The sequence below is a fragment of the Oryctolagus cuniculus genome, chromosome 16 (assembly GCF_051225735.1).
Source record: "Oryctolagus cuniculus isolate XC-2025 breed Fujian yellow rabbit chromosome 16, ASM5122573v1, whole genome shotgun sequence".
NCBI classification, from domain to species: Eukaryota; Metazoa; Chordata; class Mammalia; order Lagomorpha; family Leporidae; genus Oryctolagus; species Oryctolagus cuniculus.
Genome location: NC_142882.1, coordinates 13,498,946 through 13,571,034, shown reverse-complemented (window position 1 = coordinate 13,571,034; position 72,089 = coordinate 13,498,946). Strand labels below are relative to the sequence as shown.

General features: G+C 39.3%; 1 protein-coding gene and 1 pseudogene across 1 annotated transcript; one reads left to right on the top strand and one right to left on the bottom strand.

Annotated features, from left to right (window-relative positions):
• Positions 1 to 15,242: 15,242 nt before the first annotated feature.
• LOC149121508 (vomeronasal type-2 receptor 116-like) lies at positions 15,243 to 26,616 on the top strand. The gene is made up of 4 exons (XM_089315548.1): positions 15,243 to 15,283; positions 15,631 to 15,799; positions 22,960 to 23,083; positions 25,703 to 26,616. The coding sequence occupies exons 1-4, from the start codon at positions 15,243 to 15,245 to the stop codon at positions 26,614 to 26,616; spliced, it is 1,248 nt and encodes a 415-aa protein (XP_089171674.1).
• An 18,926-nt stretch (positions 26,617 to 45,542) lies between these two features.
• Positions 45,543 to 63,361, bottom strand: LOC149121507 (vomeronasal type-2 receptor 116-like; annotated as a pseudogene).
• Positions 63,362 to 72,089: the final 8,728 nt, after the last annotated feature.

Genomic DNA, 72,089 nt, shown 5'->3' with positions numbered 1-72,089 from the left:
CTGATGGCTAGTGATCCTGAGAATTTTTTTCATGTGTCTGTTGGCCATTTGGATTTTCTCTTTTGAAAAATGTCTGTTTAAGTGCTTTGCGCATTTCATCACTGGGTTCTTTTGTTGTTGTTAAGTTTCTTGAGCTCTTTATGTATTCTGGTTATTAATCTTTTATCAATTGCATAGTTTGCAAATAATTTCTCGCATTCTGTCAGAGTCTCTTCACTTTGCTGATTGATTCTTTTGCAGTGCAGAAACTTCTCAATTAGGTGAAATCCCATTTGTCAATTTTGGCTTTTATTGCCTGTACCTCTAGGGTCTTTTCCAGAAATCTTTGTCAATGCCAATGGCTGACATCATTTTAAAATCAGTATTTTATGACTTCATGATGAAGAGTAAGAATAGATTATATCAAGGTACATACACTTCCCAAATCTGTAGGCAAGGGCAATGGCTTCACTTGTATTTTCCATAGCCATGCTCACTGTCACTGTGCTCCCATCTTTAGCGATCTCCCACTCAGCAGTTTCTGCTGTACTGTGGTCTCTCAAAGCTACTCATCTCAGAACTCTGGGTCTATGACAAACAAATGCTGTGGAAACCTAGCAACCAGCTGATTTCTCTCTGTTTTTTAACAAAATGTGTAGCAAAAATTTTAGCCTAGTGATTATGATGACCATGTCCTCAGTGGAGTGTCTGAGTTCAAACCTTGGCTCCAGCTCCTGACCCCAACTTCTCAGTAATTCAGACTCTGTGAGGCAGTGGTGCAGATCAAGTATTGGTTCCCTGTCACCTATGTGCATTTATTTCTGGGAATCTGGTTCTGTCCCAAACCAGCCCCAGCTGAGTGGGTGATTTTTCTCTTTCCTCTTAGACTTATTAAAAAATAAACATGGCTGGGTAATTTTTGAAATAAAAGAAAAAGAGTAATTGTGTGAAACTAACCTCAGCTGACTAGCAAAGATATAAATAATAATGTCATATTTATGAGCAGCTATTCCTGAATTTGGGAATATTGAATTAATATCTATTTCCTTAATCAATTTACTTACACTACAATCACTCATATTTGATATGATATCTATACTACATATGCTTTTTGTTCAGTTTACTCTGGCTCATTTGAGTTTGTCATTTCACTGTTGGAACCATAATTTAAGTGGGGTTTCCTTCCCAGTAGCAAAGTCTATTGATCATGCTATTATCCTGAAATGGATACTGTACTGTCCACACAGCTTTTAATGAATAATCATTGCCCATCTACACACGCTGGTATTCTCAAAGATGTCTTGATCCTTGTTCTTATTAACATCAGAGCAGCTGACTGTGGGTTACTATGTTCTACCCCAACACCCACCCCCATCCCCCAAATCCTACATACTCTAACAGAGAATATGCTTATGCCAAGAATCTGTTTTAATCATGATTTACAATGTTTTCTTCCTGAACGTCACATTCCTATGCTTTTATGAAACCACAAAGCTGCTAACATAATCTTCAGGGGAAATCGTTGTAGAATCATTATTTAACTAATGAACTTTTCTTATTCATACTCAAAAAATAAAAATAAGGTGGTATCTTTATCACACATATATGTATTTTTCATGAATACATAGAAATAAGTCTGTAATTAAATACATAGGACTAAATCTATCTATTGACTGCTGTTCATTTTTCACTTCGCTTAGAGTTTTTTCCATTATTCCAAATGCAGAGAATGCTGTTTCTATTGATATATAATTCACATAGCTAAAAAGTGTATCATTTTAAACTGAAAACCTCAGTGGAACTGAAGCATATTCATACTTACATGGTACATTCGCATTGTATACAACATGTTTACAGATTTGTGCAAACAACATCTCTATGTAGATCCAAAACCACTTCACCATCCCATAGTCAATCTCTTCTCCATTAAGCAGCCACCAGCAAGTTCTCAGACCACAGGGCATAGAACCCTCCATCTCCTTCAGGTTCTTTTTTAAAATTTTTAAAAATTTTATTTATTTATTTGAAAGTCAGACTGACACAGAGGCAGAGAGAGAGAGAGAGAGGTCTTCCATCTGTTGGTTCACTCCCCAAATGGCCACCATGGCTGGAACTGGGCCAATCCAAAGCCAGGAGCCAGGACTTCTTCCAGGTCTCCCACATGGGTGCAGGGGCCCAAGGACTTGGTCCGTCTTCTACTGCTGGATTGGAGACTGGAGCTGATGGGAATCCAATCAGCCCCCATATGGGATGCCGGCACTGCAGGTGTTGGCTTTACCATGTACAACACAGGTCCAGCCTCTTTCCTTGTTTCTATAGGTTTACATATATTTTACATACGATAGAAAATATACTAAAAACATATTATCTGTTGCAAAGTGCTTGGACACCATCCTTTAAGTGTGGTCACACAGAAAAATGAAAAGGACGTGAGGTAATGAACAAGACACATAGTTGGATAGAGCCAATCCTCAGTGTATGCAGTTGCAAATCATTCTCATGGAACCATAACTTGTTACATTTTAAATAATCATATAAAAGTATTTAAGAAAATTCTTTTGAGATTTTTTCTATGAAATGTGAGAGAACATAGATATGACCAGGAAATCAATGTTTGATAACGAATACATTTTCTGTCACTTTTCACAGGATATGTCACTTATCACAGTTCCTGTGATTTTCCACTTGCCATGGGATGTTTAAAGAAGTCTTGCTGTTGCAGAATAGAGAATTGAGAAGATTTTTGTGGAAGTAAATTTATTGTGTGGAGGGGTAGGTCCAGGGGAATGAGCAATTTTGAGAAGTATACAGAGAAGTGACAGAAATCCAATCCTTTGAAAGTTGAGTCCTTTTAATTTATTTTCCCTTCCACAGCTGTCATTTCCCTTTTCTGTTTGCTCCCTAGTCCCTCAGAACAGAAGAGAGGTGTCAACATTTTTAAGCCCACTAATCTTGCCACATCCCCCGATCTATTATTTGGGGTATTGGAATGGGTGAGACTGTTGGGATCCACACATGAGTCTAATCAGTGTCCATGGAGATAGCTCACAGTTGTCCTGAGACACTGATAACCTGGCATAAGGTCATGCTTAGATCCCAAGGGGCTCTCCCTGGTATCATGGCCTAAAAGGGCATTGTTGAGATGTGCCTGAACTAGAAGCTATGAAAGCCTGAGATCTACCACTCTAAACAGACCCCCCATCAATCAATAACTCAGTTCTACTAGAGAGGAAGTATTGGTGTTCCTGATCATGAAAAGAAAAGGAAAAAGAAATATGTTTCCTAAGGAGTCAATGTTTTTTGCTCTAGGATGCTGATGGTACTTTTTTAGGAGCATTACAGAAACGGCATTAATTCTGGGCTGGGCTGCTAGTTTGCTGATTAACAAGGGGGTTTAACACCTTGTTGGTCACAACAGTGGAGAGTGCTTCTCAGACATTCAAGAGATCCACAGGCTCATGTGTTCAAAACAGGGTGAGGAGCATTTAAGTTGTTTAATTGGAGTTAGTCTGCCCTTGTGAGTTTCTTTTGGAATTTACACCTGTCCCCTCAGCAGGTTACCTTGCATAGGAGGGAGCTCCTTGTTTTGGGGACAGAATTGCAGCCTTGTGGTTTCCCTGACCTGTGCCTTTACATAACCTATCCCTTATTACTGTTTCCACTTGGTGTCCCAATCTCTTTTAGTATTTCCATTTCTACCCAAAATCTGAATGGAAACATTTTTGTGGGAGGTCTTTCATGTGTGTGAATTCCTTGGTTAGGTGACAGCTACTGACTGTTTGCATTGTGTTACAAATGAGGAAGTGGAATGTGATCTGAAGGTGAAGGAATCCCTAACATCAGAGTGAGAGCCTTTAGCTCAGGTACCAAAGCTGGAGGTGCACTCTGCCTTCTGTCCTGAAGCTAGGGAAGTATCTCTCCACCCTCGTCCTGTGCAGACGTGGCCCAGCCATCAAGTGCTTGTCACATCCTAGAATTTTTGATGCCTAGACCTTGGTAATATAACATGGGCACCAGCTATTAGTTCTGTCTTGGTATCTCATTAAGAATATCAAAATTATTTAAAGATTTAACACAAAATAAAATTCCATGTAATTTATTAGTTAGAACAAAAGAATCATGGAAAAAACAATGATTTAATGGACAAACATTGTTAGTCTTTCATAATTTATTAACAAGGAAGAGTTTTTATATTCAAATTATGTAGGTAACTTGAGAATTCAGAAAAGATGAGAATAATTCAAATAGAAGAAGAGAAAAATAATTCACAATGAGAAAACACAATTAAATATCATAGAAAAATGATATGTGGGAGTTATTTTTTTTTAAACTTTTATTTAATGCATATAATTTTCCAAAGTACGACTTATGGATTACAATGGCTTCCCCCCCATACCGTCCCTCCCACCCACAACCCTCACCTTTCCCACTCCCTCTCCCCTTTCATTCACATCAAGATTCATTTTCGATTATCTTAATATACAGAAGATCAGCTTAGTATACATTAAGTATGGATTTCAACAGTTTGCTCCCACACAGAAACATAAAGTGAAAAATAATAGATGATTTTTTTAAATGATGATGAAATCAGAGCAGACCTATTGTCATGTTTAATCCCAGTGAGAGTCAAGTTGGGAATTGATAATTTCTTTTTTTTTTTTTTTTTTTTTTTTTTTTTTTTTTTTTTTTTACAGAAGATCAGTTTAGTATGCATTAAGTAAGGATTTCAACAGTTTGCACCCCCATAGAAACACAAAGTGAAATATATTGTTTGTGTACTCGTTATAGCATTAAATCTCAATGTACAGCACATTAAGGATAGAGATCCTACATGAGGAGTAAGTGCACAGTGACTCCTGTTGTTGACTTTACCAATTGACACTCCTGTCGATGGCATCAGTAATCTCCCTATGCTCCAGTCATGAGTTTCCAAGGCTATGGAAGCCCTCTGAGTTCTCCGACTCTTATCTTGTTTAGACAAGGTCATAGTCAAAGTGGAGGTTCTCTCCTCCCTTCAGAGAAAGGTACCTCCTTCTTTGATGCCCTGTTCTTTCCACTGGGATCTCACTCGCAGAGATCTTTTGCCAGAGTGTCTTGGCTTTCCATGCCTGAAATACTCTCATGAGCTTTTCAGCCAGCTCCGAATGCCTTTAGGGCTGATTCTGAGGCCAGAGTGCTATTTAGGACATCTGCCATTCTATGAGTCTGCTGAGTATCTCACTTCCCATGTTGTGGGAGTTATTTTTAAATTCCAAGAATAAATGTAGTTGGCTAAACCACTGAAAATAAGCAGAACATATTCAGGTGCAAAATGTGAAATGAAGAGAGGAAAATTCATTACCAAGACTGAAAATAAAGACACTTGAGTAACAGGCCTGGATTCTACACAATAAGTCATAAGTCCTGAAGTAAATGCTCATCTTTCTAAGAGAATATAGTTGAACAAAGCTGCTTTCATAATCGTTGACATATTAGAGTAGAAAATTATACAAAGGGCCCAAAAAAGTTCCTCAGGTGAATATGGATAAAGAGGAGAATGCTTTCCAAAGCTGGAAAAACTGGCAGGTTGGGTGGTTGTTTAAAATATTCAAAACCTTATGGGAAATAGAAATGCCTGTAAGTTTGTTTCTGCTACTGAGCAGAAATTGGATTGCAAACTGGATACACCAAGTCCTTTCCAGAAAAGTTCATGAGGCTGAGTGTGTGCACAACTTTTGCACACCACTAGAGGGCAACATCTTGCTGTCTGGTCCACACATGGAGACACACCCCTACAATTTGTAGGACCTTCAAATATCTGTCCAGGAAACAGGAGTATGCTACCTCACCCCAGTTACAAAACCTGAACATCCCTCACAGTGATTTGGAAACACTTTGCTTCATAGGAGTCAAAGAGGCATCTCAAGATCTTCCATGGCCCTCAGGGCTGGCACATCACTAAGTAGCAACCATAGTCTGACTTAGGACTTCTTCTGAATTCCATGGTCTCACCTTTCTCTCTGATGCTTCCCCTCTCTTTAGGTGACTGTGGAAGAACTACCAATATGTGTAGGCCTTCCACTTTGCCATCCAGGAGATCAATAAGTATGCTCAGCTACACCCAAATTCTTCTGGAATGAACAGACAAACTAATACTGATATCTGTATGTGATTAAAATTTAATTAAAATAAGGACATGTCCATTAATTGACATGTGCTCTGTAACCTCTATCCTGCTATATTAACAGTGGTGAGCTATCTTAAAATACACAATATTATGTGCAGAGTTAAGGTCTTCTTGACAGGCAGATGACACAAGCATATAACAAACCATAATTTCAACTGAAAATGAGATGAGTTGAATTTTCTTAAATACAGGCTTTTCTTCAATATTTTAATGAAAATAACAATTTTACCCAAAGTAAATAAAATTCCATTCCAATGCAGTGTCTTCTGTTCAATACATCACAATATTTATACATAAAGCTGACCTCAGGAATTCCAGAGAAAGGAAAATATAAAATAAGGAAAGACTTCTTCTAACAGATACCAAGATATATAAAGAACAAAATCGTAGAAAATAAGTATTGTTTAAAGTGAGGATGTTCTAGGAGCACTAAGTAGTTTATTTCTCCATCTGATTATGAGCAAGGAAAGTTTTAAACTTGATGACACTATACAAGTATAATTTTTTCAAAGATTTATTTATTAATTTTAAAGGCAGAGATATAGGGAGGCAGCGAGAGAGAAAGAGGGAGGGAGACAGAAAGAGAGAGAGACAGAGAAAGAGAGAGAGACAGGGAGAGGTCTTCTATCCCCTGCTTCACTCCAAAAATAGCTACAATTGCCAGAGCTGGACCTATCCAAAGCCAGGAGTCAGGAGCTTCTGGGTCTCCCACATGGGTTCAGGGGCCCAAGGACTTGGGCCATCCTCCACTGCTTTCCCAGGCCATAGCAGAGAGCTGGATTGGAAGTGGAGCAGCCAGAACCTGAATCAGCGCCCATATAGGATGCCAGCACTGCAGACGGCAGCTTTGCCTGCTATGCCATAGCACAGGCCCATAAACAACTATTCTAAGTCAAGTAAATACAAGGCTGATGAGAAAGACAATGTGGACAGTAGAAGAAAGATTTGAGAAGCATCCATGTCCATCAGTGAACCTAAGGAAAAGGCAATTTAAGCCCTGCCATCTGCTAAAGGTTTTGTTGGATGGACTACTTGGCACCTGTAGATGAGTGTTCTCCCTGGGTTAGGAATGCAGAAATTTTCACAACAGAGAAAAATGAAGAATTTGAGATAAGGAAACATGGAGTCTTTTCCCCCCTACATATGCAGAGCTCTGAATCCCATGTGCAGATCACGAGTACCCAAACATGGAGAGAAACCACTGCCTCCCCAAGCTGTTGACCTCCTTAGACTTTAAGGAATCCTTGGGGATGGCGCTGGCCTGCATGGCTCTGTGCTTCTCTGTCCTCACAGCTGTGGTCCTCTGGGTCTTGGTGAAGCACCAAGACACTCCCATCACCAAGGCCAATAACAGGACCCTCAGCTACATCCTACTTATCACCCTCCTCCTGTGCTTCCTCTGCTCCTTACTCTTCATTGGCCATCCCAACACAGCCACCTGCCTCCTCCGGCAAATAACAAATAACAAATAAAAAAGCCTTGTGTTCACAGTGGCTGTTTCCACCATGCTGGCCAAGACCATTGCTGTGATGTGACCTGGAAGAACAATGAGGCTATTGCTGGTATCAGGAGTTTCCAACTTCATCATTCCCATCTGCTCCTTGATCTAACTGGCTCTCTGTGGCACCTGGTTGGGAACTTGTCTTCCTTTATTGAGTTAGAGACACCCTGAGCCTGACCACATCATCCTTGCATGCAACAAGGGCTGGGTCACTGCCTTTTACTGTGTCCTTGGCTACCTGGTCCTTGGCCCTGGCCAGCTTAACTGTGGCTTTCCTAGCCAGAAATCTGCCTGACACGTTCAATGAAGCCAAGTTTCTGACGTTCAGCATGCTGGTGTTCTGCAGTGTCTGGGTGACCTTCCTGCCTGTCTATCACAGCACCAACGTGAAGGTCATGGTGGCTGTGGAGGTCTTCTCCATCTTGGCCTCCAGTGTAGTGCTCCTGGGCTGCATCTTTTCCCCCAATGGCTATTTTAGTCTTATAAAAACTCACTAAAATTCTTTGAAACCTTTTAAGAACCAGAGAAGTTCGAGGGGATCCTAAAGTATTTTTCTCATGAGTTTCTTCACATTTTCAAACCTTATAAACAAAAACAAAAGGAAAATAGCATTCCTACATTGTCAAATAAGAAATCTATAAATCATTGTTTGTTAGGCATTTAGCCTAGCAATTAAGATGACCTTGTCCCACATGACAGTAGCTGAGTTTGTAATTTGGCTCTGACCCCTCACACCTTATTTCCAGGAAATTAAACCCTTTGAGTGAATGGTGATGACTCAGAGTTACTGGGTCCTTGTAGGTTGATTTTTTTCCTGACTCCTGGCTCTGGCTTCAATCCATTGTCAGTACCTTCAGGCACTGAGATGTGAAGCAGTGAAAGGTTGGTCTCTCAATTATCTCTCTGTTTCTCTCTTACTCTCAAAAACTCAAAGCTGGCAGAAATATAGTAATAGAAGATGAAAGGAATCACTGCTTAAAATTGAAACAGAGCTGGCCATCAAATTATAAACAGCAATCACATTTTATATGATAGGGCTCTCCCTGAAAATATGCACACTAATTAATTTGATTTTTTATCACTTTAGATGTTATAAATACTCATATTTGAAAATATGTCTCAGTTATACATGCTTTATGTTGCTTCCATGAAGGTCATTGAACATTTTTTTTTTTATTTTGTGTTAATAATGTAATGGAATTTCTTTCCCATATACAAAAGTCAAATAATCCTTGAACATTCATCTCTTTGGACACTGTATTGTTCACAAAACTCTTAGTAAATAATTACGGCCTGGCTATTTTGAAAAACTATATTTATCACATTTGTAGGTAGTATTCACGATTACATAGTAATGATTCTATAATTGTGCCCTCTATCATTTGACAGCTTTCTGTTTTGGTCTTTGCTTAGAATTCTTATTCCTTGCAACAATGATGCTATTATTGAGGTGAAATTCACATACCCAATAAGAACCACTGAAGGATTGTACAATGATGTGATATTACAGTACATTCACATGAAAATTCTGCATTGATTTTTGTAAAGTACATTCACAAGTTTATGCAATTATGATGTCTGTGTATATTGCAGCTTTTTGCATCACCCTATAATCAAAGCCTTTCTCCACTAAGCAGCTGCTTGTAAACCTCCATGAACATAGTTTATGCAACCATTCATCTCCTTTAGTTTCTATGGGCTTACCTCTTCTGGATAGTTCTTAGCAATGGGATGAGATAATATGCGACTTCTGAGATCTGCCTTCTTTCACATGGCATTACACTTTCAATTCATTAATTTATAGCAGGTATCCTTCATTATTTTTATGCCTGTTTAACATTCAAAGTTATGGATTTCCCATATTCAACTTGTTCAATTATTCACAGGGGGTCATTTGGGGGTCTCATCCTTTCGGTGTCATGAGCAGAATTTTCTGAGCATTCTTGTAAAAATATATGTTTGGGTATGCACCTTCAACTCTTCTGAATGCACAGGATATTTCAATTTGTTATGAGGAAAACACAGTGAATATATATGTTTATTTTAGTAAAACTTTTTAGTTTTTATTTATTCATGTTTTAGGCTAGTTTCTATAATGTAAAGGAAATTAAAAAAAACCAAAAAAGTGACATGTAAATCAAATTTTTTAAGAATAATAAAGATAATAAGAATAATAAAGGTTAGGGTTATGGTTAGGGTTAACCAAGTATACAAATATACAAATATATATAGTATCCAAACATACAAAATAGTATCTCTAGTATCCAAATATACAAAATACTTAAATATAAATATGTTGAGTGTTAAAATTCTAGGCAAACATAACTTATAAAGGTATAGCCAGTATAGTAGTATTTTATGAGAAATGGCTTTTTCATGACATTTCTTAGTATCTTGCTTTTTAATAACTATTTTCTTAAGTATCTATTTCATAATTCATTGATTTACTTTATATTATTTTTAAAAAGAGAAATATTTTCTGAAACCAGAAAATTAGGTTCTTTAATAATACAAAATGATGATAAAATGCTCAAGCTATTTAAGGGCTTTCCCAGATTCTTTTAAACATATCATGCCAAACACAGAACACAGTAGCTTTGGAGGATTCTGTGCTGGAAGTTGATTTTATTTCCAAGGTAACTCAGATTATGCTATGGAAACACATGAACACCAAAGTTGTAAGAGATCAATGCAGTGAAGATTTAAATTAGTCTCATAATGAGCATATAACAGTGACTGCTGAGAGAGGGGGTTGTTTTCCCCAGAGACATGGGGAGAAAATGAGGGAAAGACCACTATCCTGATGATCTACATCCAAAGTCCATGTATTCCTCAGTTGGAACTGCAAAGCATGCACAGCATGTGGGGATCTTGCCGGTTTTCTTCCATGCTGTGAGTGAAGAGTCACTCTCCTTAAAGCAATGGTCATGTGAAATGTCATCTTCTCTATGCTCAGAATGACAGAGTGCGGCATGGGGACAGCCTCATCCACAACCATGCCCCACGTTGCTGCCATGGTCCACACCTTAGCCACATGAAGAAGCATTTTTCTGCAATGTATACACCTACAAGACTCTACATCACTGTGTAGCATGTGCACATTTGCAGAGGAAACTCTTATGCTCCTCTTGAAAGCAATATCACTAGATACTGAGGATGCTTTTCTTCCTGAATTTGTTTCTTTGAATTTGAATTCTTCCTAGATTTATTTAGGTTTTACCACTGCATTATCTGAATTCATTACTTATATGTAAAATATATTTAGTAATTCAGATAGGCATGCACATGGTACAAATAGATTAAATTAGCTGAAGGAATTAAATTCTAGGAAAAAGACAAATAATCATATGTAAAAGTTAACCTCAGAGAGTTTATTTCACCACCTAATTTCTTTTTTTACTTATAGTAAGAGTACTTGAAATAGTCTGTGCTCCTATTTACAGTCGGTAATTTGGCATAATTTACAGTGAATTTGTCAAGGGTTCCAAGGATATATTCCTAATATACCCTATATTAGGCATCATAATCCAAGAAGGCAAGAATTAGTTCACACTATGAATAGCTGTAATATAATGTGAAGATTTGGAAGTTTTGTATTTGGTCATACACTGATCCTTATATTATGAAAAGAAGATCACATTTTCATAAAGTAGTCCAAGGGTAGAGATGGAACATGACATAAGTAGTATTATACATAGGTTTAAATTTATAGAATGTACACATTTTTATAAGTTTGGGCCTACCAGATAAACAAAGTGTCTTTAAACAGAAATTGTGAATTCTGAAAAATCTATGGATTGATTTGTATGTGTTGAGCCAAAACTGAGCTTGAATTTCATTTATTGAATTTAAATAAAATTTTAAAATAAACCTACCACTAGAAGAGTAACCTACACAAAAATCATAGTGGCCTGTTAATCCATGTTTTGCTAATGTTATTGGAGAACTAGGGTTAGCTTCCATAAAGATGCAACCAAATCTTTAGGATGAGTTGCAAAGAGCCCATAGCCAAGCCAACCTTGAACTATATCATACACCTATGTTGATTGTATTAAGTCAATTCCCAATTTGTTAGAAGGGTTCATGGACAAACATTTCTAATCATTTGAACCCATTAGGTTGTGGCCACCAAAAAAAAAAAAAAAAAAAAAAAAAAAAAAAAAAAACCAAAACTAATTTCTACCAAAAACAAACATTGAGGATAGGGAGTTTGAGAAAAAATAATGACTGCTAAGAAAACATGCACCTCCCACCTCTCATTTGAGTGTTCTCTCTCTTTCCAATTATGCCTATTGTACAGTTTCAGCAACTTCCAAGGAAAATCCAATTTGCAAACAGGGCTCGGGATAATGTATCCTTCCATGATCAAGGCACAGTATGGCACACTATGATAAACAGAGTATGTGGATTTTTCTTTGGGTCTTGGGTTGCTGGCTAAAATTGGGGAGTTTCCATGCAAGAGTGCACATGACCAAGACTTGGTCATCAATGCAGAGATGATAGAATGGCCTACTGTATTCAAGGAGGTGTCATTCCATGAGAATTAGAAACAGATGGAGGTGAGAGGATATGAGGTGTGAAATTTTAAAATATGCATTCAATTCTCATTTCACTTATATGCACAAACTATGATGTTCCTCACACATGTCCTCAGCCAGTGTCTATCGAATGTGCAAGTTTGTATCATCAGCTGAGAGAATTGTAGTAACAAAGCTAATAAATAGGGAAAGAAGCAAATTAAAAAGAAAGAAGAACACACACATGCTCGGATGCTACATATATTCCTGAATACATTCTGAAAGGCATAATTACATATGGTGAGAAAATTTACTGTATTTTGATGCACTCTGAACACAATTAGATTACACAAAAAGATGTTTAAGGGTAAGTGCAGGAATTCACTACTGCCCTTCTCTGGATATACTTAGTTATTTAAAATTCATGAAGCCAGTTTCTCCATTAGACTACTACAGGCCTGCAAGAGATATTAGGCACAGCCATGAAGAGACTTTCTGGGTACATATTGGGTCATCAGTGGTGAATGTGACCTTTCACCTTCTTGATGAAGGATCGTGTGAACAGGTAAAACTGAGTGTGTCTTTTTTTAATTCCAACAGTAATTCTTTCTACAATTGACAAATCCATCAAAACAATAGACTGACCTAACAACTCTTGGTCCCTGTGCATGCAGGTTTACAGAGCTCTGTCCCAGCAGTGCCCCAGGGAGGAAATGAGAGTTCAAAGCATGTTTTCCAAAGCTGTTTTTCCCCATAATGGAGAGTGGCAGGTGCATAGCCTCAGGGCAGGGTGATGCCATGAATTCCTGGATGGGACAGAAATGAAGCAATAAAATATATAAAAGCCAGAGCTCTTCTGATCTCAGGGACATTAAGGCAAGGTTAAACACTGTGACTCCATTTGAAATGTCTTCCTTGTGGTTCTAGCTGTGTCCCTGTGTGAACCAGTATTTAGCACACACTATCTACAGCTTGAGGGCATACAGGAATCCTGGGACCAGTTATGTACTACACAGATATCTAGTCTCACTGCAGGGGGCTGAGACATCAGAGATAATACAGACCAATATCAGCAGACACTTCAGCCTTTAACTTTATGTTTGGTTCACTTGACATGTTGTTTTCTGTGATTTTTCTCAACCCACTCCTGAATTTTTCATACAGTTCACAGGACATATCTCCCTGGAAATGTTATAATTCCATGAGGCCAAGTGTCTATAGAGATGGAGACTTGGTACTGGGTGGGTTTTTCCCCCTTTACTTCCTGGAACCAGAATCAGACATGATCCGGTTATCTTTTTTATCCAGGCCAATGGATAAAATGGAGAGAGACCGGTAAGTCCAACACTGAGTTATGTGTCAACTGTGGTTCAGACTGTGAGAGAGTGTGTGCTTGTACCTGTGTGTGGTTAATTGCACTTGGGAATTCTTAAAAAAGAACATATAGAGAAGTTGAAGGAATGCATGTCAATGAAGGCTGCACTTGCTTCCCTTCTTTTGCCTTTCACAACCGTCCCTTTACATTTTCTGTTTGCTCTCCACTCCTGCAGAGAGTGAGAGATGGACATTTTTACCCACTCTATTGATCTCACCTCCTGATCAGCCTCCAAGAGTCTTGAAATGAATATGCAAGGTCTGAACTTAAGACCTGGCAGCCTTGTGTAATGGAAAAAAGAAGTAAACCTGTCAGCTTGCAGCTGACAACAAGTGCTGTAAGTAACCCAGCAGTGAATAAAAATCCCTGTACCAGGGAATTAATTGCAATTAAGCAAAAATGATTAAAAGCAAGAAACATTTCAGTTCAATGCTCTTAAGTTTCATTCAAATAAGTAAAACTACGTATGGAACAGTCTTCAGTAGCATATTTTTAAAATTATTTACTTGATAGGTAGAGTTACAGACAGTGAGAGGGAGAGACAGAGAGAAAAGTCTTCTGTCTGCTGGTTCACTCTCCAAATAGCCGCAATGGCCAGAGCTTTGTCAATCCAAAGCCAGGAGCCAGGAGATTCTTCTGGGTCTCCCACACGGGTGCAAGGGACCAAGGACTTGGGCCATCTTCTACTGCTTTCCCTGGCAATAGCAGACAGCTGGATGGGAATAGGAGCAGCTTGGACTAAAACTGGTGCCCATATGGGATGCGACACCACAGGCAGAGGATTAACCTACTACGACACAGTGCCAGCCCCATCAGTAGCATATTTTTTGATTGGTCTACATAGTGTATAACAAATAAACCCTGTACTGAAATAAAAAAAAAAAAACTTTTGAATCAACTGTTTATAAAAAGTAACAAAATTTGACTATTTTAGGTAAAAAAAAATCAAATTCTCTTTGTTAGAATAATACACAATTGTGTGAAACTTGAGAAAAATGCAATTATCCTAAAATCAAACACTGAATTTTAGAAAATGTATAGGCATATTTCATAAATTTAACACATATTGAAATAACAATCTATTAACCTCAACATTTAAAAAGGGATCAATGCACCCAAACAACAGATGACTCCATAAATTGATTTAATCCCACGTAATCTATTGACAAGTATGTATTTGCTTGACATTCAAATTATGGATAAAATATAGAAATAAGAAAACATTTTGTAAGAAGAGGTGCAAAGGTATCCATTGTGTGAAAAGAAAACATTCACACTCTTGGACAGGTAAAATTTGAGAGCGATTACTAAATCCCAAGAACTCATAATTTTGGTTAAGCTTTATAGAAACATGCAGAAAATATTAAAGAATAAAGAGTGAAATGGTGAAATGGAATTCAGAGCTTGAGGAAAACAGTGAATAAAATAAAGTGAACATTGTAAATATTCTGACAATTTGACATTCTGAATGAAATGCTCTTTTTTAAAGCAACTATGTTTGAACAAAATTGCTTCTGTGAATGTTGGTATATTAAGTGGAAAATTACAGAAAGGGCTCATAAAAATGGTTTTGGTGAATAAATTAGAGATGCTTCCAAATGCTAAAATGACTGACAAGTCAGATGGTGTTCAATTATTTCGAAAGGTACTGAAAACAGTGATGCTTGCCTCTTGGGTTCCATCCTTAAGTAGAAGTGAAATCCCATGTTGGGACACATCAAGGCTTTCCTGAAGGGCTTGGGAAGGTGAGTGTGATCATGGGCACAGTTTGCTTCAGAGGAGTCCAATGGCCATTCCATGATCTTCTAGAGCCCTTGGAACCTCACTCACACCTCCTCCATGTGCCAGAGCCTCAGCTCATCACTGAATGGAAGCCTGAGTCTGAGCATTGCTGCTTCAGGGCATGGCTGTGGTGTTGCTCTTAATTCCATACTCTCTCCCTTCTTTTTGATGCTGCCCCTCTCTTTAGGTGGCTGTGGAAGAACTACCAATATGTGCTGGCCTTCTTCTTTGCCATCCAGGAGATCAATAAGGACCCCCAGCTCCTCCCCAACCTGACCCTGGGTTTCCAACTCTACAATTCTGTAACCAGTGGTCACTTCACCCTGAGGAGCACTCTGCACTGGCTGACTGGAAAGCATCATCTCATCCCTAACTACACCTGCCAGACACAAGGCAAGACAGTTGCCATCATTGCTGGAACCACATCAGCATTTTTGGCTGAAATTGGAACGATGTTGGAGCTCTACAAAACCCCACAGGTAAATGGGTTGTGAAATCTGGTGAGAAATACTTCCATCTCCCACCAGATCTGTTACATCTGGGGCAAGGTCCTGTGGAAGCCAAGTGACATATTCCACTATTAGTTGAAAAAGATTTTGGGGAATTCCTTAGACTGAGAAAGGGAAGGAACCGTGGAAGCTGAGAGCCTCCACCAAGATACTCTTCTGGGGCCAATGTATCCATCCCCACCTCTTGGGAATATAGATTGTTGACTGTTCACAAGAAATACCCACAGCACAGAGATGTCCTAGGATGACTCCATGTTATACATGGATATATGAAGACCTGGGACAGTACTTTCCTTTGGATTCCACGGAACATAACAGCCCCAATGATCATTAAAGAGTGTTTGGGGCTGAGTTACATTTGCATGAGATTTCACACCCTTCCAATCCTGACTTCTTCACATTCAGCAGATTCCTTCACAGCATTCCCAGTTCACTTTCCATGTGCAACAAAGAGATTTAAATCTTACTGTGTGTTTCATGAACTGAGAAACAATGAGACACGCACAGTGTACACCCATTCACTAGTTTAGTCAACAAATACCCACTATGGTTCTGCTGCTGACTGTCCTTGAAAAACTGAGGGGCCTGGAACTCAATTCAAATCTCCCAATTAGGTGTCAGGAACCCAATTACATAATCCATTCAAGCGACCTCCAAGGGTCTGCATTCACATTCTTAGGATTCTTAAAGGAAACCCACTTCAAACAGGTGGCAATCTACACACATTAGCAGCAAACTCACAGTAGAGTAGCATAGGAGGATTCTGGTCTGAAAAGCAAGTTTAAGAAAACTCAGAGATGGTAGGTGAGTGTTTTCTTCAAGGCAATTTAGGTTATGACAGAAAAATTAATGAAATTCAAGCTATCAAGAAATCAACACAGTAAAGGTTGTTTGGCTCAGAGGAAACATTAACACCACTTTCAATGGGGGCTATCTCCAGATGTAACATGGGGTGAAAAGTGGGAAAAACCAATGTCCTGGTCCAAAATCCATGCACTCTTCTTCCCTCAAATGAATATGAAGATTTACAGGTATCTTACACATTTTTGCATGCTGTGAATGAGGATATCCATTCTAATCCTGAAAGCAATAAGCATTGAAGCATGGATTTCTCTGAACCCAGATGATAGAACGTGGTCTTCTCTACCCACAAACCTCAGATCATCATGGTTTTCTTTCCATTCAGATCACATACGGTCCTTTTGATCCCATGCTAAGTGAGAGAGACAAGTTTCCATCGCTCTATCAGATGGCCACTAGTGACAGCTCTCTGGCCTGTGGAATGCTCTCCTTGCTACTACATTTTGGCTGGATTTGGGTGGCGATCTTTGTTTCTAATGACATGAAAGGAGAGCAGTTCCTACAGGATATTGAAGCTGAGATGGTAAAGAAAGGTGTCTGCTTGGCCTATTCAGTAAAGCTCCCTGACGCTAAGTCAAGGTATGAAGAAAGTGAAATCTCTTTCCTAGAGGGGATCCGAATTGCATCAGCAAATGTGCATATTCTATATGGTGATGTGAGGAGCCTCTATACCATGGAATTTCTAAGCAAATACTATTTAACCCTGGGGAAGGTGTGGATCATGGCTGCAAAGTGGGAGATTGTTGTGAAGGAGACAGACCACATGCTGCACTCTTTTCATGGAGGCTTCTCATTTTCACACCACAAGGAAGAAATCCCTGGCCTCAACCACTTTGTCAAGACAGTGGACCCTTCCCACTACCCAGAAGATTTCTTCCTCAGTCAACTATGGCTTCATGCTTTTCACTGCTTACCTCCTGGGTCACTTTGTGGAACAATTGGAGTCTGCCCACCAAATGCTTCCTTTGAGTTTTTCCCAGGACACATTGACATGCTGACCATATCTGACTCCAGCTATTTCATCTACAATGCTGTGTATGCAGTGGCCCATGCCCTCCATAAGATGCTTTCAGAGCAAATAGAAAAGGGATCTCCAGGAGATGCAGCTCAACCTAGGATTCTTCCATGGCAGGTAAACATCTCCCAGAACAGGACATGCACTGAACACCTGATGGCATTCTCAGATATTTTTATTGCATTACCATATGACCGTGTTTTCATGTTGAGAATGGCATGATCAGGTATGATGGAAAGTGGGCTCTTTCATACCTCACTGTGTTTAGATACATCTGTAATAGTTATCTGTGTTTGGAGGATTTGTTATCTGCTATTGAACATTTTAAAAAACAATTTCTGCTATGGAACATGTTGAAAATATTTAAAAACAGTATAAATACTATGAAATGCACATAAGTCTACAGATAAATAGTTTTGGACATCTGATCACACTGATAACCAATGCCGAAAAATAGAACATAGCATTACTAATACCTAAATAGAGCTCTATATCCCCTACTCAATTTCTTTTTTTACATGTGATAGAGGAGCATATTGTCAATAACATGGTATGCTGCAGGGAAACAATATTAAGATTACATAGACAGTGATCAGACAACCACACCATTTTATACTCTATATATTAACTAGCACAAATAAGAGAAAACAAGATGTTTTGTAGGCCTGGCTTATGTAATTTACTGTAATGTCCTCCAGTTTTAAATGTCAAGATTTCATTTTTCTCATGGATAAGTAATATTCAAATATATATATATCACAAATATATATATATATATAGATAGATAGATAGATAGATATATATATAGATATCAGAATTCCATCACCCAGTCATCAGTTGATGAACATTTAGATGATTCCACATCTTAGGTATTGTGCATTGAGCTGCTATAGAATTGGGAGTGCAAGTGACTCTTTCATGTGCTTATTTTGTTTCCTTTGGATGCATTCACTAGAGTGAGAGAACTGGGCCATGTGGTAGAACTAGTATTGGTTTTTTGAGGAATTTCTCTACTATCTTCCATTATGGTTGTGCCAGCTTACAATCATTCCCATCAAATGTATTGGCGTATTTTTTTCCAGATCCTCATCAGAATTTGTTATTTTTCAAATTTTGGATAATACTCATTCTTGGCGGAGTGGAGTGAAATCTCACTGTAGTTGTTATTGGCACTTCCCTAATGGTTAGCAGTCCTGATCATCTTTTCATATTTCTCTTGGCCATTTGTATTTCATCCTTTGAAAAATGCCTGTTATTATCCTTAGGTCATTTCTTAACTGGATTTTTGGTTATGTTGTTGTTAAGTTTCTTGAACTCCTTATACAATCTGGAGATTAATACTTTATTGGATCCATGTTTTGCAAATATTTTCCCCCATTCTGTAAGTAGTGTCTTCACTTGGATGAGTGTATCTTTTGCTGAGTTACTTACCTTAATGTATTTTGTTGCCTTTATTGCCTTTATTTCTTGTATCTTATCCAAGAAATTGTTTCCTAGGTAAATGTCCTGCAGTGTTTCCCCAGTATTTGCCTCTTATAATTTGATGGTTTGGGATTTAGGCTTAGATCCTTGATAAAATATGAGTTGATATTTTTATAGGGTGTAAGGTAACAGTCTGAATTCAAATCTCTGCAAATAGAAATCCAAATTTCCCAACACTACTTGTTGAAGAGACTGTCTTTTTCTAGGGAGTGAGTTTAGTTCCATGCAACATTTTCAACTCAGACTCTATAATGACAAATCATAGAAGAACAATGTTTCTCACTGTAGGATGAAATGTTATAAAGTATCTTTTTTTTGACAGGCAGAGTGGACAGTGAGAGAGAGAGACAGAGAGAAAGGTCTTCCTTTGCCATTAGTTCACCCTCCAATGGCCGCTGCAGCCGGCGCGCCACGGCCAGCAGGCTGCGGCACCGTGCTGATCCGATGGCAGGAGCCAGGTACTTATCCTGGTCTCCCATGGGGTGCAGGGCCCAAGTACTCGGGCCATCCTCCACTGCACTCCCTGGCCACAGCAGAGAGCTGGCCTGGAAGAAGGGCAACCGGGACAGAATCTGGCGCCCCGACCAGGACTAGAACCCGGTGTGTCGGCGCCGCAAGGTGGAGGATTAGCCTAGTGAGCTGCGGCGCCGGCCTATAAAGTATCTTAATACAGCTCATTACAAAGACTGGAAAGAAGATAATGATCAAAAACTACTCTTTTCTTTGGAAAGATTGCAAAGCTAGGAAATATGGACTATGTTGTATCCCACAGCAGCTAAAAATCTTTCTGATTTTAAAATATCCCCTATCATCTCAAAAGGTAGCATTATATGCAATAAAAATGAGTCAAAGTGCAGAGAGAGAAATAAAAGTCATGACACCACGGCTCACTAGGCTAATCCTCTGCCTGCGGCACTGGTACTCCAGGTTCTAGTCCCGGTTGGGGCACCAGTTCTGTCCCAGTTGCTCATCTTCCAGTCCAGCTCTCTGCTGTGGCCTGGGATGGCAATGGAGGATGGCCCAATTGCTTTGGCCCAGTACCCACATGGGAGACCAGGAGGAAGCACCTGGCTCCTGGCTTCAGATCAGCGCAGCACACCAGCCATAGCAGCCATTTGGGGGGTGAACCAATATAAAAGGTAGACCTTTCTCTGTCTCTCTCTCTCACTGTCTAACTCTGCCTGTCAAAAAAAAGTCATGGCACATTATTATTAAACTTTACTAAGGTGAAAATATTTTACAATAAATTACACATATACATCATAAATAATTTTATAAGTTTAGAATTACCAAGGGCATCCAGGGATGTACAAGCTGATTTGGGAAAATGTTCATTAAGAAAAATTATGCTTCAATTTTTAATTCATTTAATTAAATTCAACTGCACATTAGCAGGAAGCTGAATCAGTAGTAGAAAAGCTGGGATTTAAACTGGCACTCACAGCGGTTCTGGGCACAGTGGAAAGTGGCTTCACCTGCTGCACCACAAGACAGCACAAATTTGTTAAATGAAGAAATTTTTTCTAATATAAAAGAACAGATTTTATGTATTTCATTGATACAATTCTAAGAAGATAACCATCCTTTTTTTTCCTTTCTCAATCCCCACTACTTCCTTTCCTATTTTCCTTTTAATTTTTGCAATAACATCATTTCCATTTACTTTAAGTTGCAGGGTTAATACACTACTAATCATAAGTTCCACAAGTGAAAAGTAGAAAGACTACTACTCCACAGGAATTTACACAAGGGTGATAAACACAAACCAAATCCAGAGAAGACAGTTTCATTTTTATATATTGTGGGTTTTTCTTCCATTCTATAAATAGTACCTGTCACCAAAAAAAATTATTTGATATTTTCTTTATGGAATGGCTATATTTCGTTATGCATAATGGTATCCAGCTGAATCTATTTTTTTAAAAAAAGAGAGAATTTCATAATTTTGGGGGGGTAGGATTAAACTTTTAAAAGTGCACACAGTTGCACTCCCCTGTGGAACCATCACAATGATCAAGATATCTCACATACAAAGCCGTGTTGTTCTCATGTGGAAGAACTAAGATGAGCTTTCCTAAATCTCTGACTAATCCTTCATGGTCAGCCACCTTGTGGGACACATTCTGTGATTTCTCTGTTTGGATTCAAATGCTCCCCATCATTTTAATTGGGGAGAGGCAGAATTCCCTACACTTGAACCCACAATATGGTGACCATTCAGACAAAACTCAGCCTTTACCAAATAGACTCTCTGAGGATAGAGTGGAGGGAAAAGCAGGATTTCTCATGTGCACCTCCCACCTCTCATCTGAATGTTCTCCCTCTTTCCAATTGTGCCTCCCTTCCAGCTTCATCCACTTCTGAGGAAAATCCAATTTACCAACAGTGCTGGGGAGGATGTTTCCTTCCATGAAATGAGACACCGTATGGCACACTATGATATCCACAACATTGTGAATTTTCCCGCTGGATTTCGTTTGCTGATTAAAATTGGGGAGTTTTCCTCTGAGAGTGCACACGGCCAAGAGTTGGTCCTCAATGAAGACATGATAGAATGGCCTGTTGCATTTAAGGAGGTGTGGATCCATGGGAATATTGGATACATATGGAGGTTCTGAATAGAATCTGAGAGGAGATTATGTGTGAGAATTTAAATAAGCATTCGACTCTCATTTCACATCTTGGCTTCCAAAGTTATGGTGTTCCTTACACATATAAGAACCAGTGTGAATTAGAAGTGCACATGTGTATTAGATATTGTTGTTTTTTACTTTTGGCATATTTATGCATCCCGAGGTTGAGTGACTAGAATGAGCTAGGTTAAGGAATGGAGACAGAGATCAATATACAGAAATAAATTACTAAATGCATGTATACACAGATTCTAAAATTTTATTTCAACTTTTTTTATTTATATAACTTGAAAAAATTTCATGTATTATATATATATATATTTATAAGCATAGTGATATTTTAATCACTTGGTGAGAGTCATTATTATGTTTTGATGCAGTATGAGCACAAGTAAATTATGAGTTGACTATTTGTAGAAACTATTCCCATTTTCCTTTGTCATTGTGCTTGTGAATCAGTTCAGTTTTTCTTCTGAATATCACCACACAGCTGTGATAAAAAACTTATCATCATTGTGCTGTTGATACACCCCAGGCAATTTTGTGGCTGATTTTTATGACTATTGTATGTTATACCACAAATGCATTGGTAGAATCAGGAATTGATGCTCTCCCTGGGTCTAGACATTTAGAAGTAGATCAATGTGCAATCCATGGTTTGTAACATTTGCTCATCTTTTACTTGTAGGCTTGTCTTTTTTCTGAGTAGCTACTAATAGAAGTGTACTTAGTCATCATATTTTTTGAATATTTTTTCTTGCATGTAAAATCTACTCAATAAAGGAAAGAGACATGTAAAATAGTCTCAGACATACACATTCTGAGAATGATTACCACACAAAAACTGAACTGAAAAGATTTCAGAGGAAGCAATTCGATAAAGAGACAAATGCCCAGAAGCATAGATCCAGTGATGAGCAAAATTAAACCCATCAGGTGCCCTCATAATATTTGGCAGTCAATTGACAAACCTGGAATGAGCATCTTAGAAACTCCAATGGGATGTATGAATAAAATCAACAAATACAGACTGGGGAGGACATAATGATGACCTTGGGATGAAAAGGCAGTTAGAGACATCCTATCACAGTGCTTAATGTCATGCAAAGCAATAACCATCACTTTTCTTTCCCCATCAGACTCCTCAGTCTTTGTGTAGCCAGAGGTGTGGTCCAGGATTCAGGAAAATACCACAGGAAGGAAAACATGTCTGCTGCTATACTTGCGTTGTTTGTCCAGAAAGAGACATTTCCAATCATACAGGTAGAAAACATATAACTTACCTGTGAGAACCCCAGGTTCTGAACTGTTTCTTGATAAAAAGTAAACCAAGAATATTTGCGATGAGATAATAGTCTTCACTCATTATTTCCATTCCCTTGTTGTATGCTCACTATTGCCATCTCATTAAGTGTAAGCTGTTGTCTAGTGGTGCTTATCCTCTCAAGCTCAATGCTGACAATAATTCTATCTGTCATCCTTCTTTCCCATCCAATGATGGACAAGACTCTCAAATTGAGATCTAAGGTCTAAACAAGAAATATAATATTTGTGTTTTTAAGGATATCTAGAAGGCTTGAAATCAAAACTTTTTAATAAACAACTGATAAGCAGGTAGCTACTTCACATGAATTGTGATGGGAATACTGTATTACTTTCTGTGCTGCCTCTTTGACATAGTGCATGGTGTGCAGTACACATAATGAATGCAACCACTTTTCCTTTGTGTACAAACCAGAAGAAGAGGAAAAACAAGATTCAATATAGAGACACAGCATCCTAAAAATGATGCAACTTGCTAACTCAAAAAACATTTAAGGAATGTTAAACATCAAATAAAATATCAAAGCCAAATGTTTTGAGAAATGTAAAAGTCTCATTGGTAAATAGTTCCACTGTTCAATGTAGAATAAATATGGTATTAATAATTTGAATTCTTCTAAAGGATGTTTTAATTCACATAATCTTTGCTCAAGAAATATTTTGATTTCAGTATCTTCAAACAAGCTATATATAGTTTCAAGTATAAAGAAGATAACAGAAAAATGACTTCAAGTTTCTGTGAAAACACTCAACATGCAGAAAGTTAGTGAAAGAAAGAAAACTAAAGTATCATGCATTAACCCATTGTACAATATACCCTTGCCTATGTATTCCTGGGGTATCTCTGAGACAGGTGCCAGAAGCACCTACATTCTATTAAAAGTAAACAGTATACATTGAAAAGAATTGAAAGAGAGAATTCCTCTAAATTTTTGCAAATGTTCATATTCCCTCTTTTTATGAAATATATTTATTTATTTGTTTCAATATTAGAGTTACAGATAGAGGGAGAGTGTAATAGAGAGGGAGAGAAGATACAGAGAAAATCTTCCATCAGGTAGATTCACTTTCCAGATAGCTGCAATAGCTGGTTATGGGCCAGGCCAAAGAAAGAAACCAGGAGCTTCTTCCAGGTCTTGCAGAGGCCCAAACATTTGAGCCTTCCTCTGCTGGTTTCCTAGGCACATTGGCATGGAGATGGTTTGGAAGTGAAGCAGCCAGGACATGAACAGGTGCCTGTATGAGATGCCATCATCGCAAACAGTGACTTTAACCACTACATCACAAGTCTTGTCCCAGAAGCTTGTATTTTTGCATGAGCACCAAGGATAAAAGCAAAGTAGGACTCTTACTGCAAGTGTAGCCCTACTAATAACATTTTTTTATTTTTTAAAAAAAGATTTATCTATTTTATTTGAAAATCAGAGATTCAGAGAATGAGAGAGAGAGAGAGAGAGAGAGAGAGAGAGAGAGAGAGAGAGAAAATTTCAATCTAATTGTCAGGCCCCAGATGGAAACATTGGCTCAGGCTGGGCCAGGCAGAAGCCAGGAGCCAAGAGCTTCCTTTGGGTCTCCCACATGGGTGTGGGGGTCCCAAGTACTTGGGCCATCTTCTGCTATTCTTCCTAGGCAATTAGCAGGGACCTGGATTGGAAACTGATCAACTGGGACACAAAACAATATCCATATGGGATGCTGGCATTGTAGGTGGTGGCTTTACCTACTATGCCACAACAATGACCCTATTTTTGTTTGTTTGACATTTGAAAGAGAGACATATTCACCAACTGGCCTATTCTTAATGACTTTTCTCATGCTGTAGCAGCAGAAGTGCATTATTTCAAGTGAGACAATGTGGTGTACAATTTGGTGTTCACGTGAGATAAAATGGTGAAAAAGTCATGCTTTCAGGTTAACAAGAGTACCTAGTTGTGTTTCGGTAACATGATGAAAATACTACTTACTTTCTTATAACCTCAGAAAGATAAACAGCTACAGTTCTCTTTTATTCAAGCACAGTATCACAACAGATATATGGAAATACTGACAAGATGAGTCCATGTAGGAATTAGAGTAGAGAAAAATGTACGGAGGTCTAAGGAATGACACATGATTTATATAAGTCATCTCCATTTGAGAATAAGTGAGAAAAACCTTAACATTGATGACCCCAGATAAATACTACAATCCATGTGAATAAAAGGATTCCCCTGAGAAAGTAACTGGGGGCTGTAGTGAAGAGGGCTTGGAAGAATCCATGCCCATATGAAATACAGGAAATTCATCATTTTATAGAAATTAAAACACTAAAATAAAATCTCTGAGCGATAAGATGAGTTCACAGAGCCCCATGTGCCTAGGTGCTTGTTTGAATGAATTTCTGCCAAATGGAAATGGGCATTCTCACTGGATTAGGAATGCAGGAATTTTCTCTAGTGTTTCTTGGTATCCATCACTACAGGCTGGACTCAATGTGACATTGCAAAGGTGACCATATTTCTTAACAGGGATAGAGGAGAAAATTATGAAATGGAAACAGAGTCTTCCTTTTTCCCACAGATGCAGAGCAGTGTATCCCATGTGCAGATGATGAGTACCCAAACATGGAAAGAAACCACTGCCTCCCCAAGCTGGTGACATTCTTAGCCTTTGAGGAATCCCTGGGGATGGCTCTGGCCTGCTTGGCTCTGTGCTTCTCTGTCCTCACAGCTGCGGTCCTCTGGGTCTTTGTGAAGCACCGAGACACTCCCATCGTCAAGGCCAATAATAGGACCCTCAGCTACATCCTGCTCATCACCCTCCTCCTGTGCTTCCTCTGCTCCTTACTCTTCATTGGCCGTCCAAACACAGCCACCTGCCTCCTCCAGCAAATAGCATTTGGTCTTTTGTTCACAGTGGCTGTTTCTACTGTGCTGGCCAAGACCATCACTGTGATTTTGGCCTTCAAAGCACTGAAACCTGGAAGAACAATGAAGCGACTGCTGGTATCAGGAGCTTCTAACTCCCTCATTCCCATCTGCTTCCTGATCCAACTGGCTCTCTGTGGCATCTGGTTGGGAACCTATCCTCCCTTTATTGAGTTAGATGCACACTCTGAGCATGGCCACAACATCCTGGTTTGCAACAAGGGCTCAGTCACTGCCTTCTACTGTGTCCTGGGCTACCTGGGCTCCTTGGCCCTGGTGAGCTTCACTGTGGCTTTTCTAGCCAGGAATCTGCCTGACACGTTCAATGAAGCCAAGTTCCTGACGTTCAGCATGCTGGTGTTCTGCAGTGTCTGGGTGACCTTCCTGCCTGTCTACCACAGCACCAAGGGGAAGGTCATGGTGGCTGTGGAGATCTTCTCCATCTTGGCCTCCAGTGCAGGGCTCCTGGGCTGCATCTTCCTCCCCAAGTGCTACATTATACTCATAAAATCTGATAAAAATTCTTTGAAAGCTTTAAAGAACCAACACAGTTATGCAGGATCCTAAAGCATTTTTTCTTGAGTTTCTTCACATTTTCAAATTTTGTAAACAGAAACCAAAGGATAGTGGCATTCCAACACTGGAAAATAAGCAAAACTAAAAACCATCATTGGTTAGACATTTGTCCTAGCAATTAAGATGGGTTTGTGTCACATGACAGTAGCTGAGATTCCCAGGAAAATAAACCTTTTGAGTGAGTGGTGACAACTCAGAGTTATTCAGTTCCTGTCAGTCAATTTTTTTTCTTGGCTTCTGGCTCTGCCCTCAACCCAGGCTCAGCCACTGTGGGCATTGAGAGGTGAAGCAGTGAAAGGTTGTTCTCTCAACAATCTCTCTCCTTCTCTCTGTTTCTCTTTCTGCCACTCAAAAAACACAATTCAGGATAGAAATATTTTCATATAACATAAAAGGAATCACTGTTTTAGTACTGAAACAGAACTGGCCATCAACTTATAAACAGCAATCACATTTTATATGATAGGGCTATCCCTAAAAATGTGCACACTAACTAACTTCCTTTTTGTTTATCAATTTAGATGCTATATATGTTCATATTTGACAACACATTTCAGTTATACATTCTTTATGTTGCTTCTCTGAAGGTCATGGGGAATTTGTCATTTTCTGCTTATAATTTAAGTGGAATTAATTTCCCAAATATAAAAGTCAACTAATCCTTGAACATTCTTTTCTTTGGATGCTGTATTGTTCATAAATCTCTTAGTAAATAATTACTGTCTGGCTAATTGGAAATGGTATATTTATCACTTATGTAGGTAGTTTTCAGGATTACATAGGAGTGATGCTATAATTGTCTGATCTATCATTTGACTGCTAGCTTTGCTTAGAGTTTTTATTCCAGGAGACAATGATGCTATTTTTGAAATTCACACACCCCACAAGATCCACTGAAGTAAATAGAGCAAATAGAAAAGGGATCTCTAAGAGATGCAGCTCAACCTAGGATTCTCCCATGGTAGGTAAACATCTCCCAGAACAGAACACGCATTGAACACCTGTTGGCATCCTCAGGTATTTTTATTGCAGTTCCAAGTGATCAGGCATGATGGAAAGTGGGCTCTCTTTCATACCTCACTGGGCATAGATATATCTGTAGTTGTTATCTGTGTGTGGAGGATTTATGATCTGCTATTGAGCATTTAAAAAACATTTCTGCTATGGAACATGTTGAAAATATTTAAAAACTGTATACATACTAAGAAATGCACGAAAGTCTACAGATAAATGAGTTTTCATCATTGCATCACACTCATAATCAACACCCAAATTCAGCACATAGCATTGCTAGTATCCCAAAGGAGCTCTGTATCCCAACTCAATTTTTTTAGCATGTGAAAGAGGAGCATATTGTCATTAACATGATATGATTCAGTGAAACTATGTTACTATTAAATAGCCAGTGATCTGACAACCACACAATTTTATACTCTGTATATTAACTAGCAGAAGTAAGAGAAAACTCGATATTATTTTAGGTCTGGCTTATATAATTTACTGTAATGACCTCCAGTTTTAAATGCCATGTATACATTCTTTCTCATGGCTGAGTAATATTCCATTATATATATGTACATGTACATATATATTTTTATGTATGTATATGTGTATATATGTGTGTGTGTGTGTATATATGTCACATTTCCTTCATACAGTCATCAGTTGATGGACATCTAGATGATTCCACATCCTAGCTAATGTGCATTGAGCTGCTATAAACATGGGAGTATAGGTTATTCCTTCATGTGCTGATTTCATTTCCTTTGAATGCATTCCCAGGTGTGGACAGCTAGACCATATGATACAACTAGTATTGCATTTCTGAAGACTCATTCTGCTATCTTCCATTATGGTTGTATAAGCTTACAATCTTTCCCACCAACAATATATTTAGGGACTTCTTTTCCAGATCCTCACCAGACTTTGTAATTATCCACATTTTTCACATTCTAAGTGGGATGGAGTGAAATCTCACTGTAGTTTTTATTGGCACTTCCCTGATGATTAGCATCCAAGTGCTTGGGACCCTGTAGTCACATGGGAGACACAGTTGAAGCTGCTGCATCCTGGGTTGGCTTGGCCTAGTCCAAGTCCTTGCAGCCATTGTGGAGTGAATCAGCAGATGCAAGATCTGTCTCTTCTTTCCCTCTCTGTATCTCCCTCTCTCACAGTAACTCTGATTTTCATAATTTTTAAAAGTTTAACAAAATTGAATGAACTATCAGTTGATTTTGGTGTTATGAATCAGAAATTTAAGCATAATTTTTCTTAATAAACATTTTACAAAATCTGCTTGTACATCCCTGGCTGTACCTGGTAGTTGTAAACTCATAAAATCATTTATGCTGTGTATGTGCAGGTCTATTTGTATAGCATTTTCATCTCAGTAGAGTTTAACAGTAATATGCGTGAGTTTTATTTGTCTCTCTGCACTTTGACTCTTTTTTTCTTGATAATACCGGTACCTTTTGAGATGATAGGGGAAATATTTTACAACCAAAAAAGATAATTATGAATGTCCTGATGGTAGTTAGGATCTGGACAGTATGTATTAGCCCTGACTTTCTGAGTCTCCTGAAACCTTTGTGGGATGGCCAATTCTTTAAACAACTATCATCTTGTCTTCACTAATTTGAACCAAGGACTTCATAAATAACAATAATCTTTGGAAACATTCTTGGCCTATATACTTACTTTTCTAGTTATGAGGCTACCAAATCACAACTGGTGCGTCAACTATTATTGTACTTAAACACAGAAATTACATAATCAAGTAAACATGCTGATGTCCATTTACATATATGTATATGCAGATTATATATATTTCTTCTGTGAGACATTAAATTTATTTGATTTACTCAAATAACTTGATCAGTATATTTTCCTGTACATAAATGGAGAAATTCCTAATTGTGTTCTACAATGGGTATTAGATTTATGTAAGCTAGAGTTAAAATCAAGAAAAATCCATATATAATCCAATGGGTGTACCCTGTGCTTATGTGCATGCTTAGTGATCTTGTAAATAATAATAGGCTCACAACCCTTCCTTACTCTTTGTGGCAGGCTTTCTATATGACATCACTTCCTGTGTCAGAGTCATTTTATGATATAACATTGACCCCACTTCTATTTTCCCCATCAGGGTCTCACAGAGAGCATGGGCTACAGTGTATAGCATTATAGAGGAGATAGCTGCTGTGGGATACACCATAGTCCATATTTCCTGGCTTTGCAATACTTTCAAAGTAAAGTGTGGTTTTGATCATTACCTTCTTCCTAGTCCTAGTAATGAGCTGCTGTATTAAGATATTTTATAGCATTTCATCCTACAGTGAGAAACAGTATTCTTCTATGATCTGTCATTATATAGTCTGAATTGAAAATGTTACATGGAGCTAAACTCACTCCCTAGAGAAGGAGTCTCTTCAATAAATGCACACATTTGGATTTCCACATGCAGAGATTTGAAATTGGACTGCTACCTTACAAGCTATACAAATATCAACTCATCATTTATCAAGGATCTTAGCCAAAAACCTGAAACCATCAAATTACAAGAGGCCAACACTGGGGAAACACTGCAGGACATGTGCCTAGGCAATGATTTCTTGGATAAGACCCCAAAACTGGCCGGCACCATGGCTCACTAGGCTAAACCTTCGCTTGTGGCACTGGTACTCCAGGTTCTAGTCCCGGTTGGGGTGCTGGTTCTGTCCCAGTTGCTCATCTTCCAACCAGCTCTCTGCTGTGGCCCAGGAGGGCACTAGAGGATGGCCCAAGTGCTGGGCCCTGAACCCGCATGGGAGACCAGGAGGAAGCACCTGGCTCCTGGCTTTGGATCCCCATAGTGGCCATTTTGGGGGGTGAACCAAATAAAGGAAGACCTTTCTCTCTGTCTCTCTCTCTCACTGTCTAACTCTGCCTGTCAAAAAAAAAAAAAGACCCCAAAAGTACAGGCAATAATGGCAACAATAGACACATGGGATTAAATCAAGCTAGGTAACTTTTGCTCAGCAAAAGATATATTCATCAAAGTGAAGATACAGCTAACAGAATGGGAGAAAATATTTGTAAAATATGCATTCAATAAACTATTAATACCAAGATCGTATAAGGAATTCAAGAAACTTAACAACCACATAATCATCATTCCAATTAAGAAATGAACTGGGGACAGTGCTGTGGTGCAGCAGATTAATGCCCTGGCCTGAAGCACCAGCATCGCATATGGGCACCGGTTTCAGACCCAGCTGCTCCACTTCAGATCCAGATCTCTGTTATGGCCTGGGAAAGCAATAGAAAATGACCCAAGTTCTTGGACCCCAGCACCCATGTGGGAAACTTGGAAGAAGCTCCTGGCTCCTGTATCCTTGCTTCAGAACTGCACAGCTCAGCCATTGTGGCCAACTGGGGAGTGAACCATCAGATCAAAGACCTCTCTCTCTCTCTCTCTCTCTCTCTCTCTCTGCATCTCCTTTCTCTGTGTAACTCTGACTTTCAAATAAATAAATAAATCTTAAAAAAAGAAATGAACTAAGGATATGAACAAACATTTTTAAACGGATGAAAAATAAATGGCCAAGAGACACATGAAAAGATCTCCCCATCATTTTAATTGGGGAGAGGCAGAATTCCCTACACTTGAACCCACAATATGGTGACCATTCAGACAAAACTCAGCCTTTACCAAATAGACTCTCTGAGGATAGAGAGGAGGGAAAAGCAGGATTTCTCATGTGCACCTCCCACCTCTCATCTGAATGTTCTCCCTCTTTCCAATTGTGCCTCCCTTCCAGCTTCATCCACTTCTGAGGAAAATCCAATTTACCAACAGTGCTGGGGAGGATGTTTCCTTCCATGAAACAAGACATCATATGTCACACTGTGATATCCACAACATTGTGAATTTTCCTGCTGGATTTCATTTGCTGATTAAAATTGGGGAGTTTTCCTCTGAGAGTGCACACGGCCAAGAGTTGGTCCTCAATGAAGACATGATAGAATGGCCTGTTGCATTTAAGGAGGTGTGGATCCATGGGAATATTGGATACATATGGAGGTTCTGAATAGAATCTGAGAGGAGATTATGTGTGAGAATTTAAATAAGCATTCGACTCTCATTTCACATCTTGGCTTCCAAAGTTATGGTGTTCCTTACACATATAAGAACCAGTGTGTATTAGAAGTGCACATGTGTATTAGATATTGTTGTTTTTTACTTTTGGCATATTTATGCATCTCGAGGTTGAGTGACTAGAATGAGCAAGGTTAAGGAATGGAGACAGAGATCAATATACAGAAATAAATTACTAAATGCATGTATACACAGATTCTAAAATTTTATTTCAACTTTTTTATTTATATAACTTGAAAAAATTTCATGTATTATATATATATTTATAAGCATAGTGATATTTTAATCACTTGGTGAGAGTCATTATTATGTTTTGATGCAGTATGAACACAAGTAAATTATGAGTTGACTATTTGTAGAAACTATTCCCATTTTCCTTTGTCATTGTGCTGTGAATCAGTTCAGTTTTCATGTATTATGTATATATATATATATTTATAAGCATAGTGATATTTTAATTACTTGGTGAGAGTCATGTTTTGATGCTGTATGCACACAAGTAAATTATGAGTGGACTTATCCATCACCTATTTGTAGAAAAAATTCCCATTCTCTATATTTTCATTGTGCTTTCCAACCAGTTCAGTTTTTCTTCTGAATTGTACCTCATAGCTGTGTTGAAATACCCTAGACAATTATATGGGTGATTTGTTTAACTGTTGTGCATGATTACTAACTTAAAACCTGAGTAGCACCCTTACTGCAAGTATGGCCCAAGTAATATCATTTCCTTTATTTTTTAAAAAAGTATTTATTTTATTTGAAAGAGTTACAGAAAGAGAGAGAGAGAGAGAGAGAGAGAGAGAGAGAGAGAGAGAGAGAGAGTCCATCTACTTATTCATGCTCCAGACAGACACAATTGCCCAGGTTCAGCATGGCAGATGCCAGCAGCCAGGTTCACTTGGGTTCAGGGGACCCAAGCACTTGGGCCATCTTCTGCTGCTTTTTTCATTTCATTAGCAGGGAGCTGGATTGATATGGATCTACTAGAACACAAAACAATGTCCAAATGTGTTGCTGGTATTGCAGGTGGTGGCTTTACCTGCCATGCCACAATACTGAAGATATTTTTGTTTTTTACATTGACATATGATTGAAAGAGAGACAAATTCACCAGCTAGCCTGTTCTTAATCTTTTAAACAGGTCTTCTCCATTTGAGTATAAGTAAGAAAAACCTTAAACCTGATGACCCCAGATAAATATTCTAACCCATGTGATTACAAGGCTTCTCCTGAGAGACCCTGGGGACAGTAGAGAAGAGGGTTTGGAAGACTCCATGCCCATATGAAATACGGGAAATTCATCATTTTATAGAAATTAAAGCACTGAAAGAAATATCTCTGGGTGACAAGATGAGTCCACATAGCCCTATATGCTAAGGAGGTTGTTTGAATGAGTTTCTGCCAAATGGAGATAAACATCATACCTGGAACAGGACTGCTGAAACCTCCTCTATTGTTTCTTGGTATACATCAGAGCAGGCAGGACTCACCACAACATTGCAAAGGAATGTTTCCTTAACAAGGAAGAAAGAGCAAATTGTGAAATGGAAACACAGAGTCTTCCTTTTCCACACAGATGCAGAGCAGTGCATCCCATGTGCAGATCACGAGTACCCAAACCAGGAAAGAAGTCGCTGCCTCCCTAAACTGGTGACATTCTTAGCCTTTGAAGAATCCCTGGGGATGGCTCTGGCCTGCATGGCTCTGTGCTTTTCTATCCTTACAGCTGCGGTCCTCTGGGTCTTTGTGAAGCACCGAGACACTCCCATCGTCAAGGCCAATAATAGGACCCTCAGCTACATCCTGCTCATCACCCTCCTCCTGTGCTTCCTCTGTTCCTTACTCTTCATTGGCCATCCCAACACAGCCACCTGCATTCTATAGCAAATTACATTTGGCCTTAGGTTCACAGTGGCTGTTTCCACCATGCAAGCCAAGACCATCACTGTGATTCTGACCTTCAAAGCACTGAAACCTGAAAGAACCATCAATTTCTGGTATCAAGCACTTCTAACTTCATCATACCCATATACTCCTTGTTCCAACTGGCTCTTTGTGGCATCTGGTTGGGAATCTCTCCTCCCTTTATTAAGTTAGATGCACTCTCTTAGCATGGTCTTATTATCCTGGCATGCAGGAAATTTTCCTTCCCTACCTTCTATTGTGTCCTGGGCTATTTGGTCTCCTTTGCCCTGGCCAGCTTAACTATGGCTTTCCTAGCCAGGAATCTGGCTGACACATTCAATGAAGCCAAGTTCAGCATGCTGGTGTTCTTTTTTTCTGACAAGCAGAGTGGACAGTGAGAGAGAGAGAGAAAGGTCTTCCTTTTTCCTTTGGTTCCCCCCCTCCAATGGCATCTGTGGCTGGCACGCTGCGGCCAGTGCACCACGCTCATCCGAAGCCAGGAGCCAGGTGCTTCTCCTGGTCTCCCATGCGGGTGCAGAGCCCAAGGACTTGGGCCATCCTCCACTGCTTCCTGGGCCACAGCAGAGAGCTGGACTGGAAGAGGAGCAACCGGGACAGAATCCGGCGCCCTGACCAGGACGAGAACCCAGGGTGCTGGCACCACAGGTGGAGGATTAGCCTATTGAGCCACAGTGCTGGCCTTTTTTTTTCATGCTGGTGTTCTGCAGTGTCTGGGTGACCTACCTGTCTGTCTACAAAGGGGAAAGCTATGGTGGCCATGGAGGTCTCCATCTTGGCCTCCAGTACAGGGCTCCTGAGCTCCATCTTTGCCCCCAAGTGTTATATTATTCTCATAAAACCTGATAAAAATACTTTGAAATGTTTAAAGAACCAACACAGTTCTAGCGGATCCTGAAAGTTTTTTCATGAGTTTCTTCACATTTTCCTACTTTAATCAAAAAACAAAGGGCAGCAGCATTTCAACCGTATCAAATAAGCAAAACTATAAACCATTGTTGGTTAGGAAGTTAGCCCAGCTATTAAGATGACCATGTCCCACATGACAGTAGTTGTGTCTGTAACTGGGCTATGACCCCTCACCCCACTCCAGATTCCCAGGAAAATAAACCCTTTGAGTCAGTGGTGACAACTCAGAGCTATTGGGCCCCTGTCAGTTTATATTTTTTCTGGCTCTTGGCTCTGGCCTCCGTCCAGGCTCAGCCACTGCAGGCACTGAGAGGTGAATCAGTGAAATGTTGTTCTCCAACCATCTCTCTCTTTCTCTCTGTTTTTCTCTCTCTGCCTCTCAAAAAAATACAATGCATACTAGAAGTATTTTAATATGAAATAAGAGTAATATTTAAAACTGAAACACAGGAGACCAAGTTTTAAATCAAGTTGTAAATAGCAATGTCATTTTATGATAGGGCTATGCCTGAACTTATAGACACTGTTTACTGCTTAGGAGATTTGTCATTCTATAAGACTGCTGTGTGAACTGCTTCCCATGTTCAAACATTCTCACTGTTCTAATTCTTTTTTTAAACTTTTATTTAGTAAATATAATTTTCCAAAGTACAGTTTATGGATTACAATGGCTTTTCCCCCCCATAGCTTCCCTCCCACCTGCAACCCTCACATCTCCCGCTCCCTCTCCAATTCCATTCACATCAAGATTCATTTCGCATTATCTTTATGTACAGAAGATCAATTTAGTATATATTAAGTAAAGATTTCATCAGTTTGCACCCAGACAGAACATAAAGTGTAAAATACTGTTTCAGTACTAGTTATAGCATTAATTCACATTGCACAATACATTAAGGACAGAAATCCCACATGAGGAGTAAGTACACGGTGATTCTTGTTGACTTAACAATTTGACACACTTGTTTATGGTGTCAGAAATTTTCCTAGGCTCTAGTCATGAGTTTCCAAGGCTATGGAAGCCTCTTGAGTTCTCTGACTTCGATCTTATTCCAACAGGGTCATAGTCAAAGTGGAAGTTCTCTCCTCCCTTCAGAGAAAGGTACCTCCTTCTTTGATGGCCCATCCTTTCCACTGGGATCTCACTCACAGAGATCTTTCATTTAAGGATTTTTTTTTTGCCAGAGTGTCTTGGCTTTCCATGCCTAAAATACTCTCCTGGGCTCTTCAGCCAGATCCCAATGCCTTAAGGGCTGATTCTGAGGCCAGTGTGCTGTTTAGGACATCTGCCATTCTATGAGTCTGCTGTGTATCCCCCTTCCCATGTTGGATAATTCTCTCCCTTTTTTATTCTATCAGTTAGTATTCACAGACACTAGTCTTGTTTGTGTGATCCTTTTGACTCTTAGACCTATCATTATGATCAATTGTGAACTGAAATTAATCACTTGGACTAGTGAGATGGCATTGGTATATGCAACCTTGATGGGATTGTATTGGAATCCCCAGCACGTTTCTAACTCCACCATTTGGGGCAAGTCAGCTTGAGCATGTCCCAAATTGTACATCTCTTTCCTCTCTTATTCCCACTCTTATATTTAACAGGGATCACTTTTCAGTTAAATTTCAACACCTAAAAATAAATTTGTGCTATGTGTCCCATGTTAGATATTTAAGAGATGTTTCCAAATACATGCATTTTTAAAATTTATAGAAGGCAGTGAACCTTCTGGTAAATGTTTCCTAATGGTTGAAATTGCTTGCCAAGTTTTCCTTTGATATGGGTACTGTCAGTAAGCAATCTGAGACTTCCTTCCACATTTCTCTATTCTAAGCCTGGCTTTTTCCCTCATTTTTCTATTCTCTTCAAGGTGGAAACTGACTCTATGCTAAAAGATTCTCTAAGATTCAAAATTTTTTATTTAGTTCTTGTAAAAGGGATGGCTAACATTTTCTGTAATAATAGTATAGCAAAGGGACAGCTTAAATTATGATTTCATAGCTAGATTTACTTTGCCGTGGGCACAGTAAACAGAAAAACCTCCCCTTCAGACCAAATAAAGGGAGTGAAAGTTTTAAAGTGATGACATAGCTTTCCTCATGGGCATTCTCTACCTCAGAAAAACACTACTAGAACATGCTAGTGACTATAGACTTCCAGTTTAGGCCACTGGAGACTAGGGATGGGAATTGAGCACTCCCTTGACTTGCATCCTCTGGTCTGTTTAAAAAAAAAAAAAAACAAGGATAAGAAGAAAGCTAGGTATCAGACAAAATGTAAAGATAGGTGGCAGGCCTATTAACAGCGGCTCTCTTCAGTAATCTGCCCTCAAAGAGACCCAACAGGCCAGTCCATTGCAGTGGCTTTCAATGTGGAAAGCTAGGACTTCAGCAGAAAGTCAGCTTATGAAGAGCCTTGGCAGCTCTGCCAGCAAAGAGGTGGATCATCGGAAATGGAACTGTCCTGGAGTTGAAAGACACCCAGGTCAGAGCCACATATCTTTCTAGCTCTAAGCTGAAAATCCCTTCACTCAGCCCAGCTTCCAAAGTAACCACTGCTGCTGAGGGGTTGGCCAAGTACAGCCGGTAATAGTGCAGACAGAAATGTAAATTTCCTGTTAGAGTTGCCAACTGCCTTTGCCTGGCCAGCTCTCCTCCCATGCCAGGTAGGTAATAGAAATCAACATGGTGTTTTCCCCAAGGAGGTTCACGCCTCCCTGGGGATGTGCCCATTGGGCAGAGATAGATAGGCCTGGGCCACATAACTGACAAGGCATTAAAGCCCAACAGATTATTATCTGGCCCCTTCTGTCAGTTTATATTTTCCTCCCAATTGGGGGACTTATTTGTGGCTTTGAAAGCACCTTTCTTAGGTTCTCCAATAATGACTATGTCTTTTGTTCTAGACCCTATCTAGCTCATCTGGGGCCTTGTTCCTTTGTAATTATAGCCTCTACTCTAACATCAATGCCTCTACTCCCAACCTGTGTGTATTTATGGTGCTCTAGCCCAATTAATGTTGCATAATTGTTCAGAATTTCTCTACAGACAAACCCCTCTATCCGAAAAAAAAAAAAAAATGATGAGTGGCTTTTCTCCTGGACTTGGCTGGGATCAGCTTTAAACCACATCTGTCAAACAGTCCTCACAAGGGTCTAGAGACCACTCTCATTTCCTCTTTTATATGAGATCCTCTCATTACTTGTTTAATGCCACTCTTAGGATCATTAGTTGCTTTTCTCACCCTGTCTTTTATATTACCATGTCTGTTTAAGTGTTTACAGGAGGTGATAATGGAATTAACCAGGCCTTCAGCAACCAGGTGGTCAAACAAATGCTGCTACAAGGATATACTGGGCTCTCCACTGAGGAGAAGTGAAGTGGCTTGAGACATCACTCCATGCAGGCAGAGTGTACCTCATCACCCCATGTCAGTGGAAAGTAGCTCTAAACAGATAATCAGGGCCAGCGCTGCAGCAAAATGGGTTAATATCCTAGCCTTCAGTGCTGGCATCCCATATTGGCACCGATTCAAAACCCAGCTGCTCCACTTCTGATCCAGCTTCTGACATGGCCTGGAAAAGCAGTAAAAGATGGCCCAAGTCCTTGGGCCCCTGCACCCATATGGGAGACTCGGAAGAAGCTTCTGGATCCTGGATCCTGGCTTCAGATCAGCATAGCTCCAGCCATTGCAGCCATCTGGGGAGTGAACCAGCAGATGGAAGATTCTCTTTGCCTCTCCTTTTCTCTCTATGTAACTCCAACTTTTGATAGTTTATGAACTTAAATTAATCACTTTAACAAGTAAGATGGCATTGGTACATTCTACCTTGATGGGATTGAATTGAAATCCCCTGGGACGTTTCTAGCTCTACCATTAAGGGTAAGTCCGAATGAGCAGGTGCCAAATTGTACATATCCTCCCTCTCTTATTCCCACTCTTACATTTAACAGGGATCATTTTTCATAAATCTAAATGCCTAAAAATAATTGTGTGTTAACTAAAGAGTTCAACCAATGGTATTAAGTAGAACAAAATAAAATCACTAAAAGGAATAAAATAGTAAGTTGTTCCTTGACAGCCAGGACAAGGGCTGAACAAGTCATTGCTCCTTTTAGTGTCCATTTTGCTTCAACAGGTTTCCTTTTAAGTGATCAGTTAGTTGTCACTGATCAGGGAGAACATATTATATTTGTCCCTTTCAGACTGGCTTATTTCACTCTGCATCCTATTGAATGGGGAAGAGTTGGAAGCATTTCCACTGAGATCTGGCACCAGATGGGAAGGCCCACTCTCACCACTGCTATTCAACATAGTACTGGAAGTTTTAGTCAGAGCCATCAGGCAAGACAAAGAAATTAAAGGGATACAAATTGGGAAGGAAGAAGTCATATTGCAGACAATATGATTATTTACTTAGGGCATCCAAAGAACTCTACTAAGAGACTATTGTAACTCATAGAAGAGTTTGGCAAAGTAGCAGGATATAAAATCAATGCAGAAAAATCAACAGCCTTTGTATACACAGGCAATGCCATGGCTGAGAAAGAACTGCTAAGATCAATCCCATTCACAATAGCTACAAAAACCATCAAATACCTTGGAATAAACTTAACTAAGAATGTCAAAGATCTCTACAATGAGAATTACAAAATCGTAAAGAAATAAATAGAAGAGGATACCAAAATATGGAAAAATCTTTCATGCTCATGGATTGAAAGAATCAATATCACCAAAATGTCCATTCTCCCAAAAGTAATTTATAGATTCAATGTGATACCAATAAAAATACCAAAGACATTCTTCACAGATCTGGAAAAAAATGATGCTGAAATTCATATGGAGACACAGGAGACCTCGAATAGCTAAAGAAATCTTGTACAATAAAAACAAATCCAGAGGTATCACAATACCAGATTTCAGGACATATTACAGGGCAGTTGTAATCAAAACAGCATGGTACTAGTATAGAAACAGATGGATAGACCAATGGAAGAGAATAGAAACACCAGAAATCAATCCAAACATCTACAGTCAACTTATATTTGAACAAAGATCTAAAACCAATTCCTGGAGCAAGGACACCTATTCAACAAATGGTGCTGGGAAAACTGCATTTCCACATGCAGAAGCATGAAACAAGACCCCTACCTTATACCTTACATAAAAATCCACTCAACATGGATTAAAGACCTCAGTATACAACCAGATACCATCAAATTATTAGAGAACATTGGAGAAACCCTGCAAGATATAGGCACAGGCAAAGACTTCTTGGAAAAGACCTCAGAGTCACAGGCAGTCAAAGAATGAATTAACAGTTGGGATTACATCAAATTGAGAAGTTTCTGTACTGCAAAAGAAACAGGAAAGTGAAGTGCAACTGAAAGAATGGGAAAAAGTATTTGCAAATTATAGAACTGATAAAGGATTAAAAACCAGAATCTACAAAGAGATCAAGAAACCCCACAACTACAAACCAAACAACCCACTTAAGAGATGGGCCAAGGACCTAAATAGATATTTTTCAAAAGTGGAAATCCACGGGCCAGTGCCATGGATCACTTATTTAATCCTCTGCATGTGGTGCTGGAATCATATAAGGGAATCAGGCTCTAGTCCCTGTTGCTCCTCTTCCAGCCAATCTCTCTGCTGTAGTACAGGAAGTCAGTGGAGGATGACCCAAGTGGTTGGGCCCTTGCACCTGCATGGGAGTACAGGAAGAAGCACCTGGCTACTAGCTTTGGATCAGCATAGTTCCGGTCATAATAGGCATTTGACAGGTGAACCAATGAAAGGAAGATCCTTCTCTCCTTCTCTCTCTCTGTCAAATAATAATAATAAAAAAAAGAAAATCCATATAGCCAACAGATAATAATAAGAAATATTATTTTAATTACATTATAATAATACTATTATAATTAATATAATTATAATGGTATTATAATAATTATTATAACATAATAATAATAATAATCCAAATAGCCAACAGATCTCTAGCCATCAGGGAAATGCAAATCAAAACCACAATGAGTTTTCACCTCACCCCAGATAGAATGGCTTACATACAGAAGTCAAATAACAACAGATGCTGGCAAAGATGTGGGGAAAAAGGCACACTAATCCATTGCTGGTGCGAATGTATACTGGTAAAGCCACTATGGAAGACAGTTTGGAGATTCCTCAGAAACCTGAACATAGCCTTACCACATACCCACCCATCCCACTCCTTGGAATTTACCCAAAGGAAATGAAATTGTCAAATAAAAGAGCTGTCTGCACCTCAATGTTTATTGCAGCTCAATTCACAATATCTAAGACATGGAATCAACCTAAATGCCCAGCAACAAAACACTAGATAAAGAAATTCTGGGATATGCACTCTATAGAATATTATGCAGCAGTAAAAAAAGATGAAATATGGTCACTTGCAACAAATTGAAGGATCTGGAAAACATGCTGAGTGAAATAAGCCAGTCTGAAAGGGACAAATATCATATGTTCTCCCTGATCAGTGACAACTAAATGAGCACTTAAAAGGAAACCTGTTGAAGCGAAATGGGCACTATGAAAAACAATGACCTGATCAGCCCTTGTCCTAACTGTTGAGGAACAACTTACTATTTTATTCCTTTTAGTGTTTTTTGTTGTTGTTGTTGTTGTTGTTGTTCTACTTAATATCATTGGTTGAACACTTTAATTAACACACAATTTTTCTTAGGCATTTAAATATATGAAAAAGTGATCTCTGTTAAATCTAAGAGTGGGAGGAGATATACACTTTGGCACCTGCTCATTTGGACTTGCCCTAATGGTAGATCTAGAAATGTGCAGGGATTCCAATTCAATCCATCAAGGTGGCATGTACCAATGCCATCTCATTAGTCAAAGTGTTCAGTTTAATGTTATAATTGATCATGAAAAGCAAAAGCAAAGCATAAACAATACTAGTGTATGCTAATAATAACTGAAGAATTAAAAAGGAGATAATGGTCTGACATGGGTAGCAGGATACACAGCAGACTTATAGAATGGCAGCTGTTCTAAACAGCACTCTGTCCTCATAATCAACCCTTAAGACATTTGGCTCTGGCGAAAAAGCCCTTGAGACTTTCATAGGTATGGAAAGACAAGACACAGTGCCAAAAAAATAACCTAAATGTAAGATGTCTGTGTGTGAGATCCCATCAGAAAGAATGGACCATTACAGAAGGAGGTAACTTTCTCTGAAGGGAGGAGAGAACTTTCACTTTGACTATGGCCTTCTCCTAATAAGATAGGAGTTTGTGAACACAAGAGGCTTCCATAGCCTTGGCAACTCATGACAAGAGCCTTGACTGATTACTGATGTCATAAATAAGAGTGTCAATTGTTAAATCAACAGCAGGGGTCACTGTGCACTTACTCCCCATGTAGGATCACAGGTTTTTTTTTTTTTTTTTTTTTTTTACTTTTATTTAGTAAATACAAATTTCCAAAGTACAGTTTATGGATTACAATGGCTCCCCCCCCCATAGCTTCCCTCCCGCCTGCAACCCTCGCATCTCCATCTCCCGCTCCCTATCCATTCCATTCACATCAAGATTCATTTTCAATTATCTTTATATAAAGAAGATCAATTTAGTATATATTAAGTAAAGACTTCATCAGTTTGCACCCAGACAGAACATAAAGTGTAAAATACTGTTTGAGTACTAGTTACAACATTAATTCACATTGCACAATACATTAAGGACAGAGATCCTACAAGAGGAGTAAGTGCACAGTGACTCCTGTTGTTGACTTAACAAATTGACACTCTTGTTTAAGGCGTCAGTAATCTCCCTAGGCTCTAATCATGAGTTGCCAAGGTATGGAAGTCTTTTGGGTTCACCGACTTCGATCTTATTTCAACAAGGTCATAGTCAAAGTGGAAGTTCTCTCCTCCCTTCAGAGAAAGGTACCTCCTTCTTTGATGACCTGTTCTTTCCACTGGGATCTCACTCGCAGAGATCTTTCATTTAGGGATTTTTTTTGCCAGAGTGTCTTGGCTTTCCATGCCTAAAATACTCTCCTGGGCTTTTTAGTCAGATCCCAATGCCGTAAGGGCTGATTCTGAGGCCAGAGTGCTGTTTAGGACATCAGCCATTCTATGAGTCTGCTGTGTATCCCCCTTCCCATGTTGGATTATTCTCTCCCTTTTTTATTCTATCAGTTAGTATTCGCAGGCACTAGTCTTGTTTGTGTGATCCTTTTGACTCTTAGACCTATCATTATGATCAATTGTGACCTGGAATTGATCACTTGGGCTAGTGACATGGCATTGGCACAAGCCACATCGATGGGATTGTATTCGAATCCCCTGGCACGTTTCTAACTCCACCATTTGGGGCAAGTCAGCTTGAGCATGTCCCAAATTGTACATCTCCTCCCTCTCTTATTCCCACTCTTACATTTAACAGGGATCACTTTTCAGTTAAATTTCAACACATAAGAATAACTGTGTGTTAATTACAGAGTTCAACCAATAGTATTAAGTAGAACAAAAAATTTGAAAAGGGATAAAGTATTAAATTGTACATCAACAGTCAGGACAAGGGCTGATCAAGTCACTGTTTCTCATAGTGTCCATTTCACTTCATCAGGTTTCCTTTTTGATGCTCGGTTAGTTGTCACCGCTCAAGGAAAACATATGATATTTGTACCTTTGGGTCTTGCTTAATTCACTCAGCATGATGATTTCCAGATTCCTCCATTTTGTTGTAAATGACGGGATTTCATTTTTATTACTGCTGTATAGTATTCTATGGAGTACATGTCTCATAATATATTTATCCAGTCTACTGTTGATGGGCTTTTGGGTTGATTCCGGTCTTAGCTATTATGAGTTGATCTGCAATAAACATTGAGGTGCAGACAGTCTTGTTTTTGCCAATTTAATTTCCTTTGGGTAAATTCCAAGGAGTGGGATGGCTGGGTTGAATGGTAGGGTTATATTCAGCTTTCTGAGGAATCTCCAGACTGACTTCCACAGTGACTTGACCAGTTTGCATTCTCACCAACAGTGGGTTAGTGTCCTTTTTTCTCCACATCCTCACCAGCATCTGTTGTTGGTAGATTTCTGAATGTGAGCCATTCTAACCGGGGTGAGGTGAAACCTCATTGTGGTTTTGATTTGCATTTCCCTGATTCTAGTGATCTTGAATATTTTTTCTTGTGTTTGTTGGCCATTTAGATTTCCTCTTTTGAAAAATGTCTATTGAGGTCCTTGACCAATCTCTTAAGTGGGTTGTTTGTTTTGATATCTTTGTAGATTCTGGTTATTAACCCTTTATCTGTTGCATAGTTTGAAAATAATCTTTTCCCATTCTGTCAGTTGCCTCTTCACTTTCCTGACTGTTTCTTTTGCAGTACAGAAACTTCTCAATTTGATGTAATCCCAAATGTTAATTTTGGCTTTGACTGCCTGTGATTCCAGGGTCTTTTCCAAGAAGTCTTTTCTGGTACCTATATTTTGCAGAGTTTCTCTAATGTTCTCTAATAATTTGATGATCTTAGGTCATAGATTTAGATCTTTAATCCCATTCAAAATAGGCACAAAAAACACAAATACCTTGGAATAGACTTAACCAAGGATGTTAAAGATCTCTACGATGAGAATTACAAAATCTTAAGGAAAGAAATAGAGGAGACTAACAAAATATGGAAAAATCTTTCATGCTCATGGATTGAAAGAATCAATATAACCAAAATGTCCATTCTCCCAAAAGTAATTTATAGATTCAATGTGATACCAATAAAAATACCAAAGACATTCTTCTCAGATATGGAAATAATGATGCTGAAATTCATATGGAGACACAGGAGACCTCAAATAGCTAAAGAAATCTTGTACAATAAAAACAAATCCAGAGGCATCACAATACCAGATATAAGGACATACTACAGGGCAGTTGTAATCAAAACAGCATGGTACTGGTACAGAAACAGATGGATAGACCGACCAATGGAACAGAATAGAAACACCAGAAATCAATCCAAACATCTACAATCAACTTATATTTGATCAAGGATCCAAAACCAATCCCTGGAGTAAGGACAGTCTATTCAACAAATGGTGCTGGGAAAACTGGATTTCCACGTGCAGAAACATGAAGCAAGTCCCCCAACTTACACCTTACACAAAAATCCACTCAACAATCAGTATTTATTAAGATTTTTTGGACAACGTGGCATCCCCACAAGGAACACTGCTTGACCATGCTCCTCCTGTTTCTGGGAAAGAAACCTCACTTAAATCACAATGCCAAGAAATATATGTTAAACAATCAATAGCCAGGGCAAACAGAACGTGAAGCATGTTAATTAGATGTCTTAGCAAATAAGAACACTTACATTGTCTGCACATTGATAAATAGAAATTAATTCAGTCTCCAGAATTTTAGGAATAGCAATTTAATATAAAATAACATTGCTGTTATAGCCTTGATGCACATCCGAGGTTTGATTTACACCATGATTTACTTTACTCAATTTAAAATTTTTCCCTAAACTCCATTACTAACTCTGAGAGGGAGAGAAAAAGAAGTTTAGTGATAGAGACAAAGAGAAATCCTATTCAATGCCTCATACCTCCTCAACCCCAGTGCTTTTTCCTGGGTCGAGGCTACAACCAACAACAGGGAGTCAGACCCAAGAATTTTACATGGATGGCCAGGACAAAGTTACATGAAGATTCACCACTTTCTCCAGGGCCCTAGGAATCAGTAGCCCAGGTCAGGAGCAAAAACCAGAGCCAGAAACTGATGCCATTCTCTCAGATCACTAGGCTAAACACCCAACCCACCAGTTATATTTAAAGGAAAAATCAATTTCATTTCCTTCATATAGCTTAAATGCCACTTCAGTCTGGATTATCAGTCCTAAACTCTGAATATGTGACAGCTAAACAAGTGGAAATCTTTAGAATCCCTTAGAACTTGCTCTTTTCTTTAAGTCTTTCAAAGAATTCTTTTCAGGCCTTATGAGAATAATGTAGCACTTGGGGAGGAAGATGCAGCCCAGGAGTCCTGCACTGGAGGCCAAGATGGAGAAGACCTCCACGGCCACCATGACCTTCCCCTTGGTGCTGTGGTAGACAGGCAGGAAGGTCACCCAGACACTGCAGAACACCAGCATGCTGAAGGTCAGGAACTTGGCTTCATTGAATGTGTCGGGCAGGTTCCTGGCTAGGAAAGCCACAGTGAAGCTTGCCAGGGCCAAGGAACCCAGGTAGCCCGGGACACAGTAGAAGGCAGTGGCCAAGCCCTTGTTGCACACCAGGATGATATGGCCATGCTCAGAGTGTGTATCTAACTCAGTGAAGGGAGGAGAGATTCCCAACCAGATGCTACAGAGAGCCAGTTGGATCAGGAAGCAGATGGGAATGAGGGAGTTAGAAACTCCTGATACCAGCAATCGCCTGATAGTTCTTCCAGGTTTTGTAAGCTTGAAGGCCAGAAGCACAGTGATGGTTTGGCCAGCACAGTAGAAACAGCCACTGTGAACACAAGGCCAATGCTATTTGCTGGAGGAGGCAGGTGGCTGTGTTGGGACGGCCAAGGAAGAGTAAGGAGCAGAGGAAGCACAGGAGGAGGGCGATGAGCAGGATGTAGCTGAGGGTCCTGTTATTGGCCTTGATGATGGGAGTGTCTCGGTGCTTCACAAAGACCCAGAGGACTGCAGCTGTGAGGACAGAGAAGCACAGAACCATGCAGGCCAGAGCCATCCCCAGGGATTCCTCAAAGGCTAAGAAGGTCACCAGCTTGGGGAGGCAGTGGTTTCTCTCCATGTTTGGGTACTCGTGATCTGCACATGGGATGCACTGCTCTGCATCTGAGGAAAAAGAGAGACTCAGGATTGATACTTAATTGCTGCCTTTTTCTGTCCAGGAAAGGCGTCACTTTTGCACTGCCACTTTGAGAACAGACTGACTCTATCATATACCAAGATGCACTAGGGTAACTCTGCATTCCCAATCCAGGGAGAATGCTCTCTTCCTAGAATCAGTGGGTGCTCCTAGCTTTTGTCTCAGAGACAATCTGGACACACACAAGCACCTATGTGATGAGCTACGAATTCCCATATGATGGTAATTTTTTTTTTGTTTCTTGTTTCATATACTTAGTGGGTGTTGCACATCACTCTGATAAATTATTTGTTATAATCTTTACACCTGATAAATGTATTCTTTCTCTGAAGTGTGAAAAATTAAGTGCTTTCTACTGCTGCATTAATGGTCATTGAATTATTATTTTTGAGCAATAAAAACTATTTTTGGGCCGGTGATGTGGCTCAGCAAGTTAATGCCCTGGCCAGCACCCCATACAGGTGCCGGTTCCATTCCCAGCTGCCCCTTGATCCAGCTCTCTGCTATGGTCTGGGGTAGCAGTAGAAGATGACCCAAGTCCTTGGGCCCCTGCACCTGCCATGGGAGACCTGGTAGAAACTCCTGGCCCCTGGCTTCTGGTCAGTGCAGCTCTGGCCATTGCAGCCATCTGGGGAGTGAACCAGCAGATGTAAGACTTCTTTCTCTGTCTCTACTTGACCCTGTAACTGTCTTTCAAATAAATAAAATAAATCTTTTAAAAAGTATTATCTGCTCTGTATTTTGAATAATGGAAGCATTTTCTAATTAGTGTATGTCTACTTTACATAATTTGATATATTTGGCTTTCATAGGTAATTCCTTAAATGTTTATCTTGTGCAAAGACCCTTTTTAATGATGCCAATCTGCATCTTTTATGATTATATATTGTCTTCATATTTCACACGCATAATGCTAAATATGGTACAAGAGTAATAAAACATTTCTGTATCAACTTGCACCGTCCCTGTACATTGCATTTATGCATGAAAATACATGGATTTGCTCTTCTAAGGAAGCATAACTAAGCTTGGTGGTGATGCTTTTTACATGTATTGCCTAGATTTAAGCACAGCCCATTGGAAGAGCTCAGATTAGGACTGCCTCTCTCAGAATTGGAGGGTAAAATAAGATGTCTTGTCAAATCAATAGCACAATTAAGCCCAAAAGGATGAGCGCCACCAGAAACCAGTCTACTCATAATGTGGTAGACATAGCGAGCGATCATAAAATGGATGTATGGAGATAACAAGTGAATGTTTGTATTCATAGCAATGGTTCACTACAATCTCATTACAAAAATTCTTGTTTTTTTTCATTTTTTGTTTTTGTTTTTGTTTTTTTTTAACTTTTAATTAATAAATATAAATTTCCAAAGTACAACTTTTGGATTACAGTGGCTTTTCCCCCCTATAACCTCCCTCTCACATGCAACCCTCCCATCCCCCACCTCCCACTCTCTCTCCCATCACATTCCCAATCACAATTCACTTTGGGTTATTTATTCTTATTTTAAATTTTTATCAATGTAAAGAGAACAGATTTCATATATTTTATAGAAACAACTCTAAAATGGTAGCCATACTTCCCTCCTCCCTTCCCTCCCAGAATACTCCTCCTTCCTTCCTCCCTTCCTTCCTTCCTTCCTTCCTTCCTTCCTTCCTTCCTTTCTTGTTTTAACTTTTACAATAATACAAATTCAATTGCTTTATAACCACAGACTTAATGCACCATTAGCCATAATGTTCAAGAAGTAAAATGTAGAAACAGCACACTGTTCCACAGGAGTATAGAAAAGAGCTAAAAACATAATGAAATCCTAAGATGTCAGTTTCATTCTTAAGCAATGCTTTTTTGTAGTCTATATTAACTACTAAATATAGAGAAAACATATGATGATATTTATCTTTTGGGGACTGGATTATTTCACTGAGCATAATGGCTTCCAGTTGCATCACTGTTGTTGCAAATGGCAGGATTTCATTCTTTTTTGGCTGAGTAGTATAATTATGACAGTGGAGATATCAGTAGAAATGGATACGGTTTCTACCTGTCTGATTGGAAATGTCTCTGTCTGTGCAAAAAGTGCAAGTATAGCAGCAGACAGGTCTTCCTTCCTGTGGCACTTTCCTGAATCCTGGGCCACAGCTCTGGCTACACACAGATTGAGGAGTCTGAAAGGAAAAAGTAGAAACATTCATCTTGATTATTGGCCACATTGATAGAATTTCAATGCTTAACCCCTCACAACAGAAAATGTGACCTTCAGTTTAAGGTCATCTCTGTGTCTCCTCCGACCCCTGCCATGTCATCATTAGCTAGGTGGCTAACTTGGAGCTTCTGTGGTCATCAGTGTACTTTGTCAACATGTACCAAATATTACAAATGTACTTAATCACTTTTATTTCACACATCACCAACTAACATCCCCTGCCATTTATCTCTTATTGAACCACTATATCCAAAATATGTTTAATGTGGGTTTCTATGTGGCAATGATTCTGAAAACTAGAATGTCTGAGAAAAAATTGACCATGAACTCATACTTAGTTGATTAGAATATTTTATAGCACAGATAAAAGAAACAAAAGACATGATATGGAGGCACACCACTGAGAGTAACTATGAAAAATTCAGGTCAACATAGAAATGGTTAGAATGTGTTACGAAACAATAATTGTGTTTAGTACATTTCTGATATTTTCCATTCAGGCAGGCCATTAATTTTAGAGATAAACACATCACTTGGGTGCAATGCATTGTTGTTATATTTGGTCATGCAGAAAATATCATATTTTGGAAACATGACAAATTATTGTCAATATCAAGATGTTATGTAGAATAAATTGTGGAAGACTGAGTAGCATGTGAAATGAAAAAAGGAAATGCTATCTACAAAGAGGTGAATGATAAGTCAACCCATAGTCCACTGTGTTCATCATGCATCACAACATAAAGACCCTCACCATATGTGATTAAGGTCTTCAGAATATATAGATATATTTAGTATTTATGTGTCTATACACTAATCTCTCTATTTTTTTTCATTTATAGCCTTCATTCTATTCACTAAACATCTACAAAATATATGTGTTCAAATTAAAAAAAATAAATCAGGGGCTGGTGCTGTGGCACATTAGGTTAATCCTCCACCTTTGGCACTGGCATCCCCTATGGTCACTAGTTCTAGTCCTGGCTGTTCTTCTTCCAATATAGCTCTCTGATGTGGCCTGGGAAAGCAGTAGAAGATGGCCCAAGTCCTTGGACCCCTTTACCCATATGGGAGACTGGATGGAAGCACCTGGCTCCTGGCTTCAGATCAGCACAGCATGGCCATTGCAGCCATTTGGGGAGTGAACCACTGGATGGAGGACATTTCTCTCTGTCTCTCCCTCTCACTGCTATAACTCTACCTCTCAAATAAATAATTTTTTTTATCTTTTATTTAATGAATATAAATTTCCAAAGTACGACTCATGTGTTACAATGGCTTCCCCCCCCATACCGTCCCTTCCACCCACAACCCTCCCCTTTCCCACTCCCTCTCCCCTTCCATTCACATCAAGATTCATTTTCGATTATCTTAATATACAGTAGATCAGCTTAGTATACCTTAAGTATTTCAACAGTTTGCTCCCACACAGAAACATAAAGTGAAAAATAATAGATGATTTTTTTTAAATGATGATGAAATCAGATCAGACCTATTGTCATGTTTAATCCCAGTGAGAGTCAAGTTGGGAATTGATAATTTCTTTCTTTTTTTTTTTTTTTTTTTACAGAAGATCAGTTTAGTGTACATTAAGTAAAGATTTCAGTCGTTTGCACCCCCATAGAAACACAAAGTGAAATATACTGTTTCAGTACTCGTTATAGCATTAAGCCTCAGTGTACAGCACGTTAAGGACAGAGATCCTACATGAGGAGTAAGTGCACAGTGACTCCTGTTGTTGACTTTACAAATTGACACTCCTGTTTATGGCATCAGTAATCTCCCTATGCACCAGTTATGAGTTTCCAAGGCTATGGAAGCCCCTTGAGTTCTCCGACTCTTATCTTGTTTAGACATGGTCATAGTCAAAGTGGAGGTTCTCTCCTCCCTTCAGAGAAAGGCACCTCCCTCTTTGAAGACCTGTTCTTTCCACTGGGATCTCACTCACAGAGATCTTTTTGCCAGAGTGTCTTGGCTTTCCATGCCTGAAATACTCTCATGGGCTTTTCAGCCAGATCCGAGTGCCTTTAGGGATGATTCTGAGGCCAGAGTGCTATTTAGGACATCCGCCATTCTATGAGTCTGCTGAGTATCTCACTTCCCATGTTGGATCACTCTCCCCTTTATTTATTCTATCGGTTGGTGTTAGCAGATACTAGACTTGTTTATGTGCTCCCTTTGACTCTTAGTCCTTTCATTATGATCAATTGTGAACTGAAATTGATCACTTGGAGTAGTGAGATGGCATTGGCACATGCCACCTTGATGGGATTGAATTGGAATCCCCTGGTATGTTTCCAACTCTACCAATTGGGGCAAGTCAGCCCGAGCATGCCCCAAATTATACATCTCTTCCCTCTCTTATTCCCACTCTTATGTTTAACAGGGATCACATTTCAGTTAATTTTCAACACTTAAGAATAACTGTGTGATAATTACAGAATTAAACCAGTCATATTAAGTAGAACAGACAAAAAAAATATACTATGAGGGATAATGTATTAAGTTGTCCATTAGCAGTCAGGGCTATGCTGATCAAGTCACCATTTCTCATAGTGTCCATTTCACTTCAGGAGGTTTCCTTTTTGGTGTTCAGTCAGTTGTCACCGATCAGGGAGAACATATGGTATTTGTCCCTTTGGGACTGGCTTACTTCACTCAGCATGATGTGTTCCAGATTCCTCCATTTTGTTGCAAATGACTGGATTTCGTTGTTTCTTACTGCGGTATAGTACTCTAAAGAATACATATCCCATAATTTCTTTATCGAGTCTACCGTTGATGGGCATTTAGGTTGGTTCTAGGTCTTGGCTATTGTGAATTGTGCTGCAATAAACATTAGGGTGCAGACTGCTTTTTTGTTTATCAATTTAAAATCCTTTGGGTAAATTCCAAGGAGTGGGATGGCTGGGTCGAACGGTAGGGTTATATTCAGGTTTCTGAGGAATCTCCAGACTGATTTCCATAGTGGCTTGACCAGTTTGCATTCCCACCAACAGTGGGTTAGTGTCCCTTTTTCCCCACATCCTCGCCAGCATCTGTTGTTGGTAGATTTCTGTATGTGAGCCATTCTAACCGGGGTGAGGTGAAACCTCATTGTGGTTTTGATTTGCATTTCCCTGATTGCTAGTGATCTTGAACATTTTTTCATGTGCCTGTTGGCCATTTGGATTTCCTCTTTTGAAAAATGTCTATTGAAGTCCTTGGCCCATCTCTTAAGTGGGTTGTTGGTTTTGTTTTTGTGGAGTTTCTTGATCTCTTTGTAGATTCTGGTTATTAACCCTTTATCTGTTGCATAGTTTGCAAATATTTTTTCCCATTCTGTCGGTTGTCTCTTCACTCTCCTGACTGTTTCTTTTGCAGTACAGAAACTTCTCAATTTGATGCAATCCCAATAGTTGATTTTGGCTTTGACTGTCTGTGCCTCCCGGGTCTTTTCCAGAAATTCTTTGCCTGTGCCAATATCTTGAAGGGTTTCTCCAATGTTCTCTAATAACTTAATGGTGTCAGGACGTAGATTTAGGTCTTTAATCCACGTTGAGTGGATTTTTGTGTAAGGTGTAAGTTAGGGGTCTTGCTTCATGCTTCTGCACGTGGAAATCCAGTTTTCCCAGCACCATTTATTGAATAGACTGTCCTTGCTCCAGGAATTAGTTTTAGATCCTTGATCAAATATAAGTTGGCTGTAGATGTTTGGGTTGATTTCTGGTGTTTCAATTCTGTTCCATTGGTCTATCCATCTGTTTCTGTACCAGTACCATGCTGTTTGGATTACAACTGCCCTGTAGTATGTCCTGAAATCTGGTATTGTGAAGCCTCTAGCTTTGTTTTTGTTGTACAAGATTGCTTTAGCTATTCGAGGTCTCTTGTGCCTCCATATGAATTTCAGCATCATTTTTTCTAGATCTGAGAAGAATGTCTTTGGTATCTTGATTGGGATTGCATTGAATCTATAAATTGCTTTTGGGAGAATGGACATTTTGATGATGTTGATTCTTCCAATCCATGAGCATGGAAGATTTTTCCATTTTTTGGTATCCTCTTCTATTTCTTTCTTTAAGGTTTTGTAATTTTCATTGTAGAGATCTTTAACGTCCTTGGTTAAGTTTATTCCAAGGTATTTGATTGTTTTTGTAGCTATTGTGAATGGGATTGATCTTAGCAGCTCTTTCTCAGTCATGGCATTGCTTGTGTATACAAAGGCTGTTGATTTTTGTGCATTGATTTTATATCCTGCCACTTTGCCAAACTCCTCTATGAGTTCCAATAGTCTCTTAGTAGAGTTCTTTGGATCCTCTAAGTACAGAATCATATCGTCTGCAAAGAGGGATAGTTTGACTTCTTCCTTCTTGATTTGTATTCCTTTGATTTCTTTTTCTTGTCTGATGGCTCTGGCTAAAACTTCCAGAACTATGTTAAATAGCAGTGGTGAGAGTGGGCATCCCTGCCTGGTGCCAGATTTCAGTGGAAATGCTTCCAACTTTTCCCCATTCAATAGGATGCTGGCTGTGGGTTTTTTATAAATTGCTTTGATTATATTGAGGACTGTTCCTTCTATACCCAATTTGCTTAGAGTTTTCATCATGAAAGGGTGTTGAATTTTATCAAATGCTTTCTCTGCATCAATTGAGATAATCATATTGTTTTTCTTCTGCAGCCTGTTAATGTGGTGAATCACATTGATTGATTTGCGAATGTTGAACCATCCCTGCATACCAGGGATGAATCCCACTTGGTCTGGGTGGATGATTTTCCTGATGTGTTGTTGTATTCTATTGGCCAGAATTTTATTGAGGATTTTTGCGTCTATGTTCATCAGGGATATTGGTCTGTAATTTTCTTTCAGTGCTGCATCTTTCTCTGGCTTAGGGATTAAGGTGATGCTGGCTTCATAGAAAGAATTTGGGAGGATTCCCTCTTTTTCGATTGTTCTGAATAGTTTGAGAAGAAATGGGATTAGTTCTTCTTTAAATGTCTGGTAGAATTCAGCAGTGAATCCATCTGGTCCTGGGCTTTTCTTTGTTGGGAGGGCCTTTATTACTGTTTCAATTTCTGTCTCAGTTATGGGTCTATTTAGGTTTTCGATGTCTTCATGGTTCAATTTTGGTAGATTGCATGTGTCCAGGAATCTATCCATTTCTGATAGGTTTTCCTGTTTGCTGGCATACAGGTCCTTGTAGTAATTTCTGATGATTCTTTTTATTTCTGTGGTGTCTGTTGTTGCGTTTCCTTTTTCATCTCTGATTTTATTGATTTGGGTCTTTTCTCTTCTTTTTTTAGTTAGTTGGGCCAATGGGGTGTCAATTTTGTTTATTTTTTCAAAAAACCAGCTTCTCGCTTGGCTGATTTTTTGTAATGTTTTTTTGGATTCAATCCTGTTAATTTCTTCTCTGGTTTTAATTATTTCTCTTCTCCTACTAGATTTGGGTTTGGTTTGCTGCAGTTTTTCTAGGTCCTTGAGGTGCACTGAAATCTCATTTATTTGGTACCTTTCCAATTTCTTGGTATAGGCACCTATTGCTATAAATTTGCCTCTCAATACTGCTTTTGCTGTATCCCATAAGTTTTGATATGTTGTGTTGTTGTCTTCATTTACTTCCAGAAAGTTTTTGATTTCTCTTTTGATTTCTTGAATGACCCAGTGTTCATTCAGGAGCATGTTGTTCAGTCTCCATGTGTTTGCATACTTTCTGGGGTTTCCTGAGTTGCTAATTTCCAGCTTCATCCCGCCGTGGTCTGAGAAGCTGCATGGTATGATTCTAATTCTTTTAAATTTGCTGAGACTTGCTTTATGGCCTAGTATGTGGTCAATCCTAGAGAAGGTTCCATGCGCTGCTGAGAAGAATGTGAAGTCTGTAGATGTAGGGTTGAAAGTTCTGTAGATATCTGTTAGATCCATTTGGGCAATAGTGTCAATTAAATCTGCTGTTTCCTTGTTGATCTTCTGTCCGGATGATCTGTCTATTTCTGAGAGTGGAGTATTGAAGTCCCCCAGTACTATTGTATTGGAATCTAAATCTCCCTTTAAGTCCCTTAACATATCTTTTAAATAGACTTGTGCCCTGTAATTAGGTGCATATACATTTATAATAGTTACATCTTCCTGTTGAATTGAACCCTTAATCATTATATAGTGTCCCTCTTTGTCTCTCTTAACAGTTTTTGCATTAAAGTTTATTTTGTCTGATATTAATATGGCTACACCTGCTTTTTTTGGGTTTCTGTTGGCATGGAATATCTTTTTCCAACCTTTCACTTTCAGTCTGCATGCCTCTCTGTTAGAGAGATGTGTTTCTTGTAGGCAACAAATAGTTGGGTTGTGTTCTGTGAGCCAGTCAGCTAAACGGTGTCTTTTAACTGAAGAATTCAGACCATTAATGTTCAATGTGACTATTGATACGTAGTGACTTTGCCCTGCCATTTTCCTGGAAATATTTTCTAGTATATGCTTTGAGCTTCCCATGCTCTTTTACTGGTAGGTGTTCTTCCTTTCCCTTCTTTCATATTGATGGCCGTGTTTCTGTGTTTCTGAGTGTAGCACATCTTTAAGTATCTTTTGCAGGGCCGGACGAGTGGCCACAAAGTCTTTCAATTTCTGTTTGCTATGAAAGGTCTTTATTTCACCTTCATTCACAAATGAGAGCTTGGCAGGATATAATATTCTGGGCTGGCAATTTTTCTCTCTTAGCACCTGTGCTATGTCTCGCCATTCCCTCCTAGCTTGTAGGGTTTCTGATGAGAAGTCAGCTGTGAGTCTGATTGGAGATCCTCTGAGAGTAATCTGACGTTTCTCTCTTGCACATTTTAGGATCTTTTCTTTATGTTTCACTGTGGTAAGTTTAATTACCACGTGTCGTGGTGAGGATCTCTTTTGGTCATGTTTATTGGGGGTTCTATGAGCTTCCTGTACTAGGATATCTCTGTCCTTCTCCAAACCTGGAAAGTTCTCTGCTAGTATCTCACTAAAAAGGCCTTCCAATCCTTTCTCTCTCTCCATGCCTTCAGGAACTCCTAGAACTCGAATGTTGGTTTTTTAATAGTATCCTGTAGATTCCCAACAATATTTTTTAGGTTTCTAATTTCCTCTTCTTTTCTTTGGTTTGACTGTATGTTTTCCTGTGCTCTATCTTCTAGGTCCGATATTCTCTCTTCTGCTTCACCCATTCTGCTTTTAAGGCTTTCTAATGTGTTTGTCATTTGATCTATTGAGCTCTTCATTTCATTTTGATTTCTCTTCACTATAACACTTTCCTGTTCTACTAGTTTCTGAGTTTCATTTTGACTTTTCCTTAAAATTTCGTTTTCACGAGAGAGATTTTCAATCTTGTCCATTAAGGATTTCTGTAGTTCAAGGATTTGCTTTTGAAAACTTCTAAATGTTCTTATCATAAATTTTTTGAAATCCGTATCTTGCATTTCTTCTATCTCATCATCTTCATACTCTTGGCTTGGGGTGTTTTGCTTATTTGGAGGCATCATAGTGTCATCGTTGATCTTGCTCCCTCTATTTCTGTGTTTGTTACTCGGCATAGTTAATTCTTCTTGCGTCACTGTGCGTTTTTTTTTTTCTTTTTTTTTTTTTTTTATACTGTGTCCGTGTTAAGTGGACTGCCTGCTGTTGGAGGAGCCTTGGAGGCTTGAGATGGGTGCGGCCTGAGAGCTCTGCCTGGTTCTTCCAGGTTAAGGGTGTGCAAAGGTGACACCCTCAGGTTATGCGTGGTAAATCTCTCTCTTTTTATTTATTTATTTATTTTATTTATTCAGGGGGTAAGTAACACCGCAGGGCATGGCTGTGCAGAATTGATGGTATTTAGCTTCCAGTCTTTGGCTCCTCTGGATTCCCACTGGGTTGCCTAGGCTACTGAATTGTAGTGACTCAGTTCCTTAGCTCTCCCCCATTGATATGTAAATCCAGAGAGCAGGCCTGCTCTTTGTCTCTTGGGAATTCTTCTAGCCTTGCAGCCTTGTAACCTTTGCAAGGTTAGGGGGAAGAGAAACCCCGAAGCTTTTTTTTTTTTTTTCCTTCTTTCCGGTAGTGAGTTTGCTGCACTTTCCGGCCCCCCTCTAGATTCTGACCCCCGTTTCCCCACCAATGTCTCCGGTTATTGAGCTCACCTCCCCTTCCAGCGCCGATGTGTGGACTCGGAGCCCTGAGCGTCCCAAGTCTCCCCGCTGTTGTTTGTGTGGCATGCACTCCCCTTGGAGCACTGGGGCTTCTGCGGCTCGGTCCCGCGACTTGGCTTCCGCACGGTGGGCGACCTTGTTCTCCCAGTAGGTCCTCTGATTCACGATTCCCGTGCAATTTTTTCCTGGTTCTTTTTTCTGCGGCTACCGTAACTCCCCTTTTATTAAACTAAATTTTCCCGGACTATTGGTGCGCGCCCTCACTATTCCACCACCTTGGCTCCGCCAAAAATAAATAAAATTAAAAATAAATTAAAAATAAATCAGTAGATTATTCCAAGTTGCACATTCATTCAACATGCATTACCTAAGACTATATAAGGATTACCTCTCTATATATATAAGAATACATAATATATATTACCTATATACAGGATAACCTACATATATTTTATATATATATATAGGATTACCTATATATATATATATATATATATATATATATAATATGTAAGGATTATATATATATTATAAGGATTGTAATATATATATTATAAGGATTATAATATATATATAATAAGGATTATATATATATATATATAAGAATATGTAAGGATTAGCTACATATATAAGTATTACCATGTATTTGGAAACCATGATGTGAACTGAGACTCTGATGCTTACATAAAGGCTTCGTAATTAATCTACTCCCAAGATTCTACTCAGACCTCTATGTAGGCCTGTGGTATTGAAAGGGATCCATACCTCTTTGAATGCAATAGGCCATTCTATCATCTCTTCATTGATGACCAAGGCTTGATCATGTGAACTCTTAGAGAAAAACTTTCCAATGTTGACCATCAACCCAAGGCCCACAGGAAAATTCACAATATTCTGGATATCATATTGTACCACATTGTGCCTTGTTTCATGGAAAGATATGTCACTTCCAGCACTGTTCCTAAACTGGATTTTCTTCAGGAGTGGGTGAAGCTAGAGGACAAACATAATTGTAAGATGTACAGCATTCAAGTTTAGGTGCTAGAGATGGGATTAAAATGGTGGAGAAGGGAGGGTGATGGCTGCTGTAGTCTAGGAGAACATAGTTTAAGAAAAAGTAGAAGGACTGCAGGCTCAGGGAAGTGTTAGGAAGAAAACAGCAGAGGAAATTCTACACAAATTGGAGGGACACAGTGGACCTATGTGGAGGGTAAGGACATGCACAACTCAGGACCCCAGCAGCTGAGAGCCTCTGCACCAGTGTTGGAGAGTGAGGTGAGACCAATCCGCAGGAGCCAAGCAACTGGCGAAAAGCTGCAGGAAGAGCTTAGAGGGAATCCAGCTTGGAGTCCCATGGGGGATAGTGTACCTGCCAAACTACAGGAAAATAAACAAAGTAGGGGGCATGTTTTCTCTCTCTCCAATTACTCTGCAACTGTGTCCTGTAACAAGCTGATAGAGAACAGGCATAACCTTGGACATACATAACAGCTGCACCAGCAAACAGCCAAGCAGAGACTCCTGAGTCTGGTGAGGAGGACAGGGGGCTGAGTGCTTGTGACTGTGGGAGGCTTGTGTGCAGGATTGTGTTGTGTTCTTACCTGAGCTTCTTCTAGAGTTCAACAAAGTAATCTTAAAAGTCACATTATTAATGCTTTTAAAATTTGACATAAGCCTATTTTTTAGATACACATTTTTCTAAAACTGAAGATTTCCAGCAGTCCCTGTTGATCCAAAACAAGACAAACATATAAGAGGACTCAGCCTGTGGCTGACACTTTGGGCACTCACTGCTGGAGGTGCCATATGATCAGGGCTCCCTGGTGAGCTGGCCAGGGACATTGTTGGAGAATCTGAGCTTACACCGAGGACTGCACAGATCCTCTGTGTGGTCCTTATGGCAGAGCAAACAAATAATATACACACTGGAGCTAGCACCCCGTAACTGGTCTCCTTTGAGTAGAGGAGCTCAGCTGAGTCTACACCAACAGACAAAAACAAACCTATCTGATCAAAAAAAAAAAAAACAAGAGAGAAAGAGATAGAGATTTACTATGCCAAACCTGGGTGTGTCACCTCAGTTACAAACCTCACCCTGGAACACTGAAAAGAGCTTCCTGGACATATCTACCACAAAGCTCTAGGGATTTCCTGGAAGCAGACATTCCATTAATCCACACATAGTCCAAAGATGAAAGCCACCACAGTGATAAAACACAGAAACCAACTAGTATCTCCACAAATGACGATCAACAAATGCACCAGTTCAAGAAACAGAATAAGAAAGACACTATGATGGCCACAAAAGTACACAACACTTCAATACTAGATTGTGAAGACAATGAGATTGAAGAAATCCCAGAAATGGAATTCAAGTTACAGGTTATTGAGTGGTGTACATGCACTAAGCAGTCACTTCCCAGGCTCATAATCCTCAGGGATTCTTCTTAGGAGAGACTTAGTTGGGTTTGGGTGGTCACCATGTCATGGGTTCATGTGAGGGGAACTATTCTATCATTGCCTGAAGAAATGATGGGAAGTGATTTGATACAAACAGTAAATTATATTAGCTGGCTTAGGCATGCACTCTGCTGTATCCATGACCAGAAAGGAGGTTTAGTTGGGGCTTTAGGGAAGGTAAGCTTTGCACTTAAACATGGGTCTGTCATGGATGGGTGTGCTAAAGGATAATTTTAATGATGGTAACCAGTTGTGTTCTTACCTGAGCTTCTTCTAGGGTTCAACAAAGTAAACTTAAAAGTCAGAATATTAATGCTTTTAAAATTTGACATAAGTCTAGTTTTTTAAAGATATACATTTTTCTAAAATTGAAGATGTCTAGCAGTCCTTGTAGATCCAAAATAAGACAAACACATGAGTTATATGTGTTAAATTATCTATACTTAGAATTTTATATCTCACTAATGCTTAAAATTGATACCATGTGGGTTTCTTTCCACTCAGCTCTCCTATAGAAACTTAGTTGAGAATTTGATTAACTTTTTAAACCTTATCTGGCAGTATATGACAAAAACCATGGAGTTCTACTTCAGTAAAAAAAGTGCAAATATATTAGGGCTTCATGCCTGTCCTGTTCTGGAGGAGGTTTACCTGCCAAGGGAGAAGCTTAGGTTGAGCTGCATCTCCTGGAGATCCCATTTCTACTTTCTCTAGAAACATCTTATGGAGGGCATGGGCCACTGCATACACACCATTGTAGATGAAATAGCTAGAGTAAGATAGAGTCATTATGTCGATGTCTCCTGGGGAAAACTCTAAATAAGTGTTTGGTGGGCAGTCTCCTATTTCTCCACATAGCGACCCAGAAGGTAGGCAGGTGAAAATGTGAAACCATAGTTTAGTGAAGTAAAAGTCTTCTGGGTAGTGGGAAGGGTCCACTGTCTTGAGAAAATGTTTGAGGCCTGGGATTTCCCCCTTGTGTGGTGAAAATGAGAAGCCTCCATGGAAAGAGTGCAGTACGTGGTATGTCTCATGCACAACAATGTTCCACTTTGCTACCATGATCCACACCTTGCCCACGGTTAAAAAGTATCCTCCTGCAAAGTCCACATTGATGAGGCTCCTTACTTCACCATAGAGTATGTGCACATTTGCAGAAGAAAGGCTGATCCCAGTCATGAAAATGATATCAGTGGAGGCATACAGTCTCTTAGTGGCAGGGAGCTTTTGTGTGAAGGCCACACAGAGACCTTTCTTTACCATCTCTGCCTCGAAGTACCGAAGGAACTGCTCTCCTTTCATATCATCAGATACAAAGAGCGCCACCCAAGTCCAGCCAAAATGCAGCAACAAGGAGATCATTCCATGGACCACAGAGCTGTCACTGGTGGCCATCTGATAGAGTGAGGGAAACTGGTCTTTATCATTTAGCAGAGGATCGAAAGGGCCATAGGTGATCTGAAAGCCAAAGTAGTCATAACTGTGAATTATCTTTGTTGGGGTAAGGCTGAGATATTCTCTCCAAGGGAGGCCTTTGAGGAGAATGTTACTGGGTAAAAAGAAAGATTGCTCTAGAGATAGCTGAATTCTGTTATTCTGCACACAAAGAACACCATGCTTCTCATGTCCTTAGCCTTTGGAATAAAGGTGATAGCATGAAAATGTGTCATATCCCTATTTTCTCTTCACATCCTGCAGTGCAAACTGGGAAGGCATCAATTCTGAATGCAATACCACCAAGATAATATCCTGCTCTCTCTCACCCAAATGTGGGATAGAACCCATGTGGCATGTAAACCATGACAAAGTCTGTATGGATCTCCTGATACACTGGATTTCATTTCTTTTCACAAAATCACATAACTTGTCATGAAAATCACAATTACTCACTCTGATTTTGGTGAAATAATTTTTCCAGCTTAGAATCCTCTTATGCGACTGAAGTCTTTTTTTTTTTTTTTTTGGCAGTAATGGGCCTATATTGCTGATGGTGTGTACTGGGTTTTATAAATCACTGATTTGCTAATGCAGATCCTGGGAGGCAGCTGTAATGTCTTGATTAATTGAAATAGTTAACCCTCATGGAAGACCTGAACAGAATTCCTATACCCAGGGCCTACAATTGCCAGACTCCCAGCACATTAGTGAGTGTACCAATGAATGGAAGACCTCTGTTATGTCTCTTTCTGCCTCTCAAACCAAATTGTTAGGAAAAACAATCTGTCATGTCAGGAATTGTAAATAGAACACTCAGTGAGATTCTTCTGAAGGAATCTTTCAGTGCAGGTGAGTGAGGGAGGTTTGGATGATGGAGTCCAGGAACACCCATTTCACTGGAACTGAGCCTCGAACACTCTTAGCAAACTTAGGGAAGGCATGGTCCTCTGTGATGTCCCAAAGGAAAAGCAAATGTCCAGGTTTTTAAATACCCACATCTACATTATCACCTGTGGATGCCACCTTGGACAGTACACTTCTTGGTGCTGTGGAAATTACCTTTGAGATACTGAGCTGTGAATACAATGAAGTCAATAAATCCAATGGTAGGGATGGATATATTGGCCCTAGGTAGGAATCTGAGTGGAGACCCTCAGCATTCACTGCCCCTTCCCTTTCTACCTACCTCCTTCCTTCTGTTAATAATTTCACAGGCCAGGGTTTTCCCACTTAAAATCATGGTGGGATATATATTCTTGTGTTTTTTTTTTTTTTTTTTTTTTTTTTTTTTTTTTTTAGTATTGGATTTCTTTTTTTAATTTTATTTAATGAATATAAATTTCCAAAGTACAGCTTATGGATTACAATGGCTTCCCCCCATAACGTCCCTCCCACCCGCAACCCTCCCCTTTCCCACTCCCTCTCCCCTTTCATTCACATCAAGATTCATTTTCGATTCTCTTTATATACAGAAAATCAGTTTAGCATACATTAAGTAAAGATTTCAACAGTTTGCTCCCACACAGAAACATAAAGTGAAAAATACTGTTTGAGTACTCGTTATAGCATTAGATCTCAATGTACAGCACACTAAGGACAAAGATCCTACATGAGGAGTAAGTGCACAGTGACTCCTGTTGTTGACTTAACAAATCGACACTCTTGTTTATGGCATCAGTAATCACCCTAGGCTCTTGTCATGAATTGCCAAGGCTATGGAAGCCTTTTGAGTTCACCAACTCTGATCATATTTAGACAAGGCCATGGTCAAAGTGGAAGTTCTCTCCTCCCTTCAGAGAAAGGTACCTCCTTCTTTGATGACCTGTTCTTTCCACTGGGATCTCACTCGCAGAGATCTTTCCTTTAAGTTTTTTTTTTTTTCCCCCAGAGTGTCTTGGCTTTCCATGCCTGAAATACTCTCATGGGCTTTTCAGCTGGATCTGCATGCCTTAAGGGCTGATTCTGAGGCCAGAGTGCTGTTTAGGACATCTGCCATTCTATGGGTCTGCTGTGTATCTCACTTCCCATGTTGGATCATTCTCTCCCTTTTTTATTCTATCAGCTAGTATTTGCAGACACTATTCTTGTTTATGTGATCCCTTTGGTTCTTAGTCCTATCATTATGATCAATTGTGAACAGAAATTGATCACTGGGACTAGTGAGATGGCATTGGTACATGCCACCTAGATGGGATTGAATTGGAATCCCCTGGTATGTTTCTAACTCTACCGTTTGAGGTAAGTCCCGAATTGCACATCTCTTCCCTCTCTGTTTCTAATTCTACCATTTGAGGTAAGTCAGCTTGAGCATGTCCTGAATTGCACATCTCTTCCCTCTCTTATTCTTGGTTTCTACATTGCCTTTTCAACACAGATGAGAGAATGGTGTTAGGAAAAACTTTAACATTCTTCTCTGAAATTCAGAACACACATACCTGTGGGGTTTTGTAGAGCTCCAAAAGGGTTCCAATTTCAGCAGAAAATGTTGCTGTGGTTCCTGCAATGATGGCGACTAATTTGTCTTGTTTTTTGCAGTTGTAGTTAGGGACAAATATACCCTGTCCTGAGAGCCAGTGCAGAGTGCTCCACAAGGTGAGCTGATCACTGGGAAAACCATTGTAGAATTGGTAACCCAGGGACATGTTTGGTAATAAGTAGGGATTCTTATTGATCTCCTGGATGGCAAAGTGAAAGGCCAGGGCATGTTGGTAGTTCTTCCACAACCACCTATGAAGAGGGTCAGATTCATGGAAAGGAATGAGTTCTTCAGTGCAGATGTGGGAAAGAAGCAAACTGCCTATGCACACACTTCTCTTCATGAACTTTTTAGACAAGCCTTGATGTACCTCAATATGGAATCTGAGTCTTACTCAGAGACAGAAATCAAGATGCAATTTTTGTTTTCTGTTAGTTCTGAAAGAGTTTAAATGGCAACTGATTTGCCAATTGTTTAAATATTATCCCCGCTAAACGCATTCACCTGAATTAATTTTTCATGTTCCATTTCTGCAATTTTCTGCTCTGATGTATCAAATCTTGTAAAAGAAGCGTCATTAAATTATATTTACTTTGAAGCCGGCACCGCGGCTCACTAGGCTAATCCTCCCCCTTGCGGCACCGGCACACCGGGTTCTAGTCCCGGTCGGGGCGCCAGATTCTGTCCCAGTTGCCCCTCTTCCAGGCCAGCTCTCAGCTGTGACCAGGGACTGCAGTGGAGGATGGCCCAAGTACTTGGGCCCTGCACCCCATGGGAGACCAGGATAAGTACCTGGTTCCTGCCATCAGATCAGTGCGGTGCGCCGGCCGCAGTGCACAGGCTGCGGTGGCCATTGGAGGGTGAACCAATGGCAAAGGAAGACCTTTCTCTCTGTCTCTCGCTCTCACTGTCCACTCTGTCTGTCAAAAAAAAATTAAAATAAATAAAAATAAAAAATAAAAAAATTATATTTACTTTGGAGGCCGGCGCTGTGGTGTAGTGAGTGGAGCCGCTGCCTCTAGTGCTGACATTCCATATGGGTGCCAGTTCAAGTCCCAGCTGCTCCTCTTCCAACCCAGCTCTCTGCTATGGCCTGCGAAGGCAGTGGAGGATGACCCAAGTCTTGGGCCCTGGCACCCATGTGGGAGACCCAGAGGAATCTCCTGTCTCCTGAATTCAGCTGAGCACAGCTCTGGCCTTTGCAGCCAGTTGAGGAGTGAACCAGCAGTTGGAAGACCCCTCTCACTCTCTCTCTGCCTCTCCTTTTCTCTCTGTGTAACTCTGGTTTTCAAATAAATAAATTAATATTTAATTTTTAACAACAAACTTTCAATTCACTTTATAATCACTAAATATAGTGATTATTTATATTTATAATTCAACAAGTAAAAATAATAGATTTAGGGCTTCTAAGTAATATGAACTCAAATTATATCACTTTGTTGTCCTCTCTCCTCTTCACTGAACTTTCTTAACATTTCACATTGAACATTCTTTTCCTTTTTTGTGAAAAAATATGAATTCCTGAAAATTGCTCTGAACTTTCTGTAATTTATACATTTCATCCATAATTTGATTCATATGAAAAATCTCACTTCTTAATAAGGTATATGTGACTGGAGGTTTGCATTGATTCTTATGTTTCAATGTGGGGATTAATACTAATATATAATTTCACTTTATTTTAAATATTTTTGAAGCATTTTTATACAGTTCCCCAAAGGCATAGTTTTACATTTAGGAAAAATGAGTTTACATGTTGTGTCACAAAATATTGTGTGCATTATTCTTATATATGAAACTCAGGGTTTTCTTCTATTGTCTAAACAAAAGTTCCCTTTATGGAAACACTTAATCAAACACATTTTAGCTCATATACATAACTTATTTGTTATACCTGAAGTAGATCCAACACAAAAATTAGGCTTTGAAGATCTGCCCAATGCTTACATTATTTTAAACGATAAATTAAGAGCATTAATGAAACTTTTTTTTTTTACTTTTCATCATTTTACCTTATTGCTATGATTTTCCTTTTTGAAGTGAATTTTTATTCACCCTGGAGCTATTTGTAGTACTTGCTATCAGGGGAAATATGATTAGCTGAATTCTTTGTTTCCTGATGTAAACATGGGGAGTATTAAGTTCCAGACACTGCTATAACCTGGTAGAAAACCTTCAGAGATCATAAGCATCAAAGCTACATGTATTGGGGCCAGCGCTTTGGCATAGTGGGTAAAGTGCTGCCTGCAGTGCCGGCCTCCCATATGGGTGCCAGTTTGAGTCCCAGCTGCTCCACTTCTGATCCAGCTCTCTGCTATGGCCTGTGAAAGCAGTGGAGGATGGTGCAAGTCCCTGGGGCCCTGCACTCATGTGGGAGACATAGAATAAGCTCCTGGCTCATGGCTTTGGGTTGGTGCAGCTCTGGCCATTGCAGCCATCCAGGGAGTGAACCTGCAGATGGAAGGCTTTCTCTCTCTCTCTCTCTCTCTCTCTCTCTCTCTCCCTCTCCTCTCTGCCTCTCTGTAACTCTGCCTTTCAAAAAAATAAATAAATATTTAAATAAAAAAAGAAAGAAATCATGTTTTAAAAAAAAGTGATGGGGGCTATGCTGTGGTGCAGCAGGTTAATGCCCTGGCCTGAAGCTCCTGCATCCCATATGGGAGCCAGTTTCAGACCCAGCTCTCCACTTCCAATTCCACTCTCTGCTATGGTTTAGGAAAGCAGTAGAGCATATCCCAGGTCCTTGGGTCCCTGCACCTGCATGGGAGACCTGGAGGAAGCTCTTGTCTCCTGGCTTTGGATCCCTGCAGCTCCGGCCATTGTGGCCAATTGGGGAGTGAACCATCGGATGGAAGTCCTCTCCTCCCTCCCTCCTTTTCTCTTTCTCTCCCTTTACTCTCTCTCTGTAATTCTGACTTTCAAATAAATGAATACATCTTCAAAAAAAAGTGACATGTGTAGATATAATTTCCTACATGGCACCAAGGCCCATAAAGTGGTTGCTTCACCAGGACTAATCTTTCCAATACTAGATAATAAAGTGAAGAATTCTCTAATCAATAACCCTGGCATATACGCAGAGGTATTCAGAATATAAGAAATAATGTTCAAGATGGCTAAAGAGGGCCAAGATTTGCTCCATGACAGGAAAAAAAAAAAAAAAAAAAAAAAAAAAAAAAAAAAAAAAAAAAACAAAAACAAAAAAAAAAAAACAGAACAACAAAGGGAGGACCACATTTCCAAAAGATTGAGTGAAAACTCAGGGCATCAGGCCTGGAGTTATGCTCCCTCACATACAATCTCAGGAAATTCTCTTTTGCTTTTGTGTGTTGGAGCCAACTGGCAGTAGTCAATAGAGAATCCCAGAAAACCAGAATTTAGGAAGTCCCCTTCTGCAGCTCTTACCACTTGGTGCTTGATGGCCAAGCCACAAGATCCGGGTCTCAGTTGCACCTAATAGCACCAGAACTGTAACTATTCTCTCTAAGTCCTGGGAGTACCTTGCTTTCCCTGTGGGACCTGGGAAATGCACTATTTCCATTGCACGGATGGAAGTCCTTGGCTGACAATGTGTAAGCCTCACCACAACCTACACTTTTACTCCAGAACCTATGAAAGATATCATTCCTGCTCAGCAGCTCCAGTACTGAGACTACTGGCACTATAGTTCTTAGATCACCTCTAAACAGCCTGCAGGACTAGGCTAAATTCTGCCTGCATTTAACTGCATGGTTCCCTTCAAATTTCCCAGTGCTAGAAGTGGAGCTTTTGGTGCTATAAGCCCCACTATTACCCACACACTGCCAGAAAATATAGGAAAGGTCTACTCACATCACCCAGTTATAGGGACAAAGCTACTGGTGCCAAGTTCCAGCACGCCTGGGACAAAGGAGAGACATATGTGTCTCTCCCAATCTAAAAGTGTAGCTACTGACATCACAAACCCTACTGCAATTCACAACTAGCTCTGCGGCCTGAAGGCAGACACATTTGGAAGCTCACACCCACCACAAAGTCTTACCAGTATCCCCATAAACTGCTGCAGACTGGACAACTATGGGATTCATAGACACTGCTGACATTGGTCATAGCTGAAGAGACCACTTAGAGATTACAATCCTGGGCTCATGAAGAACCAAAGTCAGAGTAACCACACAGGTGACATTCCACATTCCATCTAAACAAAAAAGCCTTTTGCAATGAAAGTTACTCCACAAAGAAGAAGGAATGGTTCTATCACATGCGCAGATGTTAATGTGGGGACCCAATGGAAATGAAGAAGTAAAGAAGCATGATAGCTCCAAAAGAATATAATAGTTCTACAGAAATAGGTACTGCCTTGAAGGAAACCTATGAAGGCCTCAAAAAGAATTCAAAGTAATGATCCTAACCAAACTCAATGAGATACTAGGGAACACAGATGATCAGTTCAGCACAGAAATCAATGAATGGTATGAATGAGAACTCCAACAGAGAGAGAGAGAAATCATTAAAAATAATTAATCAAAATCTTTGGAGCTGAAAAAATTAAACCAATGAATTAAATACAGTTTAGATCTTCAACAACAGATAAACCAAGACAGAGGGGAAAAAACTGCTGTTCTTGAGAGTAGATTTTTGAAATAATACAGTCTGGTAAAAATAATGAAAAGGCCAGTGTGATATGTAGGATATCAATAAGTAAACAAACACATGTTGTTACAGGAATAACTGAAGGAAAAGGCCATGGAGAACTTCCTGAATGACAAAATAACTGGAAGATCCCTAGGTCTTGAAAGAGATATAAACATCCAGATAAATGACGTTCAACCTTGAACAAACTCAACTAACAAAGATGTTCCACAAGGAATGTTGCAATCAAATTGTCAAAAGCTAATATTAGGGGGCCGGTGCTGTGGCCCAGTGGGTTAAATCCCTGACCTGATGCACTGGAATTCCAAATAGGTGCTGGTTCTAGTCTTAGCTGCTCCTCTTCTGATCCATCTCTCTGCAATGGCTTGGGAAAGAAGTGGAAGATGGCCCAAGTGCTTGGGCCCCTGCACCCACGTGGGAGACCCAGAAGAAGCTCCTGGCTCCTGGCTTCAGATAGGCCCAGCTCTGGCCATTGCAGCGATCTGGAGAGTGAACCAGTGGATGGAAGACCTCTCTCTCTGTCTCTACCTCTCTATGTAACTCTGTCTTTCAAAAAAATTAAATAAATCTTTTTTAAAAGTTAGTAATAGATGATTCATCATTTAAAAAAATCATCTATCATTTTTCACTTTATGTTTCTTTGTGGGAGCAAACTGTTGAAATCCTTACTTAATGTATACTAAGCTGATCTTCTGTATAGTAAGATAATCTAAAATGAATCTTGATGTGAATGGAAGGGGAGAGAGAGTGGGAAAGGGGAGGTTTGTGGGTGGGAGGGATGGTATGGGGGGGAAGCCATTGTAATCCATAATTCGTACTTTGGAAATTTATATTCATTAAATAAAAGTTAAAAAAAATGTCCTACATGAAGGACCTCAGTGGTTGAGACCCCAGTGGAAAGAAGTGGTCATCAAACAGGGATGTACTTTTCTCTGAAGGGAGGTGACAACTCCCACTTTGCTTATGGCCTTGTCTAAATACTGATGGAGTTTGTGGATTCAAAAGGCTTCTGTAGCTTAGGCAGCTTATGTCAAGAGCCTAGGGTGATCACTGACATCACACCTAAGAGTGTTAAATGTTAAAATAACAATAAGAATCACTGTACACTAACTTCCCACGCAGGACCTCTGTCCTCAAAGAGTTATATTATAATTATATCTTAAGTGCTCACAAAAGATGTATCATTATTGGGTGCGTCTTTAAAGTTAATTAAGTTTCTAAAAAAAAAGTGAAATTAACTTCAAGATGCAATGACTTTGAATAGCCCTTTTCTTGATTGTTGAGGAACAATTTTTTTTTGTTTTATTTTTTGTTTGTTTTTTTAATGCAAATTGTTGAACATTACTTGGTATAGCATTGATCTTCAGTGTATAAAGTTAATTGAAAATAGATCTTAGTGGAGAATGGCACTGGGAATGGGAGATAGAGGAGGAGGAAGGGTGGGAGAGTGGATGGGAGGGCGGGTATGGTGAGAAGAATCACTATATTCCTAAAGTTGTACTTATGAAATGCATGAAGTTTGTATTCCTTAGATAAAAGGTTTCTTTGAGGAGAAAATAAACAAATGTATATGATTGTGTCACAATAAAATTTTATTTATAAAAAAAAAGTTAGTAATAATGAGAGGATCCAAAAGAGTGAAACAAAAGCATTAAGGTTCACTTAGGTTATTAGCAAACTTCTCAGCAAAAACTCCAGAAGAGAATGGGATGCTATATTCAAGGTCTGGGGAAACAAAATTTCACCCAAAAATACTATATCCAGTGAGCTACCCCTTCAAAGTGAATCAGAAATAAAATCTTTCCCAGACAAGTGAAACTGAGACAACTCATCATCACTACATAAGCATCACAAGTAATTCTGAAGGGAGTCCTGTATTAGAACTAACGGATCATAATAATCATCATGAAAACACATTATAATGCAAAATTCAGTAATATAGCAAATTCATAAGAGAAAGAGCAAATCCAAACTTATCATGACAGAAAGCTACCAAAACACAAAGCTAAATAATGAGAGGCACAAACAGAGATTTTATAAAACAGGAAGTAAGACATCAACCAAACCACATCAGTTAGTTCTCACCTTTCAATATTAACTTTGAATGTAAGCGGATTTATTCTCCAGTCAAAAAATACAGACTAACTGAATGGATAAGAAACTATACTCAGGGCTGGCACTGTGGTGCAATAAGTTAATCCTCCACCTGCGGTTCCGGCATCCCCTACAGGTGCCGGTTCTAGTCCTCTAGTCTGCTCCTCTGCCAATCCACCTCTCTGCTATGGCCTGGGAAAGCCATACAAGATGGCCCAAGTCCTTGGGCCTCCACACCCACAGGAAAAAGCTCGTGGCTTTGGATCAATGCAGCTATGGCTGTTATGGCCATTTAGGAAGTGAAACAATGGAAGGAAGACCTTTCTCTCTGTCTCTTTTTCTGTCTGTAACTCTACCTTCCAAATAAATAAATAAAATATTTAAAAAAGAAACTATACTCAACCCTACATTACTCATTAGAAACTCATTTCACATTTAAAGATACACATTCACTGAGAGTAAAGGATTGAAAAACATAATGGATACAAATAGAAAGAAAAAAGGATCATGAGTACATGTACTCATATCAGGTAAAAACAGATTTCAATCCAGAAATTAAAAAAGAGATAAAGAAGATTATATATTAATAACAGGATTCATTCAGCTAGAAGACATAACAATACATATATATGCATATATACAATAAAAACCCAAATATGTAAGGCAAATATTATTATAAATAAATGGATAATTGTAATACAATAATAGTGATGCACTTCAATATCTCACTGTCATCAATGGACACATCATTTAGCCAGAAACTCCGCAAAGGTATTTAAGAGAGGCAGACCATGGAGCAAATGAACAACACAGGCATTGACAGAACATTTTAATTAAATACCACAAGAATACACATTCTCCTCATTAGCACACCAAACACTATCCAGGATAAACCACACATTGGGTGACAATCGGTTCTCAGAGTTTACATATACAACACTTTCTTCATCTACTCTTCGTTACTATTATGGATTGAGCTTCAATAAACATTAGAATTCATGTATCACTTTCATAGGCCGACTAAGCCAGACACAGAAAGACAAATAACACATTTTCTCTCATATGTGAAAGTTAAGATATGCAGAGTATAAAAAATGTATGTATGTCATATTGTTTGGAGTATAAAATTATAAATATTGACTTCTCTGAATTACACCATCTATATAATATAGCCTTATTTCTACAGTTTATGATCATTGTAATGAGTCCCACATTATGTCATATTAATATACTGGCTTTAATAAATATAGTATGTGTGTATATGTAATATATATATATACATAAAATAAATTTGGCAAACTGGTAAAAACTATTAAATCTAAAAAATGAACTATAGTTTTTAAAAATATCTTGAAGCAAAAAATGAAAACACAGCTTGTCAAATATATTTATTCTACCAAAAGCAGAATTAAGAAATTTCAGAAATAAATGCATACATTAAAATATAGAAAGATTTCAGATAAAACAATATAACAATGTATTTTCAAGGACTTAAAAAGCAAGAACAAACCAAACTCCAAATTAGAAGGAGGTGAAAAATCTGAACAAAAATAAGTAAAATTGAAACTAAAAAAATGCAAAAGATCAAGAAAACAAAAAACTGGTACTATGTACAGATAAACGAAACAGACAAAACTTTACTCAGGACAACAAAGGAAAAAGAGGAAAAACTCAAATAAAATTAGGGATGAAAGGGGAAACATCATAACTGATACCACAGAAACACAGAGAACCATGAGAAACTATTACAAACCACTCTATGTAAGCAAAATAGAAAACTTTACGGAAATGGAGAGGATCCTCGGTACATACAACTTGTCAAAATTACATCAAGAAGATATATAGGGGGCTGGCACTGTGGTGTAGCGGGTAAGGCCATCACCTGCAGTGCCAGCATCCCATATGAGCACTGAATTGAGTCCTGGCTGCTCCACTTCCAATCAAGCTCTCTGTTATGGCCTGGGAAAGCAGTGGAAGATGGCCCAAGTGCTTGGGCCCCTGCACCGGAATAGAAGACCTGGAAGAAGCTCCTGGTCCCTGGCTTCAGATTGGCACAGCTCCAGCCATTGCGGCCATCTGTGGAGTGAGCCAAGAGATGGAAGACCTCTCTGTTTCTCTCTGCCTCTCTGTAACTCTGCCTTTCAAACAAATGAATAAATAAATGT

What these genes read in the sequence shown, in the direction of transcription:
- LOC149121508 (XM_089315548.1), top strand. Translation starts at nt 15,243, where the DNA reads ATGTTGGGACACATCAAGGCTTTCCTGAAGGGCTTGGGAAG. An exon ending in AGCTCTACAAAACCCCACAG is followed by an intron (nt 15,800 to 22,959) that starts GTAAATGGGTTG and finishes TTTCCCCATCAG; the next exon opens with ACTCCTCAGTCTTTGTGTAG. An exon ending in AGACATTTCCAATCATACAG is followed by an intron (nt 23,084 to 25,702) that starts GTAGAAAACATA and finishes TTTTTCCCACAG; the next exon opens with ATGCAGAGCAGTGTATCCCA.